This window comes from Lolium rigidum, chromosome 2 (genome assembly GCF_022539505.1).
Source record: "Lolium rigidum isolate FL_2022 chromosome 2, APGP_CSIRO_Lrig_0.1, whole genome shotgun sequence".
NCBI lineage: Eukaryota > Viridiplantae > Streptophyta > Magnoliopsida > Poales > Poaceae > Lolium > Lolium rigidum.
In genome coordinates, this window is record NC_061509.1 from 114,572,822 (window position 1) to 114,644,910 (window position 72,089).

General features: G+C 47.2%; 1 protein-coding gene across 1 annotated transcript; it reads right to left on the reverse strand.

The window, feature by feature from the left end:
- Nucleotides 1-9,235: 9,235 nt before the first annotated feature.
- Nucleotides 9,236-47,569, reverse strand: LOC124692261. The gene is made up of 14 exons (XM_047225587.1): nucleotides 47,192-47,569; nucleotides 45,597-45,706; nucleotides 34,529-34,591; nucleotides 34,263-34,443; nucleotides 34,056-34,160; nucleotides 33,709-33,839; nucleotides 33,017-33,578; nucleotides 26,939-27,004; nucleotides 26,720-26,796; nucleotides 26,195-26,476; nucleotides 11,357-11,666; nucleotides 11,128-11,277; nucleotides 9,990-10,526; nucleotides 9,236-9,700 (listed from the first exon to the last, which is right to left on the reverse strand). The coding sequence occupies exons 1-14, from the start codon at nucleotides 47,474-47,476 to the stop codon at nucleotides 9,512-9,514; spliced, it is 3,048 nt and encodes a 1,015-aa protein (XP_047081543.1). The 5' UTR covers nucleotides 47,477-47,569; the 3' UTR covers nucleotides 9,236-9,511.
- Nucleotides 47,570-72,089: the final 24,520 nt, after the last annotated feature.

A 72,089-nucleotide genomic window follows, 5' to 3' on the forward strand; every position in this document is an offset into this window, starting at 1 on the left:
TATTTCCCCAACTTTGAGCCTCCAATTTCATCGTTTCCCTTCGATTTGGTCGATTTGGTTTTGGTTTGGGGAAGAACAGGAGAGAGAAATGCCCAGCCCGCGAAATCCGGTCGAGCACCCGGTCAACCGGACCCACGACCGGCCGGGCCAGCCCAGAACCCGGTCGACCGGGCGGAAACCGGACAGGCCGGTCCAGGAGCCGGTCCAACCGGGCCCCAGACCGGGCGCATCTTCGCGCCCTCCTTCGACCTCGACATCCGGCGATCTCCACCACCACCACCACCACCACCACCATCGCAGGTATAACTTGCAGATGTCACCTTGTAACCCCTCTTCCTTTTGCGATCTATCCCATCGAGCATTGCTTGTCTAGTGTTGCGAGACATTGCACGTGGCCCCGCATTGTGAGGTGTGTGTGTCGTGTTGAGTAAGGCATCCAAGCAAACACTCGTGTGGCAAGATAGCAAAAGCGAGGCTAACGCTAACATAGCGCGTGAAAAAGCCCCCAAAAACACAAAAAGAGTGCGAGTAGCACCATACATCCATACATCCATACATCGATACATACAAAAGTGTCCAAGTGCCACCAAAGATACAAACGAGTGAAAGTGCCACCATATACAAAAGAGAAAAAGCTTTTAAGCAAAAGAGAGAAAAGAGAAGAGAGGCTACGTGTGAATCTTGTTGTCTCTCCATTTGCAACCAAAGCTTTACCTCTCCTTGTGTTAGTGTGACACCGAGCACTTATACATACACTTTTCCGCTCACTTTTGGTTGCACTAACCCCGTTTATCTCGTGTGTGTGTTCCACAACTTTTTCCGTGTTTATAGTGATCTTCACATTGACATTTGGATTTATGGACCTTACCCACTTTTAACAACATACTCGATCTTGGATTTTTCTTTTGGCTTTCCACAACACTCGCCTAACACCATATTTGCTAGCTTTTGCGTGTGGTTTTGCGTGTGTACCCGATACACTTGATCTTGCTTTTGACTTGGTGGATTGCCTCAATACTATCTTACCTTGGTAAGAGTGCGAGGTAGTCTCCTTCCACTAACATACACCATATAGATCTTGTCATGCTAACATGTATAGCGACGAAGAAGATACGGAGGAGTACACGGAGCACTTCGAGGAGGATTCCTCTTCAAGCACCGCGGATGTGGAGGAACATGTGGAGCTCTACTCCGACTATGACTCCGAAAGCATCACCGACATCTCCGACATCGAGGAGCTCGACAACGACCATGGCTCCCCAAGCATCATCGACATGGACGACATGGTGGAGCACCACTTTGAGGACGACTTCGACGAGCTCTACATCGACAATGGCTCATCAAGCATGGACGACATGGTGGAGCAACGCCACGCCTACGACATCGACACCATGGCGGAGCCTCACCTAGTCACCTACTTGGCCAATGGAGCTACATATGAAGATAGAGGACCTCCACGATGGCACCATCATAGGGATCATCAAGAGCATCCCCATCATGAGCGTCATCGACACACTTCTCCGAGCTCCACAAGGCGCCACCATGAGAGTGCTTATGCACAAGATCGTCGACTTCAAGTACACCATATGGAGCATCAAGAGCGTCCCCATCATGAGCGTCATCGACACTCTTCTCCAAGCTCCACAAGGCGCCGCAAGCAACATGCCAAGTCGCATGAGCCATCATCTCGGCATGGCAAGGACCGTCATCGACATACGTCACCACATGAGCCTCGCCGCCACAAGCCACTTCATGATCGCCATCGACCAACATCTTCCACGAGTCTTCGACGACACCACTCAAGCCATGGTGATGATGCACGAAGACGAGAGCCTCGACATGAAGGCGACAAACACCATGATAGGGTGCCTACCACTCCAAGGATGGCAAGTGCACATCGAGCATACGTTCCTCATGAGGCGACTTCCACCTCTTGTGCCACCACCACAATGGCCTCTACCTCGTCACGTGCCTATGGACTCCGATGCTACAAGTGCAAGCAACAAGGCCACCCTCCACGGGAATGTCCCAATCTCCTATGTGAGGTGTGCAAGGCCAAGGGTCACGTGGCATGGAAATGCACAACGCCAAGTGCCAAGACGCTCTACTTCGACAAGCTTCAAGCACAAGTCCCCAAGATGCCTATTGCGCCAACACTTCAAGATGAAGATTGCCAAGGTGAACTCAAGGGTGAAATTTAGACGAGCCTAGCTCTCGTCAACACTACGGCGCCACCGCTTGAGGATGACTTGGGAGGCGATGGAGTTGAGCATGATGACCATGGGATTCTCCCTTCACCAATGGAGGCGCATGGAGTTGAAAAGGTTGAGCATGGGAATTTCCCTTCAACCAAGGAGGCGCACGGAGACGAGAAAGTCGAGCCTACTCCCCTATGCTTGATCGATGAGTTTGTACCAATCCCATGTGAGCGTGAGAGCCACTTAGCCCACTTGAGTGAGAGTGATAGTGAGTTGAGTGACTACCACCCCATATGTGAGTTTGAGTGCTTCCATTTGGAGGACATGAGTGATACACAAAGTGAGTTGAGAGAGGTAGATGATAGGTCCATGGAGGACATCTCTTTGGCTAACACATTAACCTCTCCCTCTTTGGTGTCTTCTTATGTTGCACTAGGTTCCACGGAGGACGAATTCCCGCTCATGGAGACGATGTACATGGTGCATGAAGATGATGATATCTCACCATGCTTTCTCCAAGATGGACATGTCGACCACATGGATCCTCCTACGTCAACAACACCTACTTCAAATGAGCCGGCCTACAAAGGTAACAACATAGGTGTTGATGATGACATGATCCCACTAGTGGACATGATGACTTATGAGTGCATGCATGATCTTGATGATACATTTGCTACGTCACATGCTACTTTCGTTTTCCCATGCGATACTTTGCTTGATAACATTGTTGATCATGTGGAAGTGAATGCTTGTGATACCATGACCATGCCATGCTATGAGAGCTTCAATTTTTCCACCATTGCTTGCAATATGTCGACCACTTGCTCTTTACCATGTATTTCTTGCAATGATAATGACAAGGATGACATTAGCTTCCGCATGCTTTGTCCAAAATGCTTACACCATTCCATGATCCTTGCATCCAAGATTGTGAACAATTGCTCTTTCTTATGCTTGGTATGCAAGAATGCTTATTTCATTGTTCATGAGATGGCCCCCATAGCCTTCTCACTTTTTGATGATCATGAGTTACCACATGCCATGAATGCACCTTCTTTCCATATCCACCATCGCCATGCATTTCATACTATCTTGATTGACACTAATGGTGATGTGCACAAGACATGGAACATCATGATGGATGATGTGTTCCTCTACCATGCACACACGCTTTTTGTTCTCTCTATTGTGTGTATAGGTACCCGTACGACACCTTCCACCGCCACGGAGCATGAGCTCACGAAACGCGCAATTGAGAGCTACCCCAACAAGGACCCAACCCGCGGGAATCACACCAAAGGGTATGTTCCCACAAGCCTTCGCCCTCGTGTGTTTCCGACTTGCCTTGTCGAGTTTCCGGTTTGGTCCAACTCCTCGTCAACTCTTTTGCCTCTTATGCAACATATCTTGACTCATCTTGTTGGCACAATGGTTGTTGTATGTCTTGATGCTTTCATCATACACTCCGAGAATCTCAAGGACCATGTCATACATGTGAGAGACACCTTATGCATCTTGTGCCACAGGTCACTCATAAAGTTGCTCTTCTTTGGATTTCTCATTTCATCTTTGGCAATTGAAATGGATGCTTTGACACCTGAGGATACCCATACTTGGCTCACGCCAACCATACTTTCCCAAGCTAGAAGTTTCAATCTCTTTGCCATTGCACATAACAATTTTTCCCAAAATTTTTCCGCCAATACTTGCCTTTTGTTTGTTCCACTTGTTTGGGACAATGCTACACCACACATTTTTGACACCTTACAACTCTTACATGCACAAATTTTTGCCCTACCACATTTTGGATACATCGACACTCTTTTGGTTCCCATTTTTGCCAAATGCCTCTTGGAGAAACGACTTGATGCTTCGTGTTTTATTGAGAGCCTTTTGTTCGCCGATAACAAATTTGGCATGCACAAGCTTTCCATTCGCAAGTTGTTTTTCCCCAAGTTCTTCTTCGACCGCGACTTTATCCCTCTACCACAACATGGGAGAACCGTCATGGACTACATCATCGATGAGGAGGAACAAGAGTCGAGGACGACTCTTCCCCAAGGGGGGAGATGATGCGGGGTGGCCTTTGGACACCTACGCCTCAAGACCAACAAGTGCAGCCCCGCCTATCATCGACGCTACACCATGGCCAAGGAGTCCCCCAAGTGGACCAACAACACAAACCCCCGCCATATATGTCAAGGTGAACTCCTTCCTCTCGACACTCGACCTCGTCAATACCTTGGATGGAATGCTACCTCATGTCGGTGTGTTACATGTCATTAGGTACAAGAGTCGTCGAGGAACCGGAGAGAAGGAACCCCCATGGTGCAAGGAGAGAGAAGAAGAAGAATGAAGGAAGAAGGAGGGAAGAGGAAGAAGAGGCGAGAGGAGGAAGGCCGGCCGGTGCCGGGGCCGGTCCGACCGGGCTCTCGACCGGACCACCCGGTCACGGGCCCGGTCCGACCGGGCTCCGACCGGCCTGGCCGGTTTTCGACCGGAACGTCGACCGGTGCCATCCGGAAGCAATCCCGGGGCTCCCGAAGCCCCGCCCGGTCACCGTTCGGTCCAGGGATCCGGTTTTGGACCGGATGGGCCGGTCCCGAGCCCGGTCCAACCGGTCCTGTGACCGGATTTCACGGGTTTGACCCACCAACTCGTACCTCTTCGACCCAGGTCGCCTTGTATGCCTATATAAGCCCCCAGGTCGCCCCTTACCGCTTTAGACAAGATTTAGGCTTAGAGATGACTTTGAGCTTTGTCTCCCTAGGGTTTCATCCCCTTTGTATCCAAGGCAACCCTTGATGGATGTATGGATTTGTGAGTGTGAGATTCTAGTGCTACCCACTCTCTCTCCCACTCCTTGATTCATCTCCCTCACCGATCTCTCACTCCGGGATTCTACCCCGCGTCTCTCCCGGGTTGATTCTATTGGCGTGGTCCATCGAGCCACGAGGGTAAGTATCGATTGTATCGGGTTGGTGTGCGTGCGTGAGTTCCTCGTGTTCTTCGTGTTCATCGTGTTCTTCGCGCTCTCCCTCTCTTCCCCTTTGGATTTCGGGTCAACCGCAAGATCGGGCCACACACGGGGTCTTAGACCTCATCGAGAATCTTTGTAAGGAGTATACAGATGAGGAGATAAAAAATGTTTTGTTTCAAATGGATCCTACCAAGGCGCCTGGTCCAGATGGCTTTCCCGCCTTGTTTTATCAAACTCATTGGGACTTTCTCAGAGATGAGATATGTTGTGCGGTTCAAAGTTTCTTTGCAGGAGATGATATTCCACCTGGGTTTTGTGATTCGGTTGTTGTGCTTATTCCGAAGACCAGCAACCCTCAACACTTGAAGAACTTTCGACCAATCAGCCTGTGTAATGTGTTGTACAAGATAGCTTCTAAGGTGTTGGACAATAGATTGAAGCTTATTTTGCCTACCGTTGTGTCAGAGAATCAAAGTTTTTTTGTGCTGGGAAGATTAATTACAGATAATGCTTTGATTGCTTTCTAATGTCTCCATACTATACGACAACAACGGGCTAAGAGGCCGTTCTTTGCTCTGAAGGTGGACATGATGAAAGCCTACGACCGAGTCGAATGGAGATATTTGCATGGCTGTCTCTCTCGGCTGGGTTTCTCGAATGCTTGGATAAGTTCAGTGATGAGGTGTGTTACATCTGCACGATATGCTGTCCGAGTTAATGGTGATCTGACAGAGCCAGTGGTGCCTTCAAGAGGCATCCGCCAGGGGGATCCGATCAGTCCCTACCTATTTCTTTTGTGCATGGAAGGTTTATCATGTTTGCTGCATAAACAGGAGGTCCAAGGTGAGCTACAAGGTTTAAAAAAAGGTCGACTTGGTCCTGCTATATCTCATTTACTGTTTGCAGATGACAGTATCTTCTTTGCTCGAAGTGATAATCGTAGTGTTGATGCCCTCCAACGGACTTTAAGTTTTTTTTGTGATGGATCATGACAAAAGATCAATTTGGAGAAATCCACTATTTTTCGGCAGTGCCTGCCGAGAGGAGGTGAAAATTGAAGTTAAAAACAAATTTGGAGTATATTCAGAGCTACTCCATGACTATTACCTTGGCATGCCTACGGAGGTTGGCCGCTCCCGATCATGACATTTCGTTATCTTTGTGATCGCATGTGGAGGAGGGTCAATGGTTTGTCGGACAGGCCTCTTTCAAGGAAAGGAAATGAAATTTTTCTCAAGGTTGTCCTTCAGGGGATTCCGACATATGTAATGAGTTGCTTCCAGCTTCCAGTTACTACTTGTGAATATATGAGGCGAATTATCGATGACCAGTGGTTAGGGGTGGAGAATGGTCAGCGGAAAATGCATTGGAGGTCCTGGGATTGGCTATCATCACCAAAAGCTATGGGCGGACTTGGTTTTAGGGACATGGAAATCTTCAATCAGGCGATGCTAGGACGACAGTGCTGGCGTTTGCTCATCGAGCCAACCTCCCTTTGTGCTCGAGTGCTTAAGGGACGTTATTTCCCGCACTGTAACTTTTGGGATGCTTCGTGTCCACGTTCAGCTTCATACACATGGCGTAGTATTCTGCATGGGCGGAAGCTTGTCCAACAAGGCATCAGATGGTGTATTGGTGATGGCTCGAAGATCAGGATAATGCAAGACAATTGGATACCTGGAATCAAACCTGAGATGGTATGTACCCTGACGCCTTTAACTGATGGGCAGACTGTGGACTTTTTGCTCGACGGGGAGACACGGTCATGGAATGTAACACGCGTGCATTCCGTGTTTGAGGACGATGTGGCAAATCTGGTTCTGCAGATTCCATTGAGTCGCCATGGAGGTGATGATTTTCTATCTTGGCCACATAGCCGTTTCGGTCTCTACACGGTCCGTTCTGCGTATCATTTGGCGCGCTCGGAACTGGTCGCTGCGAGTCGCAGTGATAATGGTCGTGGTATGTCATCGGATACTCAAGCTAACACAAAGTTTTGGAAGGATCTTTGGGTGATCAAGGCCCCTGGGAAGATGTGCATTACCCTATGGAGATTTGCACACAACTGCCTCCCAACAAGTCAGCAATTTCTAGGATGTCACATCCCGGCTTCCCCGCTATGTGTTCATTGTTCTGCGGAGGAGAGTGTGGAGCATGCCATGCTTTTTTGTCCTTTTGCGAGGGAGGTGTGGGCTAATGTGAAGAAGGCTTTCGACATTTATTTGAATCGTAAGTTCTTTACTTCACCTAAAACTTGGCTTCTAGATTTCATGTCCAAGTGCAATGGTATCCAGTCTACGGTGTTAGCTGTTTCTTTTTGGCACATTTGGGATACTCGAAATAAGATCCGAGAAGAAGGCAAGAGGGGTTCTCCTGCCAGTGTTGCTGCACAGATCAAGGCCTATGTTGATTTCATATTGACACATCTAACATCAACGGACTTCAACCACAGTCGTGAGACCAGCCAAGTAGCATCTTGGTCTCCGCCGCCGGAAGATTTTCTCTGCTTCACGTTGATGCGGCTCTCTTTTCTTCGTCCCAAAGCATGAGTGCTAGTGTTGTTGCTCGTGATCATCACGGGACTTTTGTTGCAGCAGCTGGTAACAGTTTTCAGCATGTGGTGAATCCAGAGCTAGCTGAAGCTATTGCAATCAGGTTTGCTCTCTCTTGGGCTTGTGAGGAAGGCATGGACAATCTTATTGTTGCTTCTGACTGCATGTCCGTCGTCCAACGTCTTAGTTCGGCAGAGAGATCGTTCGGCATATGGTGTTGTAATCCAAAACCATTAGAGTTTTGGTTGCTAATTTTAATAAGTGTTCAATCTCTTATGTTAGCCGTGCGCAGAACTATGCTGCGCACCATTTAGCTCGATCTTTGGAGCTTGCTTGTAAGTCGGTGTGGGGTGGTGTGCCTCCGGTTAGTATCCGGGGGACTGTGATCAATAAAGCGCACACGTTCTCTCAAAAAGAAACCGTCAGATTAGGTGGCTACCCACGCTCTGCGATCTCTCACGAGGCGGGGACTCCTCTCCTTCCTTAATCGCCGCCTCCCTCCAGCCGGATTGCTCTCCTTCGCTAATCGCCACGCGGGATTGCTCTCCTTCGCTAATCGCCGCCTCCCGGCTGAGCTGCCAGCGATGGGATTTTTCTATGGCCCCGAGTGCCGATCCAAGGCCCCGACTGATTCGTCACATGGACTGCTGCGCGGTCACCCGTGTCGTTTTTCCGCGGTGCGTCATGCAGGCTGCACCTCAGCGGCAGCAAGCAGCGGCAGCAGCACAAATTTGCACCATCCGGCTGGACGCGCAGTTCGCCAAGGATGCAGCACGGGCATGTGATTCATTTTCCAATCAAACTAGCACCGAGTGATCAATCACCAGCGGAAGATGAAACTACAGCGTAAGTTCCTTGGTTGTCCACAGATTTATTTTGCATACCACCAGTGTTGATCTAGCCTACCATGCTGGCATTGCTGGTCGGCAGGTCGCATCTCTGAATTACGGTTCTGTATTGTTTTTACAGTATTAGCCTCACATCATGAAACTGCAATAGGTATGCGAGTCGTGAAGGTCCTATTTGGTGCAGGACTCACGCCATCTCCTCTTCAGGACTCATCTTCAAAATCGAAACTATCGGTTTTTTCTCAACGAGCCATCTGTTTGGCATAGGCCGTTCGACTGAAAATAAATAGACGAAGAGAAATCATCGAATTCAAGAACTATTACTGATTACTAAATTTATATTTTTTTTTTGTTATAAAAATATCCTAATCCCTTTTTACTTCCTGGAATCCTTTAGTTTTAGTCAGTTCATGAAAAAAATTATACTATTTTAATTTCTTTTTATCCATAATGGATTTAAGCTTCGCGTTTGTGTAGCTTTAGTGGGTAACCAGGTGGCTAGCTGTGCCACTCTCGGTGGCGTGTGGGTGGTTGTGGGTGTGGTCTCTGCCCTGTTCTTATAGATTTTCACCCCGTTTTCTCCTAAAAACTATGCACTTTCTTCTTAATTAATGAATGAGGCAAAGCTTTTGCCTTCGTTTCAAAAAAAAACAGTGTCAAATTGGACTGGCCAACTCTAGAAAGAAACATGCAGCGTAGAATAAACATGTTTGAGGCCTTACGGTGATAACAAACACCTACCCACGATTAGCATAGCTCTATCCTATGCTACACACGGATGTAGCACTATGCTATGGTAGCTATTTTCACTATCCCCCTATCTTCTCTGTTTCCCTTGGTTACACTAGTGCCGTCTATTAGGCATTCTTCAGTGACAAGTGTATGGATTAGAACTGTACGTTAATTAAATTAATAGGGAACATAGATGTATCACGGCTTCCGGAGGGCTGATGCAGCTCCCATTATTACAGCCATTACAATCCCCAGGCCTGCACCCAGTGATGCACCTACAGCAGCGGCTGTCACGGAGCCGTCTCTTTTTCGTGGCTTCTGCTTCGCTTGATGAGACACTGCCTTTTCTCTTGCAAGCTCCAGCGACAATCTCTTACGAGCAAGCTCCTGTCCAAGCATGCAGTGTTCACAGTTACAGCCAGTCAGAAATACCCATAATGGTGCGAGTGACGGCGATCTTTTTTTTTTTGGCTGCACTCGTATTGAATTTTCATCGTATGACATGGTGGAAATTTTACATGCCATCATCTCAGGCAAGACGATCCTTCAGACAAATTACATACATTTTGTGTGGCGATAACCTCACTATCAAGACTGGTAGATTCTAACAAGTCCATATGTATACCTCTCCATTTCCCATTTCGCTTAAACATAACATGCAACAAAAGAGACGTACCTCAAAAGCTGGTTCTTCATTACTCACAATTACATGATGTAGATGTTGTCGAAGAGCAGTAACACCGTCCACATGCATAACAATGTCCTTCCTCTGTAACAGTGACAGCATGAAGTTTACTGGATGGAAAGCACTTCTGCCTAAAGGATCCTTGTTCTCCGAATCGCCACTGCTTGAACTGATGGGACATAGGCTACTTGTAGAACTTGGCATAAGAAATGGGGATGAGTTGACAACCTTGGTGTTATCAGGAGAAGCTTTATATGCTTCCATAGCTGAGCTGATTAATGTGTTATGTTCATGTGCACTGACAGCAAATCTGTTGGTTATTGCAAGAATCCAAGGAACACCAAGAGCCGTGGCTTCATCCAAGAGAAGTGAAAGAGCCGGCTCGGGTTTACAATTGTTGGACTGGTAATACTGCGGAATACGATGTGCTAGGTTATGCACAACAATAATTAGGTCAATTTTTCTGCTGAGATCATCTACTCCTAACTGCAATTCTTCTTTGAAGCGCCTAACTTCTAGAGGTAGTTCCTGTCAGAACAAAAGTTCAAATGATTGATTAATGTATTATCTAGGGTTCGATAATCAAACACAGTTGATATGAAACTACTGTGATACCAACTACCACTCTCCATATATGACAAAGAGTTCAATGGATAAGTGCTTCAAAGAAGAATAGTTAGCTTAGTGATTGCTCTTACGAAAATACAAGGCGGACGGCGACTAAGTCCCAGAAATTACTACCAGGTGGAACAGCCGCGACATTTATCAAGTAAAAAAGTTTCAAGATATTGATATTTCGGAGCTAATTATTTGATAGTTAACTTAGTGATTGCTCTTACAAAAAAAAATACAAGGCAGATGGCCACTAAGTGACCGAAATTACTACAGTTACAACATTATTAAGTGACGAAGTTTCAAAATATAGTATTATGGTGGTCAAAGTAACAACAGTTTGACGGTCAAATTTTACATTTGGAGACCATGAAAGATCAAGAGTGCCAAACAGATCTATGCCTTCCACAACAATGTATTCCATCCATCCCAAAAGCTGAGTCACTTATTTTGGGATGGGGGAAGTATAAAATTGCATCTGAAACTGTTGAGCAAAGAAGAAAAATAACTGCATTACCTGCAAGTTCACTGTTGCCGAATCCAAGTAGCACAATCCATTTGATACGCCCTCGCCATGCAAGTCTACATGTATGCACTCAAGAACTACATTGTTTCTTTTTTTAACTTGCCCTAACATTGCTTTTACTAAGGAAGTTTTACCTGCGCCCTACATGCATAAATACATCCCAGATCAGTATTTCCGTGGAACATAAGAAATTATCACACACCCAAAGATATGGAGGTACCTCTAGTCCAAGCAACCGCACTCTCCTGGTCCTAACATGGACCTCTTTACATACTGTTACAAAATCACTTGTGCCATATATAAGAAAATCATTCAAACCCTTGCAGCAACCGTTATCTTCAAAAAAGGACTCAAATCCATAATCGAGATTCAAATTAACACCTGTGACCACAGGAACCATGAAGTCCTCACTAGTGTAATTTGGTGGGTTTTTTAGCGGATGACCAACTAAAATCCTCATTTTTTGCAGTGTAGGTTGATCTGATGAATACGAACTAGCAGATGGTAGGGTTTCAATGACCGTTGAATACCTGTATATGAGTACTTTTCTATTAAAACTGAGGAACTTTCAAGTCTTAAAAGCATATTAGAAACCAGAGAAAGTTATTTCATAGGGTAACTCATTGATCAAGTACAGACTGTAAACAAAGAAAATGCTTCTCCAACAGAAGAATTAATTATTTATGCAACCATAATTATATGACTTGCAGCTAATAATTGTAGGATTCGAGAATATCCCCATACGTGAGATGTATTTACAGATAGTGTGTATAGTTTTTCTAAGCATGCATTGTTATGCTGCAAATCATACCCTAGAACCATGAGCTCGCTTGTCATCTGTTCAAATTAGTGTTTGTTGAACTGTGGTTTGTGGTTTGTTGTACATGTTGTTTGAACTTCTGTAGCCATGCTTGAGTGTCAGCCAGGTTTTCGCCCCATAGTGGGTGCCCCCTTCTTTGTGTGTGAGTTGTCGTTTGGAGACAATGTATTTCCGTTATGTGAGTAATGGAAAGGGGGGCAAAGGGGTAACCCGTTTTGAAAAAAAAAATCATACCCAGTTAGAACGTTGATGATATTTGATACTACCTCTGTCCATAAAAGGCTGTCGCAAGTTTGTCTAAATTAGATGTATCTAGACACTTTTTAGTGTATAGATACATCCAAATTTAGACAAATCTCCAACAACCTTTTATGGACGGAGGGAGTAGTTCTTATTCACCTAAGAGATGAAGCAAAATACTGACTGAGATATTACCATGGATTTTGAGTCACTCGACTAGTCGCGACTAATTGATGAGTCGCAACTGCGAGGTGGACTCAATGTATCGACTCGACTCATTAGGTGAGCCGAGCGACTCATTCGCCTAGCCACGACTAACCTTGCCAAGTCCAGTTTTTTTGAGTTGAGCTACTAAAAAATGAACCCACCTGTCAAAACTTTTTCAACATTGCCTGCCCAGTTCTGGAAAGCCTAGATCAAGCTACCCTGTTTTCCCTCCATGAAACCAAAAACAAATCCTCACTCCTGCCCTCAGTCCTCTCCCTTGGCCGCCGCCTCCATGAGAGCCTGCTGGCTGGCGTGGATGCATGCAGGTGGCACCACCACCAGTTCCTTCTGGCTCCCGATCTTCTCCTCCATCGGTTGCTGCTGCTCCGAGGCTCCTCCACTGGTTGTTGCGGGTGTGGGTCTGCTCCTCCCTCCGCTGGCTGCTGCTGCTAATCTGCTCCTCCGCCAGTGGATGCTGCTCTTGCTGGTCTGCTCCTCCACCATCTGCTGCTGCTCGAAGGATCCTCCCCCAACTCTCCTTCATCGACCTTCTATAGTTAATTACTAATAATCTAAATATATTTACATACTAGTATTAGACTATTAATAATTATATACTATGGTATTTTATAGTACCTATTAGTAATTATTTGAAAGAGCAAAATCTATACCTCGTGTTTTGTGTGTTTGATAACAACACTAGAATTAATTTCACCGTGTGCATAGTTTGCTTTGATAGATTTGCAGGTGCACCGTGCCCTCGTTGAACGCATCAGGATCGGAAGACTCAAGCGTAGCTTATAGGTTTTCTAGTTTTGTGTGTGTGTCATGTGACGTGGTTGGAGAGGGAAAGAGGAAAGAGCAGTTTCTGCCTGACCAATACTACCGGTACCAAGCTATCGCTATTGGTACCGGTCAGCAGTACCGCTCCGGGCTTTGCACAGAAAAGGCTCACAGTATGGGTTACGGTACCTTGACCGGAAGTACCGCTCCCAAGCGGTATTTCCGTCAAGGTACTGCTTTGGTACCTTAACTTCAAGTTACAGAACTACCGCCCTGGTACCGCTCTGGTACCAGGAAGGAGTCCGGGGCTCGCAGGCCCTGTCGGTACCTCAGCGGTACCGGCAGCGGTAGTACCACTTTGAGCCCACGTGGCAGATCTGTGAGATTTCAAATCCAGAGCGGTACTACCGCTTCACATAACATTTGGATTTGAGGGGACCTATAAAAAGGCCTCTTCTTTCCCAGCTCGTTTCAACTCTTCTTTCTCTCTCTCCTCCATTGTTGCTGAGCTCAAAACCTTGAGGATCTCCCTCCCTACCCAACCAATCTTGCCCAAACTTTGAGGAGTGGTGGAGGAGACCCCAATCTATAGTTCTACCAAGAGAGATTTCACCAATATCATCTAGTCCTTAGTGGATCTTGGAGTTAGGGTTCCTATGGTGGGATCTTGTAAGAAGAGCTCCTATGGAGGCTAGCTTGGAGTTGTGCTAGCCCCATAGGGTGTTGGGAGCCTCCGGTGTTTGTGGAGCTCGCCCCAACCTTATGAACAAACCGCCGCCTCGACCGGCTACTTAGTGGAGAAGGGAAAGCTCCTTCGTGGGGCTTTCTCGAGGAACAAGGTGAGGCCTGTGTGGTCGTTGAGCCTTCATGCTTCACACCTCCTCAACACAGACGTACTCCCTTTTGTGGGAGGAACTGCGGTAAACAAACCTCGCCTCGTCTCCGCTACCCCGGTTGTCCCGCTCCCTCTCTCTTACTATCTTGTTCGGTTCCTTTACTCGTGCATCGCATAGGCTCATACTAGGATCACCCTTATCATCAAAGTTGCCACATTTACTTCCGCATCACGCCTAAAATTGGAAAAGCTATAGAACTTGTTTAGCGACCATTCACCCCCCCCCCCTCTTGTTCGCTAACGATCCATTCAATTGGTATCAGAGCAAGATTTTCTTGCTCGGGCTTTACCGCCTAAGAAATGGCCGAACAAGAGGTGCTTGGGAATGGGTCCCTTCCCGGTGGGCAACCTCCTCCACCATCAAACACCGATAGCACAACGGCTACGTTGGATGACCTCAAGAAATTGGAGTTATCCATCGTAAGCCAAATGAAGGCTATGATGATGGAGTTGGTTGCTCCAAAACCAAACCCCGCCATAGATCCTAAGGCTATGATGATGGTATCAGAGCCCAAGATCTCGAGCTTGAGTCCTGGCTTTTTGCAATTTTTCCTAAAATTGTTGTTGCTCCCTCGGTGTCCTCGTATAGGCATGTATAGACCTCTTCAGCTTGCCTCTATGTTGACTTGTCTTCCCATCACACGTGAGGAGGGTGTTGAAGTGTATATGTAGATTGCCTAGCCCTTTCCATCAATTCGTACTTTTTGTTGCATTGGCAAGTGCATTAAACTTAACAATTATGACTAGTGACGACTAGTCTATGAGTTGCTGCCCCAGATCGACTCGTCGACTCCTCAACTCGTAATCCTTGGATATTACCACACTTTCTACTGCTTCAAATGTTACAAGGAAATTTTACAACATATTAACATATTAACAAAGTATATAAAACACCATATATGCATTTGATGTTGCACTAATGGCTGAGGTGGTCCCTCGGGTTCAGATTAGCCAATTTTTCTCTTGAAGTTTAAGGAAAGCCATCCTGGTCCCGAAGGTTTACAAAGTGGGTCAAAGACCACTAAAATGTGATATGTCTGTTGTGAATGGGCAACTAGTATTCACTAAGGGCAAAAGGCCAGTGCATGACAGGAAACCCCTCATACACTGAGGATATACAAGAGAAGGGGCTATACATCTCTATACATCTCCAACACCGCCCTCAAACTCCTGGTGTGATGCGGGGTGGCCTTCGGACACCTCCACCTCAAGACCGTCAAGTACAGCCCCGCCTATCGTCGACGCTACACCATGGCCAAGGAGTTCCCCAAGTGGACCAACAACACAAACCCCCGCCATATATGTCAAGGTGAACCCTTTCCTCTCTATGGTCGACCTCAACACCAACGTGAATGGTATGCTACCTCATGCCTATCATCATTGTGTCTATAGGTGCCGACATCGACAAGGACCAAGAGAGAAGGAACTCCCATGGTGCAAGGAAGAGGAGAAGAAGAAGGAAAGAAGAGAAGAAGGAAGAGGAAGAAGAGGCGGGAGGAAGAGGCCCGGCTGCCGGGTCCGGGACCCGGCCGGACCGGACCCACAACCGGGCCGTCCGGTCCCGAGCCCGGTCAACCGGGCGCCCAACCGGCGCAGCTCCCTCGTACGGGCGAAGACCGGAAACCTCGCAGCTTCCCGGCTTCGACCGGCCGACCGGACCTCGACCGGACAGCCCGGTCACAGCCCGGTCGGACCGGACCCTTGACCGGACAGCCCGGCCACGAGGCCCGGCCGACCGGACCCCAAACCGGATCCGACGGGAATGACCCACCAAACTGCCTTAACTTATCCATTCGCGTACCTGTTCGCCCTTGCTGGCCTTGTATGCCTATATATAGACCCAAGGCACCCCCTTACCTCTTTAGACAAGATTTAGGCTTAGACATGGATTTGAGCTTTGTCTCCCTAGGGTTTCATCCCCTTTGTATCAAGGCTACCCTTGTTGGATGATTGGATTTGTGAGTGTGAGATTCTAGTGCTACCCACTCTCTCTCCCACTCCTAGATTCATCTCCCTCACCGATCTCTCACTCCGGGATTCTACCGCGCGTCTCTCCCGGGTTGATTCTATTGGCGTGGTCCATCGAGCCACGGGGTAAGTATCGATTGTATCGGGTTGGTGTGCGTGCGTGAGTTCCTCGTGTTCTTCGTGTTCATCGTGTTCTTCGCGCTCTCCCTCTCTCCCTCCTTGGATTTCGGGTCAACCGCAAGATCGGGCCACACACGGGGTCTTAGACCTCATCATATGGTATCGGCAGCCTTTGGTTTCCGCGGATTTGACCCCCCACCCATCCAATTTCGTCTCTAAAAAATTTCCCCAAAAATCCCCAAAAATAGCCCTAATTTGCCTCTTGACCGATCCGCGATTTGGTTGCGTTTTGAGTGGTTTTGGTCCATGGATTTGGTGTTGGAGTGCTTGATCTACTATCTCCCTAACTTTTAGCCCCCAATTCCATCATTTCCCTTCGTTTTGGTCGATTTGGCTTGATTTCGCTCAAGAACAGAGAGAGAAAATCCGTGCCCCGCGAAATCCGGCCGACCGGGCTCCAACCGGGCCGATGACCGGACAGCCTCGGCACCGAGGCCGGTCAACCGGCCGCCGGACCGGCGCCAACCGGGCGCCAACCGGCGCCAACCGGGCGCCAACCGGCGCCAACCGGGCCGGAACCCGGTCAACCGGCCGTAGACCGGGCAGGCCGGTCCAGGGCTCGGTCAACCGGTCGGAAACCGGACGCCACCTCCACCGCCACCTCCGCCAACCACCGCCACCCTCTCCGCCGCCGGCAAGCACCGCCACCCTCCCCAAACCACCGGGAAACATCACCGCGGCCCCATAACCTCCGCCGCAACCGCAAGGGCATCGACACCACCCACCACCGGCTTACCACCGCCACCACCACCAAGCTACTTTGACCCGTTTCTTCCGCTAACTTGTGTTTGCTTGTTCCGGTTTGAGTGCCTTGTTTGTGAAACTAACCCGCAGACTCCGAAGCAAGCGACGACATCCTCGGCACCCGGACTTGCAACCGTACTCTTGACATCACCACCTTCATCGCAAGTTGTGTGTTCCGACACCGCCTAACATCTAGGTATAACTTGCACCCCACCTTGTAACCCCTCTTCTTTTGCGATCTATCCTATCGAGCATTGCTTATTGAGTGTTGCGAGACATTGCACGTGGTCCCGATTGTGAGGTGTGTGTGTAGTGTGGAGTCAAGCTTCTAAGCAAAACTCGTGTGGCAAGATAGCAAGAGCGAGCTAACGCTAACATAGGGCGAGAAAAAGCCGCCAAAGCACCAAAAGAGTGCAAGTGCCATCATACATACAAAAGTGTACAAAGTGCCACCATAAATACAAAAGAGTGCAAGTGCCACCATATACAAAAGAGTGTCATAAGCTTTTAAGCAAAAGAGAGATAAGAGAAGAGAGGCCACGTGTGAATCTTGTTGTCTCTTCCTTGCAACCGAAGCTTTGATCTCTTCTTGTGTTAGTGTGACACCGAGCACCCTTGCTTAAGGGCTTCATACACTTTTCCACTCATTCCTTGGTCGCACTAACCCCGTTCATCTCGTGTGTGTGTTCCACATCTTTTCCGTGTTTATAGTGATCATCGCTTTAACATTTGATTTTTGGATTTCCACCACTCTTGACAATACACTTGATTTCGGATTTCGTCTTTTGGCTTTCCACCACACTCACCTACCACCATATTTGCTAGCTTTTGCGTGTGTCTTTGTGTGAGTGCCCGATACAATTGTTCTAACTCTCGGTTTGTTGGATCACCCCAATCTTGTCATACCACGGTAAGATTGCAAGGTAGTCTCCTTCCACTAACATACACCATATAGATACCATCGTGCTAACATGGATAGCGAAGATGAAGATACGGAGGAGTACATGGAGCACTTCGAGGAAGATACCTCCTCAAGCACCGCGGATGTGGAGGAACATGTGGAGCTCTACTCCAACTATGGCTCCCCAAGCATCACCGACATCTCCGACATCGAGGAGCTCGACAACGACCATGGCTCCCCAAGCATCACCGACATCTCCGACATCGAGGAGCTCTACATCGACAATGGCTCCTCAAGCATGGATGACATGGTGGAGCACCACTTTGAGGACGACTTCGACGAGCTCTACATCGACAATGGCTCATCAAGCATGGACGACATGGTGGAGCAACGCCACACCTACGACATCGACACCATGGCGGAGCCTCACCTAGTCACCTACTTGGCCAATGGAGCTACATATGAAGATAGAGGACCTCAACGATGGCACCATCATATGGATCATCAAGAGCGTCCCCAACATGATCACCATCGACACACTTCTTCGAGCTCCACGAGGCGCCACCATGAGAGTGCTTATGCACATGATCATCTACGGCGAGTTCATCATATGGAGCATCAAGAGCGTCCTCATCATGAGCGTCATCGACACTCTTCTCCAAGCTCCACAAGGCGCCGCAAGCAACATGCCAAGTCGCATGAGCCATCATCTCGGCATGGCAAGGACCGTCATCGACTCACACCATCTCATGATAGTCGTCGACCACTACCACCTCATGGTCTACATCGACATACGTCACCACATGAGCTTCGCCGCCACAAGCCACTTCATGATCGTCATCGACCAACATCTTCCACGAGTCTTCGACGACACCACTCAAGCCATGGTGATGATGCACGAAGACGAGAGCCTCGACATGAAGGCGACAAACACCATGATAGGGTGCCTACCACTCCAAGGATGGCAAGTGCACATCGAGCATACCTTCCTCATAAGGCGACTTCCACCTCTTGTGCCACCACCACAATGGCCTCTACCTTGTCACGTGCCTATGGACTCCGATGCTACAAGTGCAAGCAACAAGGTCACCCTCCACGGGAATGTCCCAATCTCCTATGTGAGGTGTGCAAGGCCAAGGGTCACGTGGCATGGCAATGCACAACGCCAAGTGCCAAGATGCTCTACTTCGACAAGCTACAAGCACAAGTCCCCAAGATGCCTATTGCGCCAACACTTCAAGATGAAGATCGCCAAGGTGAACTCAAGGGCGAAGTTGAGCCGAGCCTAGCTCTCATCAACACCATGGCGCCACCGCTTGAGGATGACTTGGGAGGCGATGGAGTTGAGCATGGTGAGCATGGGATTCTCCCTTCACCTAAGGAGGCGCATGGAGTTGAGATGGTTGAGCATGGGAACTTCCCTTCAACCAAGGAGGCGCATGGAGATGAGAAAGTCGAGCCTACTCCTATATGCTTGATTGATGAGTTGGTACCAATCCCATGTGAGCATGAGAGCCACTTAGCCCACTTGAGTGAGAGTGATAGTGAGTTGAGTGATTCCCACCCCATATGTGAGTTTGAGTGCTTCCAATTGGAGGACATGAGTGATACACAAAGTTCCACGGAGGACGAGTTCCCGCTCATGGAGACGATGTACATGGTGCATGAAGATGAGGATATCTCACCATGCTTGCTCCAAGATGGACATGTCGACCACATGGATCCTCCTACTTCCACAACACCTACTTCAAATGAGTCGGCCAACAAAGGTAACAACATAGGTGTTGATGATGCCATGATCGCACTAGTGGACATGATGACTTATGAGCGCATGCATGATCTTGATGATCCATTTGCTACTTCACATGCTACTTTCACTTTCCCATGTGATGCTTTGCTTGATAACATTGTTGATCATGTGGACTTGATTGCTTGTGATACCATGACCATGCCATGCTATGAGAGTTTCACTTTTTCCCCGCTTGCTTGCCATAATGATCATGCTTGTGTTGTGACACCCTTGATGAACACTAGCTCTTTCCATAGGGTTGTCGACAACGATGATAACATGTTCCGCATGCTTTGCCCCAAATGTTTACACCATTCCATGATCCTTGCATCCAAGATTGTGAACAATTGCTCTTTCTTATGCTTGGTATGCAAAAATGCTTATTTCATTGTCCATGAGATGGCCTCCATAGCCTTCTCTATTTTTGATGATCATGAGTTACCACATGCCATGAATACACCTTCTTGCCATATGCACCATCGCCATGCATTTCATACTATCTTGATTGACACTAATGGTGATGTGCACAAGTCATGGAACATCATGATGGATGATGTGTTCCTCTACCATGCACACACGCTCTTTGTTCTCTCTATTGTGTGTATAGGTACCCGCACGACAACTTCCACCGCTACGGAGCATGAGCTCACGAAACGCGCAATTGAGAGCTACCCCATCAAGGATCCAACCCATGGGAATCACACCAAAGAGTATGTTCCCACAAGCCTTCGCCCACATGTATTTCCGGTTTGCCTTGTCGAGTTTCCGGTTTGGTCCAATTCCTCGTCATCTCTTTTGCCTCTTATGCAACATATCTTGACACATCTTGTTGGCACAATGGTTGTTGTATGTATTGATGTTATCATCATACACTCCGAGAATCTCAAGGACCATGTCATACATGTGAGAGACACCTTATGCATCTTGTGCCACATGTCACTCATAAAGTTGCTCTTCTTTGGATTTCTCATTTCATCTTTGGCATTTGCAATGGATTCTTTCACACTTGCGGACACTCATACTCGGCTTAAGCCAACCATACTCTCCCAAGTTCAAAGTCTCCATCGCTTTGCCATTGCACATAACAATTTTGCCCCAAATTTTGCCGCCGACACTTGCCTTTTGTTTGTTCCATTTGCTTGGGACAAGGCTACACCACACATTTTTGACACCATACAACTCTTACATGCACAAATTTTTGCCCTTCCACATGTTGGATACACCCACACTATTTCGGTTCCCATTTTTGCCAAATGCCTCTTGGAGCTTTCCCTTCGCAAGTGGTTTTTCTCCAAGTTCTTCTTCGACCGCGACTACCCAACTCTACATGGGACAACCGTCATGGACTACCTCTTCGATGAGGAGGAACAAGAGTCGAGGACGACTCTTCCCCAAGGGGGAGATGATGCGGGGTGGCCTTCGGACACCTCCACCTCAAGACCGTCAAGTGCAGCCCCGCCTATCGTCGACGCTACACCATGGCCAAGGAGTTCCCCAAGTGGACCAACAACACAAACCCCCGCCATATATGTCAAGGTGAACCCTTTCCTCTCTATGGTCGACCTCAACACCAACGTGAATGGTATGCTACCTCATGCCTATCATCATTGTGTCTATAGGTGCCGACATCGACAAGGACCAAGAGAGAAGGAACTCCCATGGTGCAAGGAAGAGGAGAAGAAGAAGGAAAGAAGAGAAGAAGGAAGAGGAAGAAGAGGCGGGAGGAAGAGGCCCAGCCTGGCCGGTCCGGGACCCGGTCGGGACCGGACCCACAACCGGGCCGTCCGGTCCCGAGCCCGGTCAACCGGGCGCCCAACCGGCGCAGCTCCCTCGTACGGGCGAAGACCGGAAACCTCGCAGCTTCCCGGTTTCCGACCGGTCGACCGGACCCCGACCGGACAGCCCGGTCCACGGGCCCGGTCGGGCCGGACCCTTGACCGGACAGCCCGGTCACGAGCCCGGCCGAGCCGGACCCCAAGCCGGATCCGACGGGAATGACCCACCAAACTGCCTTAACTTATCCATTCGCGTACCTGTTCGCCCTTGCTGGCCTTGTATGCCTATATATAGACCCAAGGCACCCCCTTACCTCTTTAGACAAGATTTAGGCTTAGACATGGATTTGAGCTTTGTCTCCCTAGGGTTTCATCCCCTTTGTATCAAGGCTACCCTTGTTGGATGATTGGATTTGTGAGTGTGAGATTCTAGTGCTACCCACTCTCTCTCCCACTCCTAGATTCATCTCCCTCACCGATCTCTCACTCCGGGATTCTACCGCGCGTCTCTCCCGGGTTGATTCTATTGGCGTGGTCCATCGAGCCACGGGGGTAAGTATCGATTGTATCGGGTTGGTGTGCGTGCGTGAGTTCCTCGTGTTCTTCGTGTTCATCGTGTTCTTCGCGCTCTCCCTCTCTCCCTCCTTGGATTTCGGGTCAACCGCAAGATCGGGCCACACACGGGGTCTTAGACCTCATCATGGTGGATCAACAACACTGAGTTTGGAGAGAAAGAACCCATGTTGCGCTCTAGTCTAGGCCTTCGTGAAGAAATCAGCCAGTTGTAACTCGGAAGGCACGTACGGTAGAGCCATAACATGATCCTGCACAGCAGTATGCACAAAGGAGGCATCAACACCTATGTGCTTGGTGAGCTCATGCTTCACTGGGTCACGCGCAATGCTGATGGAATCAGACAAGAGAGGAGTCGGTGCAGCAGAAACACCAAAGTCCTCCAATAACCAGCGTAACCAAGTCACCTCTGCCGTCAAGAGAGCCATCGCTCGCAACTCGGCCTCCGCACTCGAACGAGAGAGTGCAGTCTGTTTCTTGGTCTTGTAGGCAATGAGAGAACCACCAAGAAAACACAGTAGGCAGAAAGAGACCAGCGATCCTATGGATCACTAGCTCACGTAGCATCTGAGTAGGCCTAGAGTTGTAAGGAGCTAGAGCGAGGAAAGAAAAGGCGACGGGAGATGGTGCCACGAAGATATCGGAGGACGTGGAGGAGGTGACTGTATTGAACTATGGTGGGAACAGACATGAACTGACTCAGAATGTGGACATGATAGGAGATGTCCGGACGAGTGACAGCTAGGTCCCAACCAAGTGACGGTAGCGCGTCGGGTCAGGTGAGGATCACCATCAGTGGCACAGAGATGCACATTGAGCTCCATAGGAGTCTCGATGGTGCGCTCATCACCAAGAGCGGCACGAGTGAGGAGATCATGAATATACTTCTCCTGGGAGATATAGGAGCCATCGGAGGTAGAAGAAACCTCAATCCCAAGGAAGTAGTGAAGAGGACTGAGATCAGTCACGTCATGAGAAACTGCTCACGGAGACAGGCCTTGACAAAGGCAATGTACTCAAAGTCGTCACCAGTGATGATCATGTCATCAACATAGAGGAGAAGAAGAGTCCGACCATGAGAAGATGTGTGGACAAAGAGCGCAAGGTCATGTGCGCTAGGGACAAAGTCAGCGCAAGGTCATTTCTCGGGATGTGAATTTTGACAAGTCTCATTCTTTATATTCGCGTTCGACCCTATCGACCTCTATTATGGAGGATCTCTCTTTTCTTGTTTTACCTGATTCTCCTCACCCGGTCCCTCGTGTACCTTCTCCTTCTCCTCCCCTTGTGTCATCACCTCCAGCGCCTCCTATGCCTTCTTCTCCACCGTCTCCTCCGACGCCTCTGTCTCCTTCATCTCCTCCGACGCCTCCTTCGTCTTCACCCTCTTCACCGAGATCTCCTCTTGTTGCTCCTTCTCATCCTACTTTCAATTGTCACTATACTCGTGGGCACCCTTTACTTCTTGTACACCGTCTCAGCCAACTTATTCTCTTTGTACTCAGCCTCGTCCTGCTCCTGATTTCTATAATCCTGCTAGCTATAGTGTATCGGCTATCCCGGAGACGACTACTCATCGTAAGGTTGTTATTCATCCTGAATGGCAGCTCGCTATGGTGCCATGCGGGCTTTCTTCGAGGAAGGTGTGGGGTTGGAGTCCACCGGCTTGCTCGAGCGAACTCCTCCCAGGAAAGTAGCCGCAACAGCGAGGTAGATGCGCCCAGTGCAGGCCGTGGTGTCACCCCACGTTGATGGCATCTTGAGTGCATTATACGTGTGGTGAGTGACGGCCATAAATTGGGCGAGCACCAGGCGACCTAGGAAACGTTGTACGGGAGAAGGATGTCTGCCACGATGAGGGTGACATTCTCCATACAATAGTTATCCTTGGTGCCGAAGGTAACCAGCAATGTTATTTTGCCCAGTGGCTGCGTGGTTGGCTGCGTGGTTCCCGCATTCACACCGATCTGGAGCATGTCCATCAGCTTGGCGGAGATGAGGTTGAGCCCCGCTCACCCATCTACAAGCATCTTGCAAATGACAATGTTCTTGATCGTTGGCGCCACCACCAACGGTAAAAATCCCACCCTAGCGGTGCGCTCAGGGTGGTCCTTTGCGTCGAAGGTGATGGGCACATGTGACCAACGCAGTGGCCAGCCATGGCGTAGGCCCCTCCATGGATGCAAGCAGCATCTCTTGCCACCTAGAAGCCTTGATCAGCATCCACATCCTCTTCTATCCGCGGGTTGGCTCCTGGCGCAGGCCACACTTGGTTGCCGCGCCCTCGCCGCGTCCTCCCCGAGCTCCGCCACGGCCGGCATCTTGCATGTTGCCTCGACCTCCCCCCATCAACCGTAGCGAGGCAAGCGCGCGCTAGGTACCCTGGCTCCCCGCAAACAAAGCAGTTGCCGATTTTATAGTTTCCTTAATGCATTTCAATTATTCTTTCTTTATAACCTGTCATTTTATCACTTTTATACATATATTTGGCATATTGCTGTCTTTTCAAATCGTCGTATTCCATAGCGCCGTATCCGTGTTGTCGTCGTATCGGTGCTTCATAGCTTCTCTATACTAGACATCTTCGTCACCACTCTCATATAGTCTATTTCCAGCACCACTCTCGAGAGATGAAGCTCCTTTGCGAGGAACATAGCCCTTTGACATCCCTTTAACGCAGCCTCCTCAGGATCAGTGACCGTAGAGGAAAAAAATGCCAAGCTGCCGCACGGTAGCTACCATGGTGGTCGCGAACAACCACGCCTCTGCCCTACTTCCCTGAAGATTTCGCCACGGCACCATCAGAATTATTTTTTGTCCAGTGTTCCACCCTGGGGTTTTAGGAATCTTCGAATCCTAGATGTTGCGCCACTCTTTAATTAAGTTCACTGCATGCTTGGCCAACATCTCCGGCTCCTCTATCTTCCTCGATTCCCTGGCATCGTTCCTCGCAGGCCACATCTGGTACAGCGCCATCATCGTCAGATCCATCTCTGCCTCCTGTACCGTGCTCAGCCATTCCAGCAACCACTGCAAGATATCTCGTGGAAAGCAGACATTAGCAGGAGGAATGGTAGCAGGTGCAGCGCATGAACTCCTGACTAGTTCCCACACATGCTTTGAGTGTGGACAATGCCACAATCTGTGAAGGACCGTTTCCTCTCTCCCGCAAGCAACACAACAGACTTTCTTTAATCTTGCGGCATAGGAGCTCTGAGCCAACTGCCAGCCCGTTCTTCTTTAATCGCCAAACATTGATCTTGACCTTGCACAGGACTGAAGCTCCCCACAGCGCCAACCATCCCTTGTAAGCTGCAGATGTCGTCGGGAACTCTTGGATGCCTGCATCGATCTTACGCTGCTGTATTCTCAAGTGATGCGCAGAACGGACTGAGAAGACTCCATTCTTCGTGAAGTTCCATGCATGATAGTCCGATGTTCCCACCCCTCCGATCAAGATCTTTCTTATATCCCCTCTCCTCTCCCGCCTTGTGTATACTCCCACCCCTTTTGTACATCCTCATTTTCAATTAATAATATTTTACTGTTGGGCCGCTCCTACAACTTCCTACTCCCTCCGTCCTAGTTTGTAAGTCACAATTTTTAAACATCTTGGCCCAAGGTACTAGCTGATTGGGTCTCATTTTCTCTCTCTCATTGGTGCATGCAGCCCCTTTCTCTCTCTTATTGGTGCATGCATTCTCTCTCTCTCCCTCATTGGTGCATGCAACCCCTTTCTCTCCCTCATTAAATACAATTATGCCTTAGAGGTGGGGGTTATGGGACAAATAGTTTTTGGGAATATGACTTACACTCTAGGACGGAGGGAGTAGTGTAAAAAACCAGAAGGATCAGTTTGGTGATTACCACTTCAATGGTTTGACTGAATTCTTCTTATTCGTTGTTTCTTATATAAACCATACTGAATTTGTCCCATTGGGTGGCTGATGTAGGCATTTGATTGTTAGTTTCCGGCAATATGCATTTCAAGTATTATGAAATTGACATTCATGGTGAGCTAAAGTATAGTGTATCCTAGGATGCAAGGCAAAACAGTTCTAGAACAACATATGAAAAAGAGATTATAGGAAAATCAAACTGCAAGTCTACCATGCTTTATCAAATAGAATCGATTTTGCTGAGCTCACAAACTTGTATAAATCTGGCTCAGACAAACACGTACCAGCTTCCGTTTATCTGAGCCTGGAAAAGAGTGCACATATGGAGACCGTGTCCAATTATATCAACTTTCAGAGGTTCGGCACTTTGGCCACAAGGAAGGCCAGTCCATCCAAGAGGAAGAATAGAAGTGGCAGTTCTAATAGCAGGAGGCTCCACAATGTGACCAAGTTCAACAGAATCTGTGGCTGTCAGACCAAGTAGCTGTTGTAGATGTGAAAATTGTTGCAATTGCTCTATGCCCGTAAAAAGGGGGGCATTTGCACACATGAACACATCATACATTCTGCATAAAGATGATAACTTTTAGTGCTGAGTAATCTTCTGACAAATGCTTGCAGCAAAAAAAAGATATGAAATGATGCATATTTACTTTGATTTCTTCAAAAATATTAATCCATTAAAGATAAAGACGCATACCCTTTTTCCTTTCTTTTTGAGAGAACAATATATAGCTTTGAGTTAGCTAATGGAAGTTTTGGATGAGAAATTGTTCTAATGTTCTTATTAAACAGTCAGGAGATCTTACTTTTGGAAGCGTGCTCTGTAGGACTTCATTGAGTGCGATTGAAGGCGCTCTCTTAATTCCGTTATAACAGATTGCATCTGCAAATGCCTTTGCCAGAACATAGCAAGAGAAATGAGTAGATCCAATATGACAACATCATAACCCAAGAGAAACAATACACGATTCCTAACTACTTTTTTATTTAAGAATGAAACGAGACCGAAATAAAAATGTTCATACCGACGTCATCTTAGAGTATTCTGAATCTGAAAGTGTATTGACTGATGAATCACCCAGCAGGTAAAGCTGGAAAACATACAACCAATGTCATTAACAGAAGTGGAAGCTCTACTCTTTTCATGATAATCTGACAAGATTTTCTTTTGTCAAATATTGCTGACCCTGAATTTTGGGAGTATGGACAAAATATGAACAAAACTCAACCTTTACATTGCATGATTATGTCAAGATGTAATGAAACCTAAAAAAATGGACCAGTAGGATAATGGCTCCACGGCAGAAACAAAAACATCAGTATGGAACGGTAACAATCAGCGCCATTAACAGAAGTGGATGCTCTATTATTTTCATGATAATCTGGTAAGAATTTTTAATGTCAAATATTGCAGACCCTGAATTTTGGTGTTTGGACAAAATATGAACATAACACAACATTTACATTGCATGATTATGTTAAAATGTAATGAAATATAAAAAATAGACCAGTAGGCAAACAGCAGAAACAAAAACATCAGTATGGAACTGTAAGTGTGTTGCTGAAGTCATGTGCTAAAGCTCTGCTGCAAAAGAAGCAAGCACGGTTAGTGCCACTCTTTAGAACTTCCTATGCACAATATCAATCTGATAGGGACACAGTTGTTGCCCTGGATAATTCACAACTGTTCAGAAAAAGGAGTATTTTTGAAGACGGGCGATTAGTTAAACTCAGATGGGATTCTATAAAAATGGCCAAGCAAGAAAAAGAATAAACTAGAGTGCCAGCGATCAAGTAATTATCTGGAACTATGTGCATTCAAGCCCACAATAAACTGAGATGCTGCATTAGTCAACATAAAAGAAAGTTCAGATCAAAACACGTGCTATCATTATATGTTAAGCATGGGCAAGTCTGGGACTAACCACATTTTGCAGAAGTAAATAATAACAACTAGCAAAAGCAGCCATTTCAGACGTGATGTGGCCTTGCACCTCTCGATTCTGCAACAGAAAACGAAGAACAGAGAGAGAGACAAGGTGTTTTCTGCTGCGTTCAACTGCTGCAGCTTTTCTGCTTTTCTCCTCCTTTTATTCACACAAGGATCGATCGTGTGAGAGCACATGATGCCCACAACGGACATGCCATCCCACGCCCAGGCAATCGGGGTTCACAGCGCGATGATCGCGTCAAAGTAAAGACTGAATCAAACACTACCCTATCTGCTGCTAGAAAATAGCTGAACCTCTAACTGAAACTAACAGCTAACTAGACCAGACGCTACTGAATTTTATTCTGAACTGACAACAGAACTAGATTAACCAACAAACTCCCCCTAATCTAGTTCTCCTTCACCTTGACAATGCTGATGCGTCGACGCAGCTCCTGGAACTGCACACGACCAAGCGCGAGTTGATCCACAGTGCCCATGAACTGGATGTCGATGTTGCCGTTCTCGACGCACCGGCGGAAGAAGTGGTAGCAGGTCTCGATATACTTGCTCCGATCGTGGAAGACCGGATTCCTTGTCAGCGCAATCGCCGACTTGTTGTCGACGCGCAGCTCCGTGACGCTGCCGTCGTGTCCAAGAAGCTCGCTGTGGAGCCGCTTGAGCCAGACTCCCTGGTAGGCCGCAGCGGTGGCAACGACGTGCTCTACCTCACACGAGGAGAGCATGACAATCTTAGGTGACAGGGCACTGGCCAAAGAAGAACAGGACGCCCCTCGTGCTCTTGCGATCGTCGATGTCGCTGGCCATGGGCACTACCCAGGAGAAGGAGCGACAGAAGAGTTGCAAAGAGTTGCAAATTGGTGACGGGTTGCACGGTTTGAACCAGTGCGCAATCCGTGACCCACCTAAACCGGCGACACGGTTTTGATCGGTTTGGTTCGATGATGTGAACGGATTGAGACCAAACCATGAACAGCGTTATTCTGGGGCCACCGTGTACTCCACCACAAATTCCCCCAGATCCGACGAGGCCGCACCGCTGTTGCCCTCCTCCCAGTTCCAGCTCGCGCCTCGTCGAAGACTGCAGCGTAACGTGGACGCGGCGAGTTGCTGGTTCGGCATCACCCTCTTCCTGGACAAGGTGCGTCTGCGCCCTCTCGTCCTTCTTCTTGCGGCACTCCCGTGCACAATGCACCTTCTTCTTGCAGTAGCGGCATTGATCGTCCTTGGACGAGCCTCCGCCGCCGCGGGAGTTGTCCTTGCCGCCACTAGGGCAGTCCTTGTGCTGCTTGCCGTCAGAGCCAGAGCCTCCTGCCCCTAACTGAGGGCTCGTGCTGCGAGCGTGCCACTCTTCCTCCGTGGGGAGCAAGCGGTCGCTCATGTCCTGCTCTGGCTTGCCCCGCCCTTCCGACACCGCCACGTTCAACTCGTCGATGGACAAGCCCTTCAAATCAAGCAGAGTTTCAATGTAACATGCCATTTGTGTATACCTCGCCGGCACGACACGCAGAATCTTCGACACGCCGTCGAGCCCGGTGGTGGTGTCGCCCAACGATTGCAGCTCGGTGACGATGCTGGAGGCACGGAGGGAGAAATCATCAACGCTCTCCCCTCTCTTGAACTCCAGGTGGCCGAAGTCCTTGCAGAGCTGGCGGCGCGCCTCGCGGACGTGGTCGACGCCCACACGCGTCGTCTTGATCGTGTCCCACGCGATCTTGGCGTTGTCCTTGGCGGCGAGGAGCTGCACCATCTCTGGGCGGCACCGAGCTCAGGATGGCGCCGAGCACCTGTCGCTCCGGCTCGTCATCCACGTCGACAGCCTCCCATTGGCCGGTGCCCTGGAGCTTGACACGCATCAGGATTGCCCACTCCGTGTAGTTGGTCTTGGTGAGCGTGGGCCAGGACGTGGAGCCGCCGTGGCCCTCCCGCACAACCACTTCGCCGCTGTGGCCCTCCCGCACAACCACTTCGCCGCCGCCTCTCCTTCCCCTGCTACGTCCATGGCTTGGTGAGCGCACGCGACAAGGGCTCCTGGAACCGCATGTTGCGGCTTTCGCCGCCGGTGGAGCAGTCCCAACCATGGGGTTAGGCTCTTATACCACTTGTGGCGTTGCACCTCTCGATTCACTCACCATCTGCAACAGAAAACGAAGAACAGAGAAACAAGGTGTTTTGTGCTCGTTCAACTGCTGCAGCTTTTCTGCTTTTCTCCTCCTTTTATTCACACAAGGATCACACGATGCCCACAACGGAGGTGTCATCCCACGGCCAGGCGATCGGGGTTCACAGCACAATGATCACGTCAAAGTAAAGACTGAATCAAACACTACCCTATCTGCTGCTAGAAAATAGCTGAACCTATAACTGAAACGAACAGCTAACTAGACCTGACACTACTGAATTTTATTCTGAACTGACAACTGAACTAGATTAACCAACACGTGAAAGGAAAAGAAAAATAATAATTTGACAATATGTAATGCGTCAGAGTTCCAATCAGAGACAGCAAACATACACAACTAAACAAGAAACAGGAAATATTTTTCGAAACAAACATTCAGTGAGGGCCTGATAAATTGATAAGTCTCATATTTTGAGACAGCCACCGCCATCTGCCCCATGTCAACCGTCCTCAACCAGGAATTAATGGGTCCCCGCCTCCTCTGCTTGCCGCTCTGGTGGAGGGAGGGAGTGGGGACCTCAGACCTGCGCTCGACGCTGCAGTGAGGTCCCTACAGTTACAGTTTGGTCAACCGAAAGCGACGTTATTGTGGCTATGGCGGAGCTATGCGGGCCAAGAATAAGGTATACCCGCTTCCTCGTCCACCTCGGCGGAGGCGATCTCACCGGTGGAGGGCGGGAAATTTTAGAATCGCTGCTCCCATGGAGTGGCCGACCTCGTTCAGTCTACGTGTGTTACAGGTTTGGTGTCAAAAGTTCCAGATCAATTCAATGATTAAATGACGACGACTTCAGCTCTGGGCCGCTGGTCCTTCGGGGCACGAGCACAAAGACTTCCCGACTAAGAGCATCTCCAGCCGCGTCCCCCAAACCACGCCGGATTGAGCGTTTGGGGGACGTGTTTTGTTCGTGCCGCGTTTGGGGGACGTCGCTCCCCAGCCGCGTCCCCAAACGCCGCCCCCAAACATTTAAAATACTTCTTTTTAACACAGAACCATTTATCAAATATAGCATATGAATAAAAATGTTTGCGAGGATTGTTTTCAAATTAAATTACAACAAACAATAAAACAAGTAAACAAATATAATAAATAGGGCTAGATGCTACATCAAGGTGCCACGGTATTTCCTTTGATCCTCCACAAATGCTCAACGAGATCAGCTTGAAGTTGCTCATGAACATTGCTGTCACGGATCTCTGCGTGCATGGCGAGAAAATCAGCGAAATCTGCAGGCAACTCATGATCAACCTCCGCAAGAGGGCATTCACACTCATAGGGACCAACATGTGACCTAGCATGATTCTTGCGGTCATCCTCGATGATCATGTTGTGCCCGATCACACAAGCTCGCATCACCTCCCACATTTGGTCGTGAGACCAGCTTAGAGCAGTGCTCGGACAATGGCAAATTGTGCTTGATGCACACCAAATGCCCGCTCGACATCCTTCCCGCAAGCCTCCTGTCGCGTAGCAAAGTGGGAATTCTTCAGACCTGATGGATTCGAGATTGTTTTGACAAAAGTGGCCCATTTTGGATATATACCATCGGCTAGATAATAGCCTTTGGTATATTCGTGGCCATTGATCTCATAGTTGCTCGGCAAAACTTGTACATGCACTCAATGGTAGTAGACTCACTCATGCGAAGGTAGTCGTCCTGTGTATCGGCAGGTGCTCCGTATGCAAGCATCCTCATGGCGGCGGTGCACTTCTAAATCGACGAGAACCCGACAACGCCTACAGTGTCGAGCTTGAGCTTGAAGTAGGGGTCGAACTCTCGAACGCCGTGGAGGATATTCATGAACAGCCCCTTGCTCATCCTGTACCGGCGCCGAAAATTGTCGGCATGTGTTGCATCATCGGCGAAGTAGTCGTTGTGCGGCATGGCATGCCCCTCCATCCTCCGCCGGGGCTTCGACTTCCTTCTTCCCGGCCTTGATCCTCCGCGGCGCGGCCTCTTCCTCTTCTCCGCCTCGGCGTCAAGCATGTCCCGGAGGGACGCGATGATCGACAAATGCTCCCGCGAGTCGTCGTCGAAGGCTTGCTCATCCTCCAACGACGAGGGCAACCATCTCATCGTCGCTATCCATGGCTAAAGCAAAATCAATGGTTAAAATTGCGCCGAGGCAGACGACGCAACAAACAGCGGCCAATCGCGCCTACCTGGCAAGTCGTCGAGCACCTTCTGTGCGCGGAGGTGGGGCGGATTTGACGGCGCGTTCTGGGACGCGCTGGCGACGTGGCGGCGGGAGCCCAGCCGCGACAACGGTGCCGACTCTCAGCAGAGATCAGACGCCCAAACGGCCGGGAAATCCAGCGGCGGCGGTGGGGTGGGAGGCGCGGGAAGGAAGGAGCGACGAGAAAAGAGGCGCGAACCAACGGTTTATGCAAATAGTCGCCGACATGTGGGAGCCCGCCTCGCTTTTCGGTGTGTCCGGCATCCACGGTGCATACCCTGTGGGACGGGGACGGGCTCGGGGCGCCGGACACCGTATCGGGCCGCGCCGGACAAAAATGGGCTTTGGGGGACGCGGCTGGAACGCATTTTTTGTCCGGCGCGCCCCAAATTGCTTTGGGGGACGCTTTGGTTGACGCGACTGGAGATGCTCTAACATCAACAACTTCAGGCTGGCTCGAGTAGGGGAGCGGCCACAGCGGCGCGTCAACGGCTCGCTCTAGCGGCAGTAGTGCTCGTTAGGTGGTCCAAGGACCTCAATATAATTTTTATTATGTTGAGGCCTTGGGGGGGCTTTGTACTTATTGTGAGCCTCTATAATAGATTCGGATCCTTCTCGCAAAAAAAGCATATTTTGAGACAATCATGTCACTAAAGATTTTCCGTGTAACAAAATATCCATTCATATGTGGCAATTAAGAAGTGTACCAGTACTAATGGATATGATGCCAATGGGAGCTGCAAATAAGAGTCATCCAGTAGAGTAAATAAATCAAAAGGATATAATACTGACCTCACCAAAAGGTACATATGAAGGGAAAGAAGGTACTCTACCCCATCGCTGCGAACCTCCAACTTCAGATGTATTACTTTTCTCAGATCGAATGTTTTCTTCAGCCGACTCTCCACGATTATCAGATAGAGGGGTAAGAGCAATTCCTTCTGAACCTTCTTGAATTTCAAGAGACCGTGGCTCTTCTTCTGATTCATCAACCTTTGATTGCAAATAGCTATCCAACTGTGTTGATGCCTTTCCAAAAATATTTGCTTGTTTTTGAAGTACGCTTAAACTCTTCCGCACTCCTTCCAAGGGAACAAGCTTTGAAAGTCTCCAGAGTGACTTTTGAACAGGGCCAACACCAAGAACAAGTTGCTCCCCATTGTTATCTTCGCCCCTTTCAGTACTTGTCTCCTTATTTTCTTCACATTTTACATTGGTTGTATTTACAAAAGATGCTTCGGGTGTTTGGGCATTGTAGTGATGAAAGTACGCAGGTGACAGAATGCGGGGCACGATATCCTCTGGAATACAGTAGGATTTGAAGTAACCTTGCCATCCTCTTCGATGAACATAGCTAATGCATGAAAAGAGGAACAACTAAGTGGTTGACATTAATTAAAATAAAATAATATGTAATCCTAGGATGCTACATTATTACTGCACCCTCTCAAGTGCCACATTCTAGCTATTCTAACCAAACTTACTCTCTTAATGCTGCATTCCCGACAGGTGGTTGAGAAAATGTGATGCACTTCACCTGAAGCCTATTAGCCTCTTTAGTTGTAGATGCCGACGATAGTACTCTTAATATTGCAAGAGTAGCCAAAGCAGCTACCTGTAATACAATTTGAGACACATGAGTACTAACAGGGGTAAGATGCATGCAGTCAAAAAACAAGGTTGAGTGCTGGTGGGTTTGGAACCGGTGTAATGCTGACCTATGTTGGTGTGTTGGCTTTATCTATAAAGCTGGGCCTATGGCCTTATGTTTTATTATAGATGCATGCAGTCAAAAAACAAGGGAAGATGCTACAAGTTAGGCATGACCTACCGCTCCACCAAGCGAATGCCCGCAAAGAACAAGTTTCCTGTTCTTTCTCTGAGCAAGTTTGTATAGTTCCAGTGCTGGGATTCCCTTAGCACGAGCTAAAAAACCCTACATGATTTATTATGTTAGGATAAGAAGTTATGACCATGCTGAATCAGAGTTTATAAACAATGAGAACTTTTTTGAACTATAATTACAGCTAATGCATACTCGGTGTGCAGCCGGTTTTGATTTTAGTAACTGTTTTGGCTTTTCTCGACAAGATACCCCAATGTTTTCTTCGCCATTTTGGTCACTCTTCTGCTCAGAGTCAATGGCATCAGCCAAATCCTGAGCATTATCCTCATGAAATACGGTTCCTTGGAGTATATTCACATCAGCAATAATATCTCTAGAAAGGAAAACAGGGAAGAACTTCATACAATTGTAAACATGGTAAACATTTCACACTTCTAAGTTTCCCAACAAATTCTTACTTGTATTGATTTGTGCCAATAAATGTAGCAAATAGAGTGTCACCAGCCTCTGCTAACAGATATCTACATGATTTCACCAATAAATATATTAAAAAAAACAATGATATCATGAGAAAATTCTCATTATTTGAGCTACAGAAAACATCAAATCTGAAGATTGTGTCAAGATTTAACAAAGTAAAACTTGACTGTAGAAGTCCGAATGAGATCAAGGCTAAGAACAAATTAAATCAGTGTGTCAAACTAATAATGAGAGCAATCAAAATGTGGATGCAAACAAATCCTGAGTCAGTGTTATGTATGACATCTTAACTGTACTCTGATATCTAAGCCTGGCAATGGTTCAGTAACTAAACAAAAGCTAAACCAAACCTACTCAAGTGGAGTTTAAAACTAAACCACACCACCGATCGCCCCACAAAAACCAAAACTAAACTGAATTGTAAGCTCCGTTCGCCCTAACCAAAACCAAACTAGTTACGGAACTATGGCTTCAAACCAATTAGTTGTTTTGGGTTAACTGCTGGCCGAGGTCTCGCTCCACGCTTCTTGCAAATCAACTCGAGAGAATTGTTTTTGCGGAGAGTTGTTTCCTAGGCCACTACTAATTGATGCACAGCAGCAAAGCTAGCTCTGCCAGTTTTTTCTTGTTAGACTTAAGCTCTGATAGCTAGCTATCAAGTTACGGCTTATGGCAAGCAACACCAATGTTAGAGATGAAGAATATGCAGTTAGTCAATCAGAGAGTTGAAGCACTGTGAGTTGTCAAGATTGACGGACAATGATTGCAATGTTTCAACTTCTAGGCACATCAAAACAAGGTGCGGAAACAAGTCAGTATATATGCATCAAGTAAAGAGGACAAGCCACCTGATTTGTTTCCCGGAGTCCGAACCGTCGACACCTGCTCTACGTCTCCGTTGGGAGGGGATATGCACGCATACACCACTGATTCAAACGATCTCACCCGTCGCCAACCAATCCCTACTCTTCGTTAGCGCGAGCCCTCATGCTCCACCCGATCACTATGAGCAGATTTTTCAAGGAAAATCTCCAAATCACTCTGTAGCCACTCCACACTCTGGATGCTCACGCGAACCTCGACTTCCACACCTCGGAAGCTCAAAGGTCGATGCCTAACCGTCTAGGAAATGTTGAATCTTCAAGAGTAGGTCCTGTTCCTTGGTGGCCGCAGCCCTTAGTTGTTTGGTGCTCAAACCAAACGGATAAACTCCTTCTCCCCACTAGATACGACTGGATACAGGGGAAACAGGAGGGCTTTGCCCGATCTTGACAATAATCTCCGGGGCTCTGGCAACCTAGCTTAGGAGAAGCTCGGTACTATTTTTAACAGGGAGAATAGTAGCCGTTGCATAAACTGGTGTTATAGCCGTTGCTAAAGATCTTGCGGAAAAGACAAAGCAAAGCAACAACGCGCTTGTGGGCAATGATCACATGGTTGCAACATCCCTTTGAGCAAGAGGACAAAGCAAGGGTAACTAACGTCTAGTTCCTTTTGCTGAGGTTATCTTCTATGTGGAGGTTGTCCTCTGTCACGACTGTGCCTTTGGCTCAGCCGGACATGGAGTTTATCGAGCAACCGACCGAAGAAGGGAGCCCACCTGTAGTCTCAAGACCCACAGCTGGCAAAGGGTAGTTGCATGCGTGTGTGGCCCTGGTGTATGCACCAAGAGGGACCCGTTGCCAGTGTCGGTTCGATCATTAAGTAGCCAGATTCACATGTGTGTGAGGGTATCGAATGTAAAAGATATTTCTGAACCTCTCTCATCCCGAACCTGCTTTTCCCATCTTCGAATCTGAATTCGTCTGATTTCTCATCCCCTTTCTGTGAGATCCCTCCGGGGCCTTACAATTGGTATCAGAGGCAAAGTTGCGATCCGATCCGCGCTTCAAACTCCCAGAAATTTTCCGGTAACACCGACCAATTGGTTGGGGATCGCCTTGGCTTTCTCCTGTAAATCCGAAATTGGCGTTCGGAAAATCAAGGGGAAGTTGCGACGGCTCCCAAACTGAGCAATCCAAACGTCCAGACTCGATACATCTTAGCCAGCATGGAGGAGATGCAGAGATCGATGCAAGAGTGGTTTTCCAAGGCCCTCAACGAGAAGTTCACTGAGCTCTCGATGGAGATGAACAAGGTTTCGGCCGAGGTCTCGGATCTGAGCAAGCAGATCGTCATAACGCAGGAGAGTGTGGATGAAGTGCGGAAGAAGCAGGCAGCAACACCTCCGCCACCAGCGCCGACGCAACCCTTCTCCAACGCGCCGCGAGATCCCGGTCAGTCTGGTATGGCGCGGCTGACTAACATTGGTCAACCGATTCTCGTCGCCCCAACAGTACCGGCGTCGTCACAAGGTTTCGTCACCGCACCGAGTTCGCCAACAGACCGTCAGGAGCATCACGTTAAGATGCCAAAGCACGATTTTCCCAAGTTTGGGGGAAACAATCCACGTTTATGGTTAGATCTCTGTGACACATATTTTGCCATGTACCAAGTTCCGATTCATCAATGGGTTTGCACTGCTGTTCTGTATCTGGAGGGCCACGCTGCATTGTGGTGGCAAGCATACAAACGTCGCTGTGCTACGGTTGATTGGGGTGATTTTTCAGTGGCTGTCACCCAGGAATTTGGCACGGAAGAATTTGATACCCAGATGGCCAAGTTACTGCAACTGCGACAAACTGGAACAGTAATGGAGTATCGTATGGTTTTTGAGGCCTGTATGTATCATCTGCTTTCATTGGATGAGACTTTGAACAACAAATTTTTTGTTGCTCAGTTTGTGTTGGGGCTGAAGGATGAACTACGTATGGCTGTCAGATTACAGGCACCAACCAGTGTTACTCGAGCAGTGGCTCTAGCCAGGATACAAGAGGAAGAGCTTGAACACCATCAACCCAGAGGTCGTCCAATGGCAGGCAATAAGGTTTTGCCTCTCGCTTCCAAACCGATAGCGGCACAACCCATGGTGCAGCGTCAAGAGTGGCCTAAGCGTGCCGGCAACGATGAGTACAACAGGGAACGGCAGCTAAGGGATTTTCGCCGTGCCAATAACCTTTGCTATCGTTGTGGTGAAAAGTACAGCAAGGAGCATAAGTGCAAACAACCACTTCAACTCCTCACGATTCAAGTTGGTGAGTATGGGGAGATCTTCACTGAAGATACAGTACAAGCTTTGGAGCTGTTGGAAGATACTGTGGTGCCACAGCCAGAATGTCACTTGATGTTTTCTCAACATGCTGAAGCAGGATCCGAGGGCTCGACTACGATGCGTTTTCGTACCTTGGTGGGAAACAAAGTTTGCTTAATTCTGGTGGATTCTGGAAGCTCCACGAGTTTTGTTAGTTCAGATTTTGTGAACAAACTAAATTTGGCAACAGTACCAGTGCAGTCAGTTTCAGTAAAGGTTGCTAATGGTGAGCTAATGAAATCTGATTCCATGGTGTCTCAGTTAGCCTGGTGGATGCAAGGGCACACATTCTATACTGATATGCGGGTGCTGCCACTGGGAGCTTACGATGCGGTGCTCGGCATGGACTGGCTTGAGAGCCACAGTCCCATGACAGTGGACTGGATTCTGAAGTTCATGGAAGTGCCTTCCAATGGCCAAATGGTGCGTCTCCAAGGTGACGTGACTTGTCCCCATGCACAGCTAGCTGCAATGACAGTGGACGAAGTGGAAAAATCATTTAAAGGAAATGACCTGTGGGCACTGGCTGTAGTGGACTTTGCTGAGCTTCCTTCAGATAATGTTACAGTGATCGGGTCATCTTCAGTCCCGGATGGGCTTCCTCCAGAGCTACAGAAATTATTGGATGAATTCTCGGATGTTTTTGAGGATCCTAAGACTCTGCCTCCTCATAGGCAGTATGATCACGCAATTTCCCTGGAGCCAAATGTGGCGCCCGTTAATTCAAGGCCTTACCGATACTCACCATTACAAAAAGACGAAATTGAAAGGCAAATTGCGGAGATGATCAAAGCGGGAGTGGTAGTGCCAAGCATGAGCCCATATGCGTCTCCCGTTCTGCTAGTTAAAAAGAAGGATGGGCAGTGGCGATTTTGCGTGGATTATAGAAGACTCAACGCAATTACAGTGAAAAATAAATTTCCATTGCCAATCGTGGACGAACTTCTGGACGAGTTGGCAGGATCTAAGTTCTTCTCCAAACTGGATCTTCGCGCCGGTTATCACCAAATCCGGATGCGTGAAACTGATGAAGACAAGACAGCATTTAAAACACATTCTGGTAATTTTCAGTTCAGGGTCATGCCGTTCGGGCTGACAAACGCGCCAGCCACCTTCCAATGCTTAATGAACTCTGTGTTTGAGCCCTTCATCAGAAAATCTGTCATTGTGTTCCTGGATGATATACTGGTCTACAGTGCTTTCTGGCAACATCACCTTGGTCATCTCAGGCAGGTTTTGAGCACTTTGCGCCAACATCAGTTATTTGCCAAACTTTCAAAGTGTGCTTTTGCTCAAGCTAGCATCAGTTATCTGGGTCACATTATTTCTCAAGCTGGCGTAGCTACAGATCCCGACAAGACATCTGCAATGGAGAAGTGGCCTTTACCAACAAATGCAACCGAATTGCGTGGGTTTTTGGGGCTAACTGGTTACTACAGAAAGTTCGTGCAAAACTATGCTGTCATCTCTAAACCACTAACCTCTTTGCTCACCAAGAAGGGATTCTTATGGACTGCACAGGCAACTCACGCATTCAATTGCTTGAAAGCAGCAATGACAAGTACTCCGGTTCTCGCACTTCCGGATTTCACCAAGCCTTTTACTATTGAAACAGATGCTTGTGACACTGGTATTGGTGCAGTCTTGATGCAGGATAAGCATCCAGTAGCATATCTGAGCAAGGCATTGGGAGTCAATAACTGCAAGTTATCAGTATATGAAAAGGAGTTTCTAGCTGTCATGCTTGCTATTGATCGTTGGCGTCCTTATTTACAGAGAGGACCTTTCACCATTTTGACTGATCATAAAAGTTTATGCTCTTTGGGCGATCAGCAACTAACTACGGAACTTCAGAAGAAGGCTATGTCTAAGTTATTGGGTCTGCAGTTTACATTCAAGTATAAACGTGGAGTGGACAATGGTGCTGCCGATTCGCTCTCACGAGTAGGCCATTTGCTCAATTCTATTTCAGTCTCAGCCTGCCAACCAATCTGGGTACAGGAATTGCTGAATTCTTATACCACGGATGCTCAGGCGCAAGAACTTTTGGCTCAACTATCATTGCACAGCCCAAATGAGAAGGGTTACTCATTGGACAGAGGTTTAATTCGTTACAAAGGCCGTTTGTGGATAGCAGATAACACGGCTTTGCAGTCTAAACTCATTTCTGCTCTTCACGATTCAGCTGTTGGAGGCCATTCTGGCGGACGAGCCACATATCAGCGAGTAAAAGGCTTGTATTACTGGCCCGGCATGAAAAGGCAAATTGAGGAATGGATTAAGCAGTGTCCGGTTTGTCAGCAAGCTAAACATGATCATACCGTCCCAGCAGGACTGCTACAACCTCTACCAATTCCTGAACGTCCATGGGCAGCAGTGACGATGGACTTCATTGAGGGCCTTCCAAAATCTGACGGTTGTGATGTTATACTAGTTGTGGTGGATAGACTGACAAAGTACTCGCATTTCATGCCTCTGCGTCATCCATTCACTGCACAGTCAGTAGCAAATGTGTTCATGGATTCAATCATCAAGCTCCATGGTGTGCCTCTGTCAATCGTCTCGGATCGTGACAAGGTGTTCACTAGTCATTTTTGGCGGGAGTTATTTGCTGCAGTAGGTACGAAGCTCTGTTACCCCAGACCCCGCACAGTGCGGGAGCTCTCAGCACTGGGTACGTCCTTAGGTACGAAGCTCTGTTACTCTACAGCTTATCACCCTCAATCGGACGGGCAATCGGAGCGCGTTAATCAATGTTTGGAGCATTATCTTCGATGTGCTGTTCATGACTGTCCGAACAAGTGGAAACGTTGGCTGGCAATGGCGGAGTTCTGGTACAATTCCTCATACCACACTTCGCTTGGATGTTCTCCATTCAAGGCCCTATATGGAGTGGAACCAAATTTTGGCGCACTGCCAAATCTGGGTGTCAAGGCAACGCCAACAATCAAGGAGATGGCCGAAGAACGTCAAGGTTTTCTTCAATTACTTCGTGATCATCTTCTGCGTGCCCAGGTGCGCATCAAAGCCTACGCCGACAAGCATCGCACGGAGCGGGAGTTCCAGGAAGGTGACGATGTGCTGCTGAAGCTTCAGCCATATGCGCAAACCTCCGTCATCAACAGACCTTGCGCCAAGCTTGCCTTCAAGTACTTCGGGCCATTCAAGATCGTCGAGCGCATCGGCGTGGTGGCCTACAAGCTGGCGTTACCACAAGACTGTGTTGTTCATCCGGTCTTCCATGTGTCGCAGTTGAAGCCGTTCACGCCAAACAACACACCAGTCTACGACAAGCTGCCGCCGCCACCAGACCTTACTGCAGCTGCTGCTTTGCCGAAGACAATTCTAGAGCGCATGGTCAAGAAGGGGAACGCCGCTATTCCTCAGATTCGAGTTCAATGGAGTCACTTGCCTGAAGATTACTCCACCTGGGAAGATTATCATGTTCTTCGACATCGCTTTCCAATGGCTGTCATTTGGGCAGGGGAATTCTCTCAAGGAGGGGAAAATGTCACGACTGTGCCTTTGGCTCAGCCGGACATGGAGTTTATCGAGCAACCGACCGAAGAAGGGAGCCCACCTGTAGTCTCAAGACCCACAGCTGGCAAAGGGTAGTTGCATGCGTGTGTGGCCCTGGTGTATGCACCAAGAGGGACCCGTTGCCAGTGTCGGTTCAATCATTAAGTAGCCAGATTCACATGTGTGTGAGGGTATCGAATGTAAAAGATATTTCTGAACCTCTCTCATCCCGAACCTGCTTTTCCCATCTTCGAATCTGAATTCGTCTGATTTCTCATCCCCTTTCTGTGAGATCCCTCCAGGGCCTTACATCCTCTTTGGCTAATGATGAAGCAACTGCGCTCCAATCATCTAGAACTCAGTTTCCCCTAACTAGTTTTAACTCTGAAGTATCAGTAGATAAAACATGAAGCATTCAGTTCCTAGACAGAGGTTCTAGATAGCATGCAGCCGTGCTTCAACCATAGGTCTGGTAAACGATGTTGCAAGGCTTTCAGCACAGACTTGATACTACATGACATTTTAGGTGGTTGGGTATGTTGTGTATATTTGATGTATAGGTTTATGAGCATTTCACAACAACATGATGATGCTTTCAAATAACGAGTACCCCTCTTGATAGTACGGTTTTTCCTAATGACTCAAAGCTATAGAAAATAAACTACATCTTCAAGACGCCTTGCTCCAGGTCTTCTGGTAGGTAGGATCCACTTGATTCTTCAAGTTGGTATCCGCGCCTTCAAGTCTTCAACCACATACCCTTCTTATTCTGCGATTGTTCTTCGGGTTGTGCAAAAGCACTCAGTGGGAGATAGTATAGGAAAACTCTAATTATCATCTGGCTGATGCATCAGCTGATCCTCTTCCTTGCTTAGCCTCCTGTGCCCGTGCTGGTCCTGTCCCGCGTACCCCTCCCGTTTGCCAGCCGCTGCTGCTCTTGTCTCCTGCGTGTGGCCGCTGCTCCGCCGTGCGTGACGCCGTCGTTGTTCCGCCGTGCGAGTAGCCGCTGCTCCGCCATGCGCGGATGCCACCGCAAGCCACCGGACGCGGAGAAGATGACGCCATCGAGCAGATTTGTCGGGGCTCCTCCGCTCTAACTTTGACGGACCTCTGGCACGGAGGATCCATCGCCGACGAGCTGAGAAACTTTTGGGTATTTCTGTCGATGTTACAACATTGTTGTGATTTGTTACACATGTGAATCATTTTAGTTGTGTAAGTATGAGGAAAGTGGTACAATGATTTTGTGTATATGATACAGAGAAATTGCACCCATGTTACATGCATGTTCATGTAATGTTAGATGAGTTAGACAAAATTGTTGGATACACTACAGAGAAATGTTACAAAACGATGTATCAATTTTTAAATGTTACACATACAGAAAAAAAAATGTTACATTCAAAACAAAATTGTACCATTGACGGAAATTTTTGTACCATAACCAGCTGAGTATATGCGTCTGGTACATTGACCTACGTCGTCGCTACCGCATAATTTCCTAAAGGTGTTCTGTTGAGTTCTTGCATTGACAAGAGGATACACCTTGAGTACTTTCATCGAGTGTTGTCTTTGTCTGACTATTGAGAATAAGAGTGTCGTCTTTGTCTGACTATTGAGAACAACCGAATGCTTCAGCACCATATGAAAGCTGATGCTTTAGGTTTGGACGTGCGCTTCTGAATTCTTCAACTTGACTGTTCTTTAACATTGGGGGTGGCCACTACATATACTCTTTCATCACTGAGTTAATTGCTTGAATTGTCAAGCAGATAGGTGTGCTTCACAGTACTAATACTAGCGCAGTTTTACACGTTGACTGGGGCATAGAGCGGGGGTGCCAGTTATCATGCTTGAATCAAGCGAGTAGGTGCACTCTTGAATTCCTCTGCTTGATGTATATATGTCTATCGTTGTTACAGAGCATTCTCATACACTGCTTGTTTCTTCAAGCTAATGGTGTGTCTGGAATGCATCAAGAGTCTCTGTCTTCAACGATGTCATCACTTCAACTAGTGAAAATCACAGATGTCCGTCTGAGAGCTTGGGACAAACAAATAAAAACATACTCCCTCCGTTCTAAAATAAGTGTCTCAACTTTTTCTAGATACGGATGTATCTACAACTAAAATGAGTATAGATACATCCGCATCTAGACAAAACTAAGACACTTATTTTAGTACGGAGGGAGTACATGATAAACACCTCGTTGCGGAGTGATAACCTTGGCAGCAGATAGACCTCCAGGAGGCATCAATCCTTATCTTGCGTTGAGGCAAGGGATTAAGCTTCTTGAGTTGTTCATGTAGTTCTGCTTCAACAGTTAGCCGAACAAGGGTGGATAAATCCCTCAAGCCGCCTATGATTGGGCGTTAACCTCCGCTGCACGGATACGGGGCAGAGAGGCCGTGTCCGTGTCGGATACGGTATCCGATACGGATATGGCTCGGATACCGTATCCCTACGGTTTTTGACGTATCGCTAAATTAACGAATTAAAAATAATTGATAATAATTCAGATACCTATTCCGATACGGTTTGGACACAGATCCGATACGGTCCAGCCCAGATGAAAAATCCTAACCTCTTTTTTAACCCTCCCTTGCCAATTCCCACCCTCCCCCGAGACCCCAACACAGCTGCCTCCTTCCTCTTGTGGTGGCACTACTAGATCTGCACCCAGTAGCAGGTGGCGACCTAGCTGGCAGAGACCCGACAACTTTTCCGTCTCAGCGCAAGAGCCAAGAAGCTTGACTGGCGGCTGCAGCAAGCAGCCGATGCCAGGCAGCAACCAGTAAGCCAGGAGCAAGCTACAAATCCTAACATTCTACTGAGAAGTTATGTATGTTACAATTTTAGATAAATCAAGGGTTGTGGAGCAATACCAAATGCCGTTGTATCAATGTATTGGTGTAAATTTATTTCTAATTTAGAAAGCTATTAAAACGTATCCTCGTATCCGCGCATTTTCAAAATGTCGTATTTACGTATCCGTATCGGTCCGATACGGATACACGTATCCGTATCGGTGCTGCGTAGGCGTTAACGCTTGAGTCCCTTCCCAGGGTGTTTTTGGAGGGTACACCAAACCCATTGCATGGGCGGACCTAGCGCCCCTATTACCCAGCGGTTGCCCGGACTTCAATCTTGATCACCTCCTACGCGAGAACAAATGACGCTGGAAAATCTCGATGGAGCAGGGGCGAAAACTGTCTCACGATGGCCGATGGGCTTCCACGGTTTCCTGATTTCATTCGGCTGTGCGTCGGTGCCCACGCGCGGTTACATCAATTGGACATTCAGGCCTGGGCATAGTCACGGTCTACCGTTTATTCTCTCCTCCCGTCCAATGAAGATTAGCAGTCCGTTAAAAGTCTGCAAGGCTCCCAACTGTTATTTTCATAACCTAAAACTAACCCAACTGTCCGACAAATTTCAATCCATTCCCACCCGAACTAGTCAAACCCAAAAGAGAATCTGAACCATTCCCAGTTAAGCTAAAACCATTCTCATATTTACTGATATCCCCACGCCATTTGTATAGTTTTTGGGTCTTCAAATGCTTCTGGTATGCAACGCATAACTTTCTAGAATCACAAACACAGTCCAAACAAGGCAATTGATTGATATACATTCATTTACTCTACGGGCCAACAAAATAGGTGCACAGCACAATCGATGTGCATATGTCCCGTCATTAAGTGACCTGAAAGTTAGGCTTTTACCTAATTTTATTGAACCATCTGCTCAGTGCCCACCCAAAAAAGCATAAAGCATTTGTTTCTGATTTTGGTTATATTGGGAGTCCTATGCAATGTACTTGAGTCTCAATCATCTGCTGGTTTACAATGATGAAATTTGTATGGGTTCTCCCATGGAGAATTTATCTTACGCCGTGTGAGCATAGGAGTGTGTAGTGCCTATCCATGGAGGGAAGTCGTTAAGATCGGCACCAAAGCTGTGTGCTAATCAAGAACGTACTCTGGCCTGGTTATGTTGGAATTAACTATGCCACTCACATGGCTAGTACACGCCAAATTCAAAGCAAAGGGGGAACTGGCACTAAAACCATAAGAATGTTCAACGAGAAGCCTCGGTATAGCATTGTCAGAACTAAACCATAATCCACATCATCGCCCGAGAAGGCTCACTCTTTGTGAAATATTGATGGCATGAAAAATGTTTATGTAAAGCAAGGACAGCATAAGATTATTTGATCTATTACAAAGTTATTCAAGATTTGTTGTCCTTTATTTAGGTGCTTGATTAGAAAGGTCTATCGAGAAGTAAAACCCATAATATAGGGAAAAAGGTGCAAAGGTCAGCTTAAGGCATACCGATGTGGTACATGGTCCAAGGATGGTTGAACACGCTCAAGAGAAATAATGCTTCCGCCAAAATCAGATTTAAACTTATTGATATATCTCATCATCTCAGAAACAGGCCTCTGCAATGCACAACAAGGTGACTGAGTGACATGTAGTGAGAAAGTGAACTGAGCTTTATCAAAAGAAAAAAAGAACAACTGTTGATTTTAATACTGCGCTGAGCAGCATCAACCAAATTACGTATGCCAATCATATAAAGGGAATATGCATAAGTATTGCAGACGTCAAAGGGGAGAAACAGGCCTCTGCAATGCACAACAAGGTGACTGAGTGACATGTAGTGAGAAAGTGAACTGAGCTTTATCAGAAGAAAAAAAGAACAACTGTTGATTTTAATACTGCGCTGAGCATCATCAACCAAATTACTTATGCCAATCATATAAAGGGAATATGCATAAGTATTGCAGACGTCAAAGGGGAGAAGGTAATACATATTAAAGAATAGATCAATATAGGTAAGGGGATTAACATAATCATTATGGGAAAATGTGCAGGTGACCCAGGACTAATGCTCAGTCATCCAGTAACTACTGCCGCAGATCAGAAAAGTTTCGCTTATATAGGGTACAGCTGAACTGCATGCCCAAGCATGTGCTATTCATTTACATGAATTTTGTTCTAACTCAGCATGTGGTTTATAATGAGGAAGTACATCTATGTGGAATCTTAACTATTAGCTCTTTGATGCTCAGGTAATTTAGACGATTGACAGCACTAACTATTTGGCTGCTCTTTACTCAGAGGTGCTGGAGTTTTCTTGTTCTCATGTTGGACTTCTGACTGCAAACTTTTCACATTCTGGAAGTCCCTAAAAGTAAGGAAACATAATACCCATAATCTTGCAAAGATTGTTAACTCTGGTCTGCTGGCATGTTTGGAGTGGATGTATCATTTGACAAGTTCCACAAACAAATTCAGATGTAGGAAGAGCCTGGCCACTGATCTTGAGATTTCCAAAGAGGGCCTTCGACAAATTTCATAGAGCTGAAAGAAAAAGAAGGAATGGATACTATCGTCTTGGCTATGATTTTCACAAGGAATGTGGCCTCTTTACTGGGATCTTGCAAACCCTTTTTACATTATACTTTACTTTTATTAAAACTGCCATCTGTTTTCATATTGGCAGTTTGGCACTTTTCACCAAGGCTCATATAGAAATGAAACTATAATAAAATCGGAAAAAGTTCTATGCTATACCAAGAAGTAGTTGATGCAGATTAACCATATCAAATGACTAGCGGAAAGATCATAACCTCACATGATTATCCTGGGGAAGAGCAGGGAATGACAAAAAAAAACACATCAAACTGCACATGATTTTCCGTGCCGGACTCTTATTCAACTTTCCCGAGCACAAGAGGCTGCTAATTCCATAAACAACTACTGGACAAAAACCTTCAAACTTTAAAAAAAAAAAAACTAGGTCCTTCTTGCCACTTACAACATTCGTATCAACCAGCCAGAAAAGCCTAGCTCCGGCTCCATCTACCCACCGGAATGGGAATGGGATAACAGAAACAGAAGGGTGTGGGAGGTTAGGGGACCTTATACACGCACTCGGCGAGGACCATGGCGCAGAGCAACTCCTGAAGCTCGGCGACGGTATCGACGCGGACGGCGCGGCAGAGCTCGCAGAGCTGGATGCGGCGGCGCTCGAACTCCTCACGGAACATGCGCTCCCGCTGGCGCCGGCGGTCACCCGGCCACGAGGGCGCCCGAGGCGGGGACCAGGGCCAACGCGGCACGGGGAGCGGCGGCGCCCAGGGAGGCAGCCGCGCCGCCTGGTCACGCACCCAGGACTCCACGCGGCTCACCAGTGCCGTCGCCATTGGCGAACGCGTGGGAGAGGAGATGGGAGGGGTAGGGCGATCCGTGGAGCGGGGAAGTGTGCAAGATTAGTATATGCCGCTCTATATCTGCCGCGGCTAGATCGAGTCTCCACATTGATTGGAACAGCACCAGAGACCAAAATTACTTACGTACAACATTTATTCCTGCTGCAAACGCTCCCTTCCCGTGGCTTCTATAATCGAGCCGAAATCCCTCCCTAGCACTCAACCGCTTCGAACGGTTGGTTTGTGTCTCGCTCCCGCGGCCCGCGTCCGCTCCTTCTTTTTCTGGTAACCGTGCATACTATTCTTTTTTCGGCCCGGTTTCTTCCAGTGTTTTTCGAAATATTTTGAATAGGCAAATTTATCCCCCCTCCCCTCCGCTCGTTGTTTTCTCTCCCTTGTTCTCCTGGCATTCAGCACCGCCGGAGACGGCGACGGGGAGGGGGAGGGGGCGATTCCTCTGCCTAGAGCGTGCCGGGTCGATCTCTTCTACACTCAATTCATTAGTAAGGGTGAATCTTATCTGCCGTTCTCAGGTAAGTATTTGGGATCTAGTCGATAGCCTAATTTCCCAGATCTGGTTGGATGCAGTAGTCGCTAGCGGATTTTTCTTCTCTAACGAGGTTTGTTCTACCGCAAATCCATTGGATTTGTGTAGTTCTCTGTGGAGATTTGTACACTTTATTTTGTGTTTTGTTGGCGGATTTCTTCTCCGACGAGGTTTTTGTTGTATGTGCTCATCTAAATATTGGCCAAGCTCTACTTGTTGTCGTTCTTTCATGTTCACCGTAGATATGCTCGCGCGTGCACTGTAGGTCGTGCCTAATTTTAGGGTTTGGAGCAGAAGCGCATCAAAGGTGGCTATTGTTGATATGTTGATATGTTGATGTGTTCATGTGTTCTTGTGTTTTCTTGGTGTTGTTGTTGATAGTTTGAATTGGGTGGGCTTGATATATTAACCAACCCCTTGCTTGGCTATGAATTTCGTCTTGTTATGATGGAAATCACTCAGAATTAGTTCATTAGCATGAGGTTGTTGTGAGATAATAACAAACACACTTTACCCACCATTTGTTAATTCAGTATTTTTGATTTGCTTTTCTATAACGAATTAATACTGTGATTTTGACGTGTTTGTTGAATGTTTAATTTATTTTCTACATAGTGATGTTTACCTTTTGTTTGTTACTAGATGACCCGGTGCGCCCCAACGCAGAGGCAAAAGCGAGACAATACTATAACCATAAGTTTTAATTGGCTAAGAAGTAGTGTTATTTTCTTAAAAAATACAATGAAGCAGTGTTATTTTATCAATAAAAGTACACCGGGATCATCACTAAGAAGAAAATAGAAAATGCCTATGCTTAAGCAATTTAGGTTTCTGACTTAATGGAAAATTGAGGACCACATTCCAATACAACAATGGCAATGACCCGTTGCGTCCTGGTGCAAATACTGAAAGCATACATATCGAAATCATAAGGCTTATGTTAGGAGTTGCGACAAATTAACATTTAGATTATAAGGACGATGGCTTGACATATGAACTTACGTGAAGCAATGTACTCCGTATTTCATTTTGTTTCGAACTAATACTTTTTGTGACCAAATGGCGCAAGCACCGGATCTTAGGAGAATAGAGGATCTCTTACACCGGTGATACGACTTATGCCATAAGTGTAGCAAAAACAAAGAATTCAATCCTGGATACTTAGAGCATCTCCGGCCGCGTCCCCCAAACCGTCCCCCAAAGGGATTTGGGGCGCGTCGGACAGAAAATGCGTTCCAGTCGCGTCTCCCAAAGTCCATTTTTGTCCGGCGCGGCCCGATACGGTGTCCGGCGCCCCGAGCCCGTCCCCGTCCCATAGGGGACGCACCGGGACGCCGGACACAACGCAGAGCGGGGAGTGGCGGGGCCGACCCGTCGGCGGCACAGGGAAGGCTAAAACCCCGTCGCCTACCTTTGGTCAAGCGACGTTAATGGCGTCCCTGTTTTCCCGGGCGACGCAGGGACGCGTCTCGTCGTGCATGGCCGCGTGGCCGTCCGCGCCGGAGTTATTGTGTGCAACCACCCGCTGCCGCCGCTGTTTTAAGACGCCCTGCAGTTCTCGCCGCTCATAATCCTTCTCGTCGCCGCCGCCTCCCCTCTCCCAGATCTTCTCCTCGCCGCTCAAAAAATGTCGAGCTCGTCCTCCCGCAAGATCGCCGTGGCGAACGGCTTCGGCCGCGGCAACCTCACTGTGGCGGAGGCGTGGGCGCTGTACCACGCCCGGTATCCGGTCCCCGCCGGACATGCGGCTGCCAAGCGGCGGCGGCCGGAAGATGGCCGTGAACGGCATTGGCGTTCCGCCGCCGCCGAGCCGCGCACGGACCAATGGAGGGACGCCATCAAGGCCCGTCGGGCTCAACTCACCGCCGAGGAGCGGTTGGATCCGACATGGGCGGTCAACGACAACGACGCCTGGTGGACGACGTACTTCCAGGCGAAGTACGACGTCGAGATGCACAACACCGACAACCTCGTCGGCGGCCCCAACAGCTGGAACAGGGAAGGCCGCGCCCTGTTCTGGGGCGTTCCGGGGCGCACCCTCGAGAACGTCATCCGCGGCCTCCGCAACGGCGCTCCGAGGCTGGAGATGCCGTCGTCGCCGCCGCCGTCTCCTCAATGGCAGCCGAGGAGGACGACGTACTCGTCCTCCTCGCACTCTTCTTCCTCGGGACCGGCGCGATCGACGCCGTCCTCGTCGTACCGGTCGGCGCCCTACACCGTCCCCAAACGGGAGGTCAAGGAGGAGCCGGCGACGCCCGTCAACACGAGGCGTGGCAGCAGCGGGCGGCAGCAAGGGAGGCGCGGCGGCGCCCTCCTCATCCCGAAGCCGGAGGTGAAGGAGGAGCCGGAGGAAGCGTCGAAGGCGGCGCTGCTGGCGGAGTACGAGCGGCAGCAGTGGCTCATCGCCAGCAGCGACGACCCCGAGGACTGCCCAGGGCTGCGGGCGGCGTTCTTGGCATCCATGGACGACAAGGACGCCTGGAGGGGCGACCTGGACGCGGCGATCGCCATGTCCATCCGCGACTTCGGCAAGCCGCTGGTGGACCTCACCGACAACGGCGAGGCAGGACCAAGCGGCTTGGTGAAGGACGAGCCCGTCGACGAGCCCGTCGACGAGCGCGTCAAGCAGGAGGTCGTCACCGACGACATGTACAACTTCCAGCAGTACTACGACGCCTTCGGCCGCCGCAAGTGGTTCTAGATTAGGTTTAGTTTAAAGTTAGTCAAATTTCGTTCGAATCTATGTAAGTTTGGACGAATCTAATCGAATCTAGTTAAGTTTAAAATTTGCGAAATTTTGTTTGAGGGACGCGACTGGGGAGCGACGTCCCCCAAACGCGGCACGAACGAAACACGTCCTCCAAACGCTCAATCCGGCACGGTTTGGGGAACGATTTGGGGGACGCGGCTGGAGATGCTCTTAGCATGTTTGGCGCTGGTGACGAAATCAAGACATAACACAGTCCATAAATTTTATCTTGTTTTTCTTCTCATTACACGTTATATGCTACTGAGATTCGCTGACTTAGGGCCACTATCGTAAATGACTTTGAGCCTTTGACATTTGGATCCTACATACAGTGGCACTCAATTGACTTCGGGTTGGTAAAATTCAGCCAAGCCATGGCCTAATAGCTCCTATCAGAGAAATACAGATTGGCTCTCGGATGCCACACACCTTCATACTTGGGAAAATACTAAAAAAAAGGATTTCTATTTTCGTGCCATCGGGTCTTTAGTTGTACTCAGTTTTCCCCAGCTCCTTAGTGTTTCCTCAGTTTTTTCCAAGTCCTTGTCTGAAACCCTCACAAGGAGCTTGGACCGGAGGAATCCCGTTAAGTTGACAGCTGACGAGTGGGGCCGCGTCGTGTGGTACCGTGTCGTGTGGGGCTGGTAGAAAGGGACCGCGTGGGACAGGACGAGACCTGTTTGGTCATACGAGCGGAGCGGGGGCCGTAGCGTGTGGGGCTGTAGCGTGTGGAGCCGTGTGGGTCCGGGACGTGGGCACGAGTGGTTTCTGTCTCTTTCGCCCAGATTAGCAGTTTCAATGCACATTTTTCCTCTCTCTCGCTCGATCTCATTCATTCTTGATTGCCCAAATTGGTAGCAAATCTAGAGCAGCTTCTCCTTCTGTTTTTTAACACCATTAATTTCTTTATGTCTTCGTTTTTACCCAATCAGGTAGGAAATCTAGGGCACAAATTCAGAGAAAATATAGGATAAACTGCATACAGCAGCCAACATAGCATAGATATATTCACGACAGATCCAATAGTACTACCGATAGATCCAACATAAGCTACATTTTACATGAATTTAAGCTGCTCTACAGAAAGAGCAGTCACATATAGAGAGTGCAGTAGGCACGTTCAACTCCTCCAGGTAGCGCATGTGACTCGCTTGGAGGCTGCGTAGGTGAATCCCAAGTGTTTTATGTTGGGCCATGAACGCATGCACGTTCACGATTGTTCCAACTCTAGCGCCGCATCTGCCAATGGATTCAGCATGGTTCACCAGGCAGTTGAAGTTGGTGGCGCGGAGCTTCCTGTTGCAGAAGGGGCACCTGTAAACGCCTCGAGCAAAGTGGTCATCGTAATATCCGGACTGCAGCCTCCTGAGGACGTGACGAGTCTTGGTGTGAAAGGACTCGTCGTCGCTGTCGACGTCGCTGCTCTGCACATGTCACGTAGCACCAAAGATCGTGCAAAAAAAACACGGTGTCAATTACAACGATGATGGAATAGAGAGTGAACAAAAGATCATGCATGATAATATGGGCACGAAAAAAAGAGGTAGCCTCAGTTACATTGGACATACTTATATCCAGGATTTGAGTCAGTGAACCAAAGATCATGCACAACAAATTTGTACACACCAATTGTTCACTGACCAAACCCTGAATCAATTTGTGCCCAAATATTCATCATCATCGGCACAAATTAACTAGATGGGATTGATTACTCACATAAGTTAATTGAATCTTAAACAAAAGCAAATCACAAACACTAATAACGCAAGCTCTAGAACTAGGAACAGACGAACCCTAATAACGCAAGATCTAACACAGAAGGATTGAACTAGGAACAGACGAACCCTAATAACGCTAGATCTAACACAAAAGGATTGAAATGGGATAAGAATAAGGGAACAAAGGGTTACCTCCGACTCGCCGTTGATGATGCCGGTGTCGTAGGGGTTCTTCGGCGTGGCGTACGACACTGGTTCGTACGGGTCCCAAGCGACGGGGGCCTGGACGGGGGGCAGCCGATGCGCCGGCGGCTGCTGTGCCGGCGGCTACGTTGGAAGCAGCGACGGGGGCCTGGACAGGGGCGGCGACCGATGCACCGGCGGCTGATGCGCCGACAATGGGCATCTCATTCTTCTCCATCACCGGTGGTTTCCTTCGGGGTTTTTTCTTCGGTTGTGGAGAAGATGATCGGACAGGAGAAGCGGTTGCAGTGAGAATGAGAGAGTGGGCGAGCATCGAGGGAGAGAAAGAGGGGCTCTATAAAGACGATGGTGGCATGTACCGCAACACGTGTCCGCTATGCACGGCTGCAGCGTGCACCGCGATGATACGTCTCCGACGTATCGATAATTTCTTATGTTCCATGCCATATTATTGATGATACCTACATGTTTTATGCACACTTTATGTCATATTCGTGCATTTTCTGGAACTAACCTATTAACAAGATGCCGAAGACCCGAGTTCTGTCGTTTTCTGCTGTTTTTGGTTTCAGAAATCCTAGTAACGAAATATTCTCGGAATTGGACGAAATCAAAGCCCGGGGTCCTATTTTGCCACGAAGCTTCCGGAAGACCGAAAGGGATACGAAGTGGGGCGACGAGGCGCCGCCACCATAGGGCCGCGCGGCCGGAGGGGGCCGCGCCGCCCTATGGTGTGGGCCCCTCGTCAGCCCTCCGACTCTGCCCTTCCGCCTACTTATAGCCTCCGTCGCGAAACCCCCGAGGCGAAAAACCACGATACGGAAAACCTTACTGAGACGCCGCCGCCGCCAATCCCATCTCGGGGGATTCTGGAGATCTCCTCCGGCACCCTGCCGGAGAGGGGATTCATCTCCCGGAGGACTCTTCACCGCCATGGTCGCCTCCGGAGTGATGAGTGAGTAGTTCACCCCTGGACTATGGGTCCATAGCAGTAGCTAGATGGTTGTCTTCTCCTCATTGTGCTTCATTGTTGGATCTTGTGAGCTGTCTAACATGATCAAGATCATCTATGTGTAATGCTATATGTTGTGTTTGTCGGGATCCGATGGATAGAGAATACCATGTTATGTTAATTATCAAGTTATTACCTATGTGTTGTTTATGATCTTGCATGCTCTCCGTTATTAGTAGAGGCTCGGCCAAGTTGATGCTAGTAACTCCAAGAGGGAGTATTTATGCTCGATAGTGGGTTCATGTCTCCAGTGAATGCGGGGAGTGACAGAAACCCCTAAGGTTATGGATGTGCTGTTGCCACTAGGGATAAAACATTGATGCTATGTCCGAGGATGTAGTTATTGATTACATTACGCGCAATACTTAATGCAATTGTCTCGTTGTTAGCAACTTAATACTGGAGGGGGTTCGGATGATAACTCGAAGGTGGACTTTTTAGGCATAGATGCGGTTGGATGGCGGTCTATGTACTTTGTCGTAATGCCCAATTAAATCTCACCGTACTTATCATGACATGTATGTGCATTGTTATGCCCTCTCTATTTGTCAATTGCCCGACCGTAATTTGTTCACCCAACATGCTTTTATCTTATGGGAGAGACACCTCTAGTGAACCGTGGACCCCGGTCCATTCTTTTATACTCGAAATACAAATCTGTTGCAATACTTTTTTTACTCGTTTTGTCTACAAACAATCATCTTCCACACAATACGGTTAATCCTTTGTTACAGACAAGCCGGTGAGATTGACAACCTCACTGTTTCGTTGGGGCAAAGTACTTTGGTTGTGTTGTGCGGGTTCCACGTTGGCGCCGGAATCCCTGGTGTTGCGCCGCACTACATCCCGCCGCCATCAACCTTCAACGTGCTTCTTGGCTCCTCCTGGTTCGATAAACCTTGGTTTCTTTCTGAGGGAAAACTTGCCGTTGTGCGCATCATACCTTCCTCTTGGGGTTCCCAACGAACGTGTGAGTTACACGCCATCAAGCTCTTTTTCTGGCGCCGTTGCCGGGGAGATCAAGACACGCCGCAAGGGGAGTCTCCACTTCTCAATCTCTTTACTTTGTTTTTGTCTTGCTTTATTTTATTTACTACTTTGTTTGCTGCACTTATATCAAAACACAAAAAAATTAGTTGCTAGCTTTACCTTATTTACTGTCTTGTTTGCTATATCAAAAACACAAAAAAATTAGTTTACTTGCATTTACTTTACTTGATTCATCATGTTTCCTTTTAATTTTACCACAAAAGACATACTCGGTAGGACGCGGGTCTATAATTGGGAGAAACAATATAGAAGAATTTTTCACCCATGTTAGTACCGTTGAAGATTTTGAAGATAGACACTTGGTAGAACTTGCTCCTACTTATGAAATTGCTGCTATGCTTTAGTTCGCATGTTGGAAACTAAATTTGTTAATCTCAATCCTATAATCCAACACATGTTTCTTACACTCGGTGATATGGAAGAGGGGGAAAAGAAAGATTTTGTTTTAGAAACCCTTCTTAGAGAATTTGGTGGTCTAGCAACGAGAGGCTAGAAAGGTCTTTGCTAAATTTAATATGCTTGGTTCTCATACTAATTTTGTTGGTCTTCTTGAAAAAATGGACATGGATAGAATAAGATACACTAATAATGCTAATGATGGTGGGGAGATCAAAGCACCAATACCATGTAAACTCCTAGCTATGAATGATGCACTAGAAAATAACTATGCTTGGCTTGTTCCTGAAAATTTGTTTGATGAGAGTAGCAAGCCCAAGACTAATGAAAAGGGAGAAGCTGAAACTTATGTATCCAATATACTATGCATGGTTGAGAAAACTCCAAACCCCGCTGTAGATGCACCACCCCTCGATAACACTTGAGTTACACTTTCTGCACCTAGCTGAAAGGCGTTAAAGAAAAGCGCTTATGGGAGACAACCCATGTTTTTACTACAGTATCTTTGTTTTATATTTGAGTCTTGGAAGTTGTTTACTACTGTAGCAACCTCTCCTTATCTTAGTTTTATGTTTTGTTGTGCCAAGTAAAGTCTTTGATAGTAAAGTAAATACTAGATTTGGATTATCGCGCAGTAAACAGCATTTCTTTGTCGTCACGAATCTGGGTCTAATTCTCTGTAGGTAACTCAGAAAATTAAGCCAATTTACGTGAGTGATCCTCAGATATGTGCGCAACTTTCATTAAATTTGGGCATTTTCATTTGAGCAAGTCTGGTGCCCTAATAAAATCCATCTTTACGGACTGTTCTGTTTTGACAGATTCTGCCTTTTATTTTCGCATTGCCTCTTTTGCTATGTTGGATGAATTTCTTTGATCCATTAATGTCCAAGTAGCTTTATGCAATGTCCGAAGTGTTAAGAATGATTGTGTCACCTCTCGAACATGTTAATTTTTATTGTGCACTAACCCTCTAATGAGTTGTTTCGAGTTTGGTGTGGAGGAAGTTTTCAAGGATCAAGAGAGGAGTATGATGCAATATGATCAAGGAGAGTGAAAGCTCTAAGATTGGGGATGCCCCGGTGGTTCACCCCCGCATATTCTAAGAAGACTCAAGCGTCTAAGCTTGGGGATGCCCAAGGCATCCCCTTCTTCATCGACAACATTATCGGGTTCCTCTCCCGAAACTATATTTTTATTCCGTCACATCTTATGCACTTTGCTTGGAGCGTCGGTTTGTTTTTGTTTTTGTTTTGTTTGAATAAAATGGATCCTAGCATTCACTTTGTGGGAGAGAGACACGCTCCGTTGTAGCATATGGACAAGTATGTCCTTAGGCTCTACTCATAGTATTCATGGCGAAGTTTCTTCTTCGTTAAATTGTTATATGGTTGGAATTGGAAAATACTACATGTAGTAACTCTAAAATGTCTTGGATAATTGGATACTTGGCAATTGTTGTGCTCATGTTTAAGCTCTTGCATCATATACTTTGCACCCATTAATGAAGAAACACTTAGAGCTTGCTAATTTAGTTTGCATATTTGGTTTCTCTAGAGTCTAGATAATATCTAGTATCGAGTTTTGAACAACAAGGAAGACGGTGTAGAGTCTTATAATGTTTACAATATGTCTTTTATGTGAGTTTTGTTGCACCGTTCATCCTTGTGTTTGTTTCAAATAACCTTGCTAGCCTAAACCTTGTATCGAGAGGGAATACTTCTCATGCATCCAAAATCCTTGAGCCAACCACTATGCCATTTGTGTCCACCATACCTACCTACTACATGGTATTTATCCGCCATTCCAAAGTAAATTGCTTGAGTGCTACCTTTAAAATTCCATCATTCACCTTTGCAATATATAGCTCATGGGACAAATAGCTTAAAAACTATTGTGGTATTGAATATGTACTTATGCACTTTATCTCTTATTAAGTTGCTTGTTGTGCGATAACCATGCTTCGGGGACGCCATCAACTATTCTTTGTTGAATATCATGTGAGTTGCTATGCATGTCCGTCTTGTCTCGAAGTAAGAGAGATCTACCACCTTAATGGTTGGAGCATGCATATTGTTAGAGAAGAACATTGGGCCGCTAACTAAAGCCATGATTCATGGTGGAAGTTTCAGCTTTGGACATATATCCTCAATCTCATATGAGAATAATAATTGTTGCCACATGCTTATGCATTAAAGAGGAGTCCATTATCTGTTGTCCATGTTGTCCCGGTATGGATGTCTAAGTTGAGAATAATCAAAAGTGAGAAATCCAAAATGCGAGTTTTCTCCTTAGACCTTTGTACAGGCTGCATGGAGGTACCCCATTGTGACACTTGGTTAAAACATGTGTATTGCGATGATCCGGTAGTCCAAGCTAATTAGGACAAGGTGCGGGCACTATTAGTATACTATGCATGAGGCTTGCAACTTGTAAGATATAATTTTCATAACTCATATGCTTTATTACTACCGTTGACAAAATTGTTTCATGTTTTCAAAATAAAAGCTGTAGCACAAATATAGCAATCGATGCTTTCCTCTTTGAAGGATCATTCTTTTTACTTTTATGTTGAGTCAGTTCACCTATTTCTCTCCACCTCAAGAAGCAAACACTTGTGTGAACTGTGCATTGATTCCTACATACTTGCATATTGCACTTGTTATATTACTCTATGTTGACAATTATCCATGAGATATACATGTTATGAGTTGAAAGCAACCGCTGAAACTTAATCTTCCTTTGTGTTGCTTCAATACCTTTACTTTGATTTATTGCTTTATGAGTTAACTCTTATGCAAGACTTATTGATGCTTGTCTTGAAGTACTATTCATGAAAAGTCTTTGCTTTATGATTCACTTGTTTACTCATGTCATTACCATTGTTTTGATCGCTGCATTCATTACATATGTTTACAAATAGTATGATCAAGGTTATGATGGCATGTCACTTCAGAAATTATCTTTGTTATCGTTTTACCTCGCCGGGACGAGCAGTAACTAAGCTTGGGGATGCCGATACGTCTCCGACGTATCGATAATTTCTTATGTTCCATGCCATATTATTGATGATACCTACATGTTTTATGCACACTTTATGTCATATTCGTGCATTTTCTCGGAACTAACCTATTAACAAGATGCCGAAGAGCCAGCTGTCGTTTTCTCGCTGTTTTTGGTTTCGTAAATCCTAGTAACGAAATATTCTCGAATTGGACGAAATCAAAGCCCGGGGTCCTATTTTGCCACGAAGCTTCCGGAAGACCGAAAGGGATACGAAGTGGGGCGACGAGGCGCCGCCACCATAGGGCCGCGCGGCCGCAGGGGGCCCGCGCCGCCCTATGGTGTGGGCCCCTCGTCGCCCTCCGACTCGCCCTTCCGCCTACTTATAGCCTCCGTCGCGAAACCCCCGAGGCGAAAAACCACGATACGGAAAACCTTACCGAGACGCCGCCGCCGCCAATCCCATCTCGGGGGATTCCGGAGATCTCCTCCGGCACCCTCGCCGGAGAGGGGATTCATCTCCCGGAGGACTCTTCACCGCCATGGTCGCCTCCGGAGTGATGAGTGAGTAGTTCACCCCTGGACTATGGGTCCATAGCAGTAGCTAGATGGTTGTCTTCTCCTCATTGTGCTTCATTGTTGGATCTTGTGAGCTGCCTAACATGATCAAGACTATCTATCTGTAATGCTATATGTTGTGTTTGTCGGGATCCGATGGATAGAGAATACCATGTTATGTTAATTATCAAGTTATTACCTATGTGTTGTTTATGATCTTGCATGCTCTCCGTTATTAGTAGAGGCTCGGCCAAGTTGATGCTAGTAACTCCAAGAGGGAGTATTTATGCTCGATAGTGGGTTCATGTCTCCGTGAATCCGGGGAGTGACGAAACCCCTAAGGTTATGGATGTGCTCGTTGCCACTAGGGATAAAACATTGATGCTATGTCCGAGGATGTAGTTATTGATTACATTACGCGCAATACTTAATGCAATTGTCTCGTTGTTAGCAACTTAATACCGGAGGGGGTTCGGATGATAACCCGAAGGTGGACTTTTTAGGCATAGATGCAGCTTGGATGGCGGTCTATGCACTTTGTCGTAATGCCCAATTAAATCTCACCGTACTTATCATGACATGTATGTGCATTGTTATGCCCTCTCTATTTGTCAATTGCCCGACCGTAATTTGTTCACCCAACATGCTTTTATCTTATGGGAGAGACACCTCTAGTGAACTCGTGGACCCCGGTCCATTCTTTTATACCGAAATACAAATCTGTCGCAATACTTGTTTTTACCGTTTTCTCTCGCAAACAATCATCTTCCACACAATACGGTTAATCCTTTGTTACAGACAAGCCGGTGAGATTGACAACCTCACTGTTTCATTGGGGCAAAGTACTTTGGTTGTGTTGTGCAGGTTCCACGTTGGCGCCGGAATCCCGGTGTTGCGCCGCACTACATCCCGCCGCCATCAACCTTCAACGTGCTTCTTGGCTCCTCCTGGTTCGATAAACCTTGGTTTCTTTCTGAGGGAAAACTTGCTGCTGTGCGCATCATACCTTCCTCTTGGGGTTCCCAACGAACGTGTGAGTTACACGCCATCACGCGACACGAGGCTAACCCTTGGACGTTTGGTGTACTCAGTTATAACCTCGGGCCTTATACAGAAGTTTTATCTGTACTCAGTGTTTTCATCGAGTACTTAGACTAGCAAGTGCAATGTACTCAGTTTTACCCTCAAGTAGCTGGTCAACAGAGAGTCAACAAATGAGATTAACATAGCTAATTGAGTCATTTCATGCGCAAAAAATCCAAAAAAAAACATAGTGGCACCTACTCATGGTGTCTTCCTACGCAACCTGTCACCTAGGAAACCTTAACAAACATAGATAAATCAAGTTCTACCACAAATTGCCACTTCTCAGAATCACTAGTTGACAAGGTATCAACTTATCAATGCCTACGTGTTGTAGACTAGGGTTTGGTTGGAAGTAGAGGGCAAGTAGATCTCGAAGGTTTCAGCCGAAAAGTACTCGACGATTAAGAAACTAGGGTTATGTTGACAATGGATTCGATCCTCTCTTTGTCCCTCGACTCCCCCTTATATAGGAGGCGGAGCCGAGGGATTCGTAATACACAAGTTACAGAGTCCGGGAGGGTTTCGTACCCGTCCCGTAAAATTACAAGTCTCTATATTTCCTAATACAATTCTAACTTTCCTTAATACTAGCTGGGCTTCCGAACTTCATATTGTTCGACTTGTGGGCCTTAAGTAAACCCCGGGTGCCATCTTCGGCAGGCCCATTGGGGATGCCTATGTCAGTAGCCCCCGAGATTTTGCTTGAATCGAAGAATCAGGGAAAATCTCCAACTTTACAATCATCCAATAATTTTGTCGATTTTATTGCATATCTTTAGACACACAATTATATATTGTACAGGGATAATGGTAGTTGGGGCTAGTTCATCCGACGGATCGGGTACTAGTTAACTCGCTCTAGTGGCAATCCGCAAAAACCTACTTCAAGATCACGTCCCCGGACATGATCTCGGGATATCGGTGTTAACTTCGACAGGTGCCGCTTAAGGTCTTACCATTCCGTCGAGTCCCGGTAATATTTTATCGGGTACCTAACGTGTCCGTTAGGATTTTTCTTCGTATCCGTTGATACGGAAAAAAGTAGCAAACCGACGTCGAGACGGTGCCACGCCGCTCGTAACGGATCTGGGGTCTTACCTTCGCAAAGTTTTGCGGCATTCAGAGATTATTCGCGACTTTGGCGCTCTGAGAATATATTGTCGAGTGCTTTTTCAGCTGTTGGAATAGCACATTTTATTGAGTCAACGGATGACTTATTTTGCCTTCCCGATGGGAGTATATGTAGAGTTACTTGTATAACTCGGAATATTCTCACTTCTTCTTTTTTCTTCTTTCTCTTTTTTTTTATAATTTCATCGGGCACGCGAACAGCGTTCCCGATGGAAGTAGCCCCCGAGGCTACAGCCAAGGACTTGTACTTGGTTGTAGGCTCAACAAATTAGTACCTTCTGTCGATATATTGCTATTCTTTCTCGAGCTTTTCATATCTATCAGGTGCGCGACCAGCGCTCCCGATGGGAGTAGCCCCCGAGGCTATGAACAAATACTTGTATTTGATCATAGGCTCTCGCCATTTCTATTTTATCATACCCGAAATCTCCTTCTTCCAAAGTAGCCCCCGAGCATTTGATCAAAAGCTCTCGAGATTATTTTTTGTCGCCAATGTTCACATTATCAAAGCCGATCTTTTTCATTGATAAAATGACGTCAGTGCTGACGATAACCACGACCAATGTATCGGTTAGATGCGAGCAACACTCTCTCTGTCTTGCGGGCCCAGAACCCTCATTAGTTTGCCACATCGTGCAAGTGGGGGACACACGTCCTCCGCTTTTCCTGGCGCACGCACTGTAGCGCATGTTCCTTTCCTTCACAGTGAAAATACGTTTTTACCCTTCCTCCACGTGTACTGCATCCATATCACAATTTTTCCATCCAACGGTGCGTCGTTTCGCCGATTCTCTATTTAAGGTCATCTTCTTCCTCCGTTCGCCCTTTCGCTCACGCCGCACCTCTGCTCTCCTCTGCAAAAATCCCCATTGTGCCCAACACTTCTTGAGCTCAACCACCCTCACGCTTTTCGCCTACGCCATTGTTGATGCCACCTCGGAGACTCACCAGGCACAGCACTCCCGAGTCCAAGATGGCAACCGCGGATCTGGGGAGCACTGAGTGGGAGAGATCCAAAATCTCCCCCCAAGACATCAACTTGCTCGAAGAAACTTGGGATCGAGCAAGAAGCAAGACTCGCGGCGCTTCCCGCCGAAGAAAGCTATCCATCCCCTCCAATGGAGTATCGGGTCAGTTTCGTTGACCACCTCATCCGCGGCCTTTCTTCCCCCATTCACGATTTTCTGCATGGGTTGCTTTTTGTGTACGGATTGCAACTGCACCATCTTACTCCCAACTCCATCCTCCACATCTCGATCTTTATCACTCTTTGCGAATCTTTCCTTGGAGTCCAGCCTAACTGGTCTTTATGGAAACGCATTTTTCTCTGTTGCCGTAATGGCTCTCCCAACGTTGCCTATAACATAGGCGGCGTTGTTATCTGCGTCCGCCCTGATGTCGAATACTTTGACGTCAAATTCCCTGATTCAGTTCAAGGGTGGCGCAAAAATGGTTGTATATCCACGAAGAAAACCATGACTCAGTGGAGCACAACATTCCCCCTTTTGACGGCAACGCAAAAATCTGTCGCCGCCGGTCCTGGGATGCAGAGGCTAGCGACGAAGAAAAAGCGGCGACAGAGGCGCTGATGACACGCATCCACGAGCTTCAAAATACCCGTGGACAAGAATTGTCGGGTATTCAAATCACGGCGTATTTCCTTAGGATTAGGGTGCAGCCTCTACAAGCTCGCAAAAACCCCCTTTGGATGTATGCTGGCGACGAAGATGTGAATCACCTGTCGATAGATTTATCGGTTAAGGACCTAGAAAAACTTGTCTGAAAGATCTCGTCGCTTAGCAAGAAAGACACCGTCCCATCATCCTGCCGTATAACACCATATAGCGCCACCAACGCACTCCCTCAGGTAATTTTTGTTTGACTATCTTTTGTCGACTACTGTTTTTGCTGACATCCCTTGCCTAACTTCTTGTCGGCATTCTTTGTCTTTGTAGAATCATCCAGTTCTAGCTTCTCTTCCTCCCCTTCCTGAAGGTGGAGAAGTCGAAGAACGGGCTGTTGTCAGCGATGACAACCAGGGTACTTCTCGCCCTGAGAGTGAAATCGCGGGTTCTAAAAAATCCACGGCATCCTCTGAAAAAGAAATTGACTCCGAGGATACCGCATCGGCACATTCTCCTCGCTCAGCTGCTTCTCCAAGGAATAAGAGAAAGAGGGGCGAAGTTGCTGATTCCGACGCCTCCAAAGCCGGCGCATCTCATGCCGAAGAAGTTATTCCTGATGCTGGAAGGAAAACTTTCAATCCTTATGAAGATGCTCTTGTCAGCTCGTAAGTTCTTGCTGCTCTTTGTTGTTTGTTCTCAATATTTTGTCTATATTGTTTCTTATCTTGTCACCTTGTTTATTGTAGTGGCGACGAGGATGAAAATCCACCTATTGACGCGACTGCTCGAACGAGTACGTCCCGTACTTTAGTTGTCTCTGAAGCTCAACTTGATGGAGACGAAACTTCGCCTCCTCGACAAGTCACAGAGAATCCAACTCCAGTTGCGAGCCCCCGAGCCTCTTCACCAAAGAGAGCTAGGGTGGAGCCAGCCAAGGAGCCTGCCATATTAATTGGTAGTTCCACGACTCCTTTAATGGATGATGTAAGTTGTCTCTCCTTCTCTCTTTTTCTATTCCGATTATTTCAGTACTTTGGGCTCCCCTTTGGTCTTAGCTTGGTGGTGTCGAGCTTTCGCTTCCTATAGTGATTTCTTTTTTCTGTGGTCTTTCTTCAGCCCTTGATGAAGGAATTTGTTCGCCTCGGTACCCAATTTATCGGGTCCTGTGATTATGCCGCCAAGCTTGAAGGTACTATTTTTACCTGCCTCTTCTGCTGAATATACTCCTTCATTACTTTGCCATCACATTTTACTGTCGTTTATTATGCCAGAGACTCTTGCGGAATCCAAAAAACACGCCAACGCTCTTGCTATCGAGTTAAAGCGAAGCGAAAGAGCTCGCAAGAAAGCTGAAACAGATGATGCCGCCGTCGAAGATCTTCGAAAAAGACTTCATGACGCGGAAACTTCTCTGAGCGAGAACATAGCTCATCAGTCTGCTCGTGAGAAAGAAATCCTTACTCGCTTGGAGTCGCAGAGTCGACGTTTTGTTAGTAAGTACTCAGATCCTTGCTGTTTCCTTATGTCGTCTTTTTTGTCCTTGCTCGCTTTTTTCTTGACAAACTCCTTTTTACTTTTTTAGGGAAAACAGAGCAAGAATATGATCTGGAAAATCCTGAAGGTGATCGCCTCCTTGACGCGCTTTCCCTTCTTGAGATCCACGGAGATGAGGCACGCGAAGGCCTTGCTGAAGCTAAGACAGGTATGTCGCGACTTTTTCCCTACTTCTTCCCGAAGAAGGAAGAACCCCCGACTTTTACTGCTCTCGCTAAGTGCTTCAACTCTCAAGAAGATCTTGGGCTCAAACTTCGCCAAGAAGGTTTGAAAGTCGGTGTTGAAGGCACTATCGCCTTGGTTGCTGACAGCCAACAAGATGTCGACTGGGCGAGAGTTGGCGACACGAAGGAGATGGAAACGAAGAGGTGGCAGTCGCTGATTAAGGCTGCCAAGCCAAACTCAAAGAAAATCCTCGCCTATCTCGGATTCAGACCAGCTCCCGCTCCTAGTTCATCCAAGCCAGAGGTCAAGTTGACCGTCTTGCCTGTAATGTCCCAGGTTTAGAGACGATCGAGGGGTAGATTTTAGAAAGGGATGTGCATTGCATTGTAATTTATGGGGAAATTTCGCGCTTTTAAAACAAAACTGCATCGAAGGGGGACAGGTTTCTCTCTCGACACCTTACAGGGTTAGGGTTTCGAGAGTGCGATAAACGTGTTCTTACTTATCTAAGTTAGGGTTTTGAGAAGAGAGAAGTGTTATTGCATTAAAAATCTTAAGTTGCATGATTGAATTCAAACCAAAGTTGAATTTGAATTTCAAATTCAAATATTAAATAATTACCCTAAATAGTTGAATTGTGAGGAAATTCGTTAAGTAAATAATACATAAAACACATTATGAATAATTTAAACAATAAGACAAGCTCATTAGAGAAAACCTTGAGCTTTATTGATTAACACACAAGATACATTGTCTTTACATTATTCATAATGGAAATAAATGAATTTTACAACACATTACAAGAATTGGAGAAAAAGAAGAATTAAAAGGAAAATTACAAGTTATCTAAATATCCTAAATACTACAAGAACATCTTCACTTGATCTTGGACTTGATGATCTTCTAGATCATCTTGATCAATTCTTGATCCCTGTACACACACACACAACAAAGAGCACATTATGCCAAGTGGCATTGCCACTTGGCAGGTTAGCAAATAATGGAAATGAAGAGGATATGATCAAGTCTCTGCCGAGCTGATCCATGCCACAGTCAAGTCCAGGTCCAAGTGCACAAGCACTTGTCTACACACACACACAACTCGCTCACGTGGCCGTGTGCATGCAAGACACACACACACACAAGTGAGTCACTCAAAGGGGAAGGTGGAGCTCGTCGATCGAAATGCAATTGCCGGGCATATAAAAGCTTTTCCAAGCCAAACCCTAGTCACTTGTTTCATCCATCGACGAGCAGCAGTGGTAAGTCACCAAGAACAAGTAAGAATAGCTCAAGAACACCAAGAATGTATGAACAACTAAAGCCGTTTCATCCACTCCACAATCACCGTAAATTAAACCAAGACCACAAGCTTGCTAGGAGGAGCAGGGCAAGCAAAAGACCAAAGACAGAAGCAAACCCTCTACACCAACAACTCATTCTAGGAGCTGGAGTGAGGTATACCACACAAAAGCCTGAGCAAGATCATGTCTTGCTCATAAATAAGCATGTGCATCAATCACACACAAGCAAAAGGGTGTGATTACCCTATGTGCATCATCATTTGGTGATCAAACCATTTGACGCTGGAAAAAAGGGAATTAAACCAGAAGAAATCATCCCAGGGAAGCAATGGTCAAACCCATTGTGTTAACACTGAGGTAAACCAAAGAATCCAGCAAGGGAAAGATTCACATCTAGCCTACCCAACTCACCTAGCACTACATGGTCCGCTAACCATCGACAAATAGGCAACTTGTGCCTATTCTAGTTTGTCAACAACAAAGAGCACCGGAAATCCAACAAGGATTGCCCAAAGGATGCATCCACAAAGCCACAACAAGCCACAGAAGGGGGGGAGCTACCCATGACAGCATCAAGAGCTGCCAGGGCCACCTCAACCCATAACCAACACTTTAAGTCACCACATCATCACCCAGCAGGGTTCAGTAGTGGGCTAGGGTACCCAACCAGTGGTTGGCATCCTGCTAGCCCTAACAAATTCATTGAAATGATCATCACTGAATCACAGTTCACATCATTTATCCATTCAACAAAGCAAACCAACACAGATAAATGAATTACACAAGCAATTGATGCAATAGAATCTTGCTGGTGATCCAATGGATCACTGCAAGTATCAACAGGTGCTTGAGCAAGTACCATCACACCGAGCCAAGCCTCGTGTGATACACACACACAAGATAGAGTGAGCAACAAGTGAGGCACGGACACCAAAGAGCAGCTTTTACAAGCAACTCGGTGATCATATGAACACCAGAAGCTTGCTAGAGCATGCTACCGCATGCTAGAACTCATTCTAAGCATTAACACATGGACAGATAATTAAATTAATCATATAACCGAACAATTGCATCACGGATAAGGGCATCAGCAAGCACAATTGTATCCAGAAGCACTTCATCAAAGAAAGGGGCAGTTAAAGTAACAACTAGGCTCAAATGAGCATGTCCATGAATTGAAGCACAGATATAATCTCATCAGGAGCACTGGCACTTGCCAAAGGCAAGGATCATCACAGCATGATCAAGTCAGGGGAAAGCAATGGCATGTACAGGAAAGGCATAGTACACCAAGCAACAACAGGAGCCACTAAATTACACAGAGCACCACAGCATGATCATGAGCAAGAGCTCATGAGTTGCAACAGCTAGTAATGGAGAAAGAACAAGAACAAAGACAGCCACATAGGCACAGTAGCATAGCAACACAAGCACAGCAGCACATGAACAGGCTAGCAGAGCACAGCAGCAGCGCATAGTCACGGCAAGCATCTCAACATGGAGATGCAGGCCAGCAGCTGAGCAAGACGAAGAGGATGAGGAGAGAAGTGAGCAGAGCAGAGAGGGAGAGTAGGAGTCAATGGATACTCACCGGTGAAGCGAAGCGCAGGGCACGGCCATGGCGGCCACGGCGGCACACGCCGAGGGCGCAGCAGCGCCAGGCCAGGCCAATCCATGGCGGCGTCACAGCACCAGCACCACCACGGTCAGGCACGGCGGCGCCACAACATCGGGAGCGTTGGTGGCGACGAGATCGCCACGGCACTCCACGCCAGGCGACCAGAGACGAAGGGGGGCAAGACAAGCAGGCGGCGCTTCACAAATCGCCGCGGTGGATCTGGAGCGCCGTTGAACGGCGGTTCAGATGCGCCATATCTCGCCGGCGGCGATGGCCGGAACAATTCGGAGAAGACGGCGGCGACGCGGAATCGCCGCGAGCCCGTGAGGGCTAGGGTTCGTGAGCGAGTGGGGGAGAAGGGGTCGGTGCGACCGACCGAGCCACGAGTGGCTCGGGTTAGGGTTAACCCGCCGGGCCACCCCGACAGTGGGCCCAGGGGCAAATATGTCTTTTCATAATTACATTAAATACAGAAACTTTGGAATTTTATAAAAAATGATTGATAGCTCTAAAAAAATAATTAAAAATATGAAAATAGATCAGCATAAAATTCTCTATCATAATAAAATACAAAAGGGAATTTTTGAAGACAATTAAGAATAAGTCTTCATTTGAGGATTTAAATAATCATTTAAATCACACATATAATTTTCAATAATAAAAATAAGTCCATTAATGCATTTGGACTTCAAAGACACCTTGACAACATTTCAAGGTTGTATTTACACTAAATATAGTATCTCCAAATCTATCTTAGTATTAACCTCTCATAAAATAATAACGACATCTGGAAGGGGAACAAACCCTAAAACTGGAATCATGCATAATTGCTTCTTTAACCATTGCCCTTATCGGACAATGATGCTATTTTTCAGAACCGGAGGACAAGGGTCAGTCCACACCATCCAACTCGCAGAACTTTGCGTTGTTCGAGCAAGTTCATCACTTGCTCATGTCATTCGAGTATTTCTATCAAATTAATTGCAAAGTACTATGGTTATCACTATTGCATAAAAATAAAAACCACTACTTTCATAACTATGAATATGACTATGTGGTGGGCAATGGAACCATGGATTGTGTTGATATGGTGGAGGTTCCATTGCACGGGTTTATATCCATCTAGGATTAAACAACAAATGTCGCCAGTGATTCTTGTGCCATAATACCCGTGTTAACCATAAGATCCGGAGTGGGACGGAGTAGTCAAAAGTGTTTCCACCTCTCGTTCATCAACGGATGCGCTTTTAAGTCCCCACGGTATTGTGGTCTATGATGGGTTGCAGCTACCGGCGAAGGAGTTTGGTTAACGAGTCCCAAACTGTTGTCGTGGTCGGGGTCCACCCGTGAGTGGGAATAATGGGACCGGCGAGGACCCAGGGTCGGGGTATGCAACAAAGGGTGGGTGTTCGAGGTAGCGGAGGAACATGATTGGCTAGACCTTATACCGGGCCTCAAACCGAAGGAAGTGTGGACGGGAAAGCTGCCCGGTTGGCACCAAGGTTAAGATCTCTTATGGGTAAAGCAACACACCTCTCGCGAGTGTAAAGAACCGTGACATGTCACTCCCTCGTTCCGGGATGAGGAACTGCGAACGCGGCCGGAAAGGAGCTCCATGAAGTTCTAGTAAACCGGTGAAGGCCGACGGACATAGCTCTTTGGAATAAAAGCAATCTCTTGAAGAAATGTTTACCAAAACTTGCATTGGTATTAGACTTTCTGGTCTAATATCGTAGCTAGTGCATTAAACACCTCTTATCTATAATGAACTTGTTGAGTACGCTCGTACTCATACCACTCTTAAATCCCATGCTTAGATTGTCTGAATCGTCTGGAGGAGGACTACGAAAACAATGAAGGAGCCGAGATCATCGGCTATGATGAACCTGACCTCTCAGGAGGTGTTGAAGGCGTAGACTATCTTATAGTCTACGGATCCGGGGAGGCTTCCGGAGGAGAACAAGCCTAGAGATATCCGATAGTAGCAGTAACCGAGCAGCCCGAACTCTAGTATTTAGCTGCTCGAGGAAATAAATGTATAGTTTAATGAGACTCTTATATTGTAAGTTAAGTTGGGTTCACCTCGAACCCAGGAGTATCCCTCTGAGGACCCAAGAGGAGCTCCAAGACAATATATGTTTGATGCTTGTAATAATAAGTGAATGAGTTATGGACCCCGCTATGTTCCGTTGTACTACTCGAGGGATGTAATATTTGCGGAATGGTACTTCGTGGATGTTATATCAACGATCGGCATACTACAACATGCAGTGGTATGCGGTGGTCACCACAGCTTGGTATCAGAGCAAAAGCTTTGACCTTAGGTTGGAACCTAGTAAATGGGACCGAACGTTAGGAGTCAAATAGGACTAGTAAAGAATTCTCTAAAAATATGGTGTATATTCACTTGAGAATACAACAATCATATCTTTTAGTGCGATAATTCTTTATTATCTCTATTATGATGCATTATTACTAATCTCATAATCTTTCTATTTCTACAGACCAACATGGCAAGTTCACGTCCCGGACGAAACGTGAAGGTGATGGATTCCATACCGAGTGAATACGAAGGAGGACTTGCGGATATTTTACGAGCCATGTTACTAGAATTTGGGTGTGATCCCCGGATTCAAGTAAAGAAATACATGTACTATGATGGTACCGTATTGGCCAAATGTAGGGTAGGGCTACGACTTCCCGAATCTTTGGGAATGAGCGTAGTAATGCCAGCAGGGAAGCCCGAACTATGAACACAGCCTACCATATAGCCGTTATGAGAGCCATAACCGATATTCGGGAGCATAAGACGAAAGAGCTTATGGGTTCCGAATTCACACACATTCCTCATATGGAGGAGGACGATGATCCCATGCTGAACCATTTCAAATATGCCAAAAGCAAACCAGCCGAAGCAGACCAAATACATGGACAATAGCCGCAACTTCATATCATTACTCTTCCAGCTTGAACCGTCATTTGACGGGAGCAATTGATACAATGCTAGAGGAGTTTACCGAACCCAAGGAGGAGACTAAGGGGAAGGAACCTATGGAGAATGAGGTGCGCACACCAGTCTACTCAGCTGGTGATTACATTAGTATTGATCCTTTTGAGCGTGAAACTACACCTGTTACACCTGGGAACTATCTGGGAAGTTCCTACGGGGGATATGAGGGTGGAGCAGAATCCGGGAACAATCAGCGTTCCGTGACTCCGATAGAAAACTCCAGGGGTTGGCGTTGGGGGTCTGATACGGGAACTCATAGTACCACAGCGTATTATGATGGAGAGATGAATGAAGATGCCACGACTCAGCACCAGAGTTATCCGTGGAATGAGGAGGAAGTTGGAGGGTATCCGACACGAGTTGAGTCGGATACGAATGTAGGAAATACCTATGGTATAGGTACAGGGAGTACACCCGATGGGTGGATTATGATGCACTGAATAATCAGTTCGTGAACACTGATTTCGCCCTAGGATCATCATCGGATTCCGACTACCAGCCAACGGGGAGACCTTATGTTCCAGGTTTTGTCAGGAGAACGACACGTTCGACCGGATGGAAGCCTGGAATGTATCGGGAGTGAAGATCGACTAGAGACTACCAAGGGAAGCAAAGCTACAATACACAAGTACCACGTGTATTGTAGAGTGTAATATTTTGTAGAAATTTGTACATATACTTTAATAAGTGAGTTTGCATACTCACATCGACTTGAGTATTGTAATAAGACCACTTATGCATGTATATACGGGGTATATGTTTTGTATGATTTGGATTTGCTTCTTGATTTCCATTGCGTGACTAGTTCCGTGCACAATGTTGAGCTCGGAAAACTTGCGCATGGAGTAACTATGAGTATCATCTTGTGTTGCGGAACTAGGGGGTTATGTCGGGAGCGTTAGGAGAGGAGATCGAAGCGCAGCGCATGGAGCGCGAAGCCAAACAAAAGGAAGAGGCCGAGGAAGCAGCCGAGAGATCGATTACCACCACCACCACCACCCATGACGCAACAAAATTTCGTCCAAGTACATGCGAGATGGTGGAAGAACGACAACGTGTGACGTTGGAGCAGCAAGAATAAATTCTTTCGGGAATTGCCGCAGCGAGAACGAGTTGAGAGACCCGAGAATCGGGGAGTCACCTTAGCGGACTTCCAGAACACCAAGCCTATATCTTTCGCATACGCGCCCGAGCCAATGGACGCGGAAGATTGGCTTATGGATACTGAGCGAAAGCTCAATACCGTTGGTTGTAATGACCAAGAGAAAGTTCGTTATGCTACACATCTGTTGTGTGGACCCGCCGCATCATGGTGGGATAACATTGTCGCCGTTTACCCGGCGGGAAAGGTATTCACATGGGAGGAGTTTACAAGGAAGTTTAGGGAATCCAATGTCCCTGAAAGTATTGTGGAATTGAAGCGTCGAGAATTTGAAAGTCTCGAGCAGAAGGACAAGGCCATCCTGACTTATGTCAGGGAGTTCTCAAAGCTGTCCCGGTACGCTGTTGAAGAAGTCAACACCGAGGACAAGAAAAAGAAGAGGTTTCTGAGGGGGTTAAGTCCCCGGTTCAAGGTACAGACTCCGTATGATGAGAGCAACGGAGTTTCAAGAGTTGGTGGATGCTGCCATCACTCTGGAAGATGATTTTAAACAACTGCAGGAGGAGAAAAGGAAAAAGGCCAAGTTTGAGCCTAAGAGGTTTGTTAGCAACAAGCCCAATACCAGCTTGAGTTTCAAGCCAAGATACAACAACAACAACAATAGAAACTACTATGATAGCAGGAGGAACCAAGCGTTTCAGACTATCAATCCAATGGTTTGCAGAAGCTGTGGACTTCCAGGGCATTTTGCCAAGGATTGCAAGAAGCCAAAGAT

What these genes read in the sequence shown, in the direction of transcription:
- LOC124692261 (XM_047225587.1), bottom strand. Translation starts at nt 47,476, where the DNA reads ATGGCGACGGCACTGGTGAGCCGCGTGGAGTCCTGGGTGCGTGACCAG. An exon ending in CATATGTACCTTTTGGTGAG is followed by an intron (nt 27,005 to 33,016) that starts GTCAGTATTATA and finishes TATGTTTTCCAG; the next exon opens with CTTTACCTGCTGGGTGATTC. An exon ending in GCTCAGATAAACGGAAGCTG is followed by an intron (nt 11,667 to 26,194) that starts GTACGTGTTTGT and finishes ACTCATATACAG; the next exon opens with GTATTCAACGGTCATTGAAA.